Source organism: Anomaloglossus baeobatrachus, chromosome 8 (genome assembly GCF_048569485.1).
Source record: "Anomaloglossus baeobatrachus isolate aAnoBae1 chromosome 8, aAnoBae1.hap1, whole genome shotgun sequence".
In the NCBI taxonomy this organism is placed as follows: Eukaryota; Metazoa; Chordata; class Amphibia; order Anura; family Aromobatidae; genus Anomaloglossus; species Anomaloglossus baeobatrachus.
In genome coordinates this window covers 245,399,148-245,471,236 of record NC_134360.1, presented here as the reverse complement: position 1 = coordinate 245,471,236, position 72,089 = coordinate 245,399,148, and the positions used below count along the sequence as shown (strand labels likewise).

At 44.7% G+C, this 72,089-nt stretch overlaps 2 protein-coding genes across 3 annotated transcripts in view; both read right to left on the bottom strand.

Moving 5' to 3' along the window:
• Window positions 1-15,487: 15,487 nt before the first annotated feature.
• CCDC17 (coiled-coil domain containing 17) lies at window positions 15,488-51,617 on the bottom strand. The gene is made up of 15 exons (XM_075321172.1): window positions 51,534-51,617; window positions 48,592-48,804; window positions 48,175-48,309; window positions 47,305-47,361; window positions 45,767-45,896; window positions 45,193-45,346; window positions 42,876-42,995; window positions 41,387-41,523; window positions 41,029-41,151; window positions 24,065-24,291; window positions 21,965-22,050; window positions 21,570-21,785; window positions 20,912-21,134; window positions 18,759-18,869; window positions 15,488-18,354 (listed from the first exon to the last, which is right to left on the bottom strand). The coding sequence occupies exons 2-15, from the start codon at window positions 48,799-48,801 to the stop codon at window positions 18,193-18,195; spliced, it is 2,091 nt and encodes a 696-aa protein (XP_075177287.1). The 5' UTR covers window positions 48,802-48,804; window positions 51,534-51,617; the 3' UTR covers window positions 15,488-18,192.
• Window positions 51,618-65,547: 13,930 nt separating this feature from the next.
• The window catches only part of GPBP1L1 (GC-rich promoter binding protein 1 like 1), an 80,137-nt gene continuing 73,595 nt past the window's right edge, over window positions 65,548-72,089 (bottom strand). For both annotated transcript variants that reach the window (XM_075320492.1, XM_075320493.1), the window contains one exon: window positions 65,548-66,573. In XM_075320492.1, coding sequence (XP_075176607.1) covers window positions 66,421-66,573 — 153 coding nt within the window. In that variant the 3' untranslated portion in view covers window positions 65,548-66,420. The remainder of the gene's footprint in view (window positions 66,574-72,089) is intronic.

Here is a 72,089-nt window from a genome sequence, read left to right as displayed (position 1 = left end):
TCATGGATTCCCGTGTTCCATCCAATATGGCGGCTTCCGGTACCGGCAGAATCTGAGGACGGAGGAAATCAAATATCAGCAATAAGGATAATGAGATACTGATGTATCTAAGCCTATCTTGTGCCATACTGTCTACTGCATTGATCCTGAGCCTATGTATCCAAGCATGAGTGATACGGTCAGCTGCTTTGAAGTATCTAAGCCACCATGTGTGCTAATTTCTGTGAGCCTCTGTATCTAATACTAGTATATATAGTAGTGTTTTCTGACGCGCTGTATCTAATCCTAGTATATATAGTCCTGTTTTCTGAGCCTCTGTAGCTAATCCTAGTATATATAGTAGTGTTCTCTGAGCCTCTGTATCTAATCCTTGCATACATAGTAATTTTCTGAGCCGCTGTATCTAATCCTAGTATATATAGTACTGTTTTCTGAGCCGCTGTATCTAATCCTAGTATATATAGTACTATTTTCTGAGCCGCTGTATCTAATCCTAGTATATATTAGTACTGTTTTCTGAGCCGCTGTATCTAATCCTAGTATATATAGTACTATTTTCTGAGCCGCTGTATCTAATCCTAGTATATATAGTACTGTGTTCTGAGCCGCTGTATCTAATCCTAGTATATATAGTCCTGTGTTCTGAGCCGCTGTATCTAATCCTAGTATATATAGTCCTGTTTTCTGAGCCGCTGTATCTAATCCTAGTATGTATAGTACTGTTTTCTGAGCCGCTGTATCTAATCCTAGTATATATAGTACTGTTTTCTGAGCCTCTGTATCTAATCCTAGTATATATAGTACTATTTTCTGAGCCTCTGTATCTAATCCTAGTATATATAGTCCTGTTTTCTGAGCCGCTGTATCTAATCCTAGTATATATAGTCCTGTTTTCTGAGCCGCTGTATCTAATCCTAGTATATATAGTACTGTTCTCTGAGCCGCTGTATCTAATCCTAGTATATATAGTACAGTTTTCTGAGCCTCTGTATCTAATCCTAGTATATATAGTACTGTTTTCTGAGCCGCTGTATCTAATCCTAGTATATATAGTCCTGTTTTCTGAGCCGCTGTATCTAATCCTAGTATATATAGTCCTGTGTTCTGAGCCGCTGTATCTAATCCTAGTATATATAGTACTGTTTTCTGAGCCGGTGTATCTAATCCTAGTATATATAGTCCTGTTTTCTGAGCCGGTGTATCTAATCCTAGTATATATAGTCCTGTGTTCTGAGCCGCTGTATCTAATCCTAGTATATATAGTCCTGTTTTCTGAGCCGCTGTATCTAATCCTATATAGTCCTGTGTTCTGAGCCGCTGTATCTACATCTGCAGGTGTAATCCTGTCTGTAGTGATGATGTATCTAAGCCTATGATGTGTGATACGGTCCCGTGTTCACCTGCTTCCGGTCCGGTGAGTCTGACGACCGTCCAGGCCACGGCCCACTCTTCGGTGGCCAGCAGCGGCTGCAGACTCTTCCGGTACTGCCACGGAGCCCACGCTGTGCTGCCGCCCGGCCACAGGTAGAACCGCAGCATCAGCAGCATATCCTCCTCCGGACCAACCTCGCCAAATATCGCCTGGAAGTGCAAAGCAATAGTGTGTATCCGCACCTGCAGCATGAGTACTGGCCACCGGGGGCGCCATAGACAATCACAGCACTAATGTATCCAGAGAGAATGCTTAGAACTGACAAATGTGATAGAGACGGCAGAGCCGGGGTCCGGGCACAACATCGAGGGTCTCTTCATTAAACGGTGTCCACTGCTTTTATCAATGTATATTTCCTCTAAATTGTTAGTGAGATATAGCGAGGCACAAATTGGTATAGCGGTATTGATACAAGTAAAATATATCTTTGTACCGTGTTAGCCAGTAGAGATAAAAAAATTGTTTAAAAGAACAGAGAGTCCTCAGTGGTTGATACCTTTTAATGGCTAACTGAAAAGATGGTAATAATTGCAAGCTTTCGAGACTACTCAGGTCTCTTCATCAGGCATGGTATAACACAAAATCTGAAGAGTCACGTATTTATACACAACAGGACTTAGAATAGTGCAGTAAAAAAAAAAAAAAAAAAAAAAGAACAAGTTATATGAAACAGAACTATCTCTATGGCAGAGGGACAAGCTGTTCTAGCCATAAATACTGCTGCAGTTCAGTGTGAAAGTTTTATTGTCCTTTGATAAGGGTCTGGTCCAGGGCTGTGACATGCTCGGATGGTCAGAGGAGCACATCTTTTAACTGATGTAAAAAGACATGAATCCATGAGACACATTCATTCCTTCTCTGAATGTGTCAAAGGTCATCATAAGTTTGTACTCCCATAGTCTCCTGTCTCTCTGGGACTTGAAGTTTCCTTTCAATACCAGCAATTTCATGTCCATGATGCTGTGGTCTGGGTTACAAAAATGTTTGGCCACAGGTAGATCCATCCTTTTTTCTCTAATTGTGTGGCGGTGAGAATTCATCCTTGTCCTGAGCTGTTGTCCTGTCTCCCCTACATACAGACCCCCAGTTGGACATTTGGTACATATAATTAAGTACACCACATTGGTTGTGGTGCAGCTGAACGTACCTGGGATCTTGTAGTCCTGATGTGATCTGGGAATCTTTATCTTGTCCGTTGTCAATATTAATGGACAGGTCTTGCATTTTTTCTGGTTGCAGGGAAATGTTCCTGTTGGTGTTGGAGAGGACAGGGAGCTTCTGACAATGATGCTTCTTAGATTTGGGGGCTGTCTAAAACACAGAAGTGGGGGGTCTGGAAAAATAGATTTTAACCGGGCATCTTTTTGCAGTAATGGTTGTAGTTTCCGTGCAGCTCCTCTAAACACCTCCAGATGTGGATTGTAGGTGACTACAAGAGGGACCCGGTTGTTCTCTTCTTTGGTTTTATAATGTAGAAGATGGTTTCTTGATATTCTGGTGGCTCTTATAATCTGGTTTTCAATTGTTCTTGGGTGGTAGCCTTGATTCAAAAAGGTTTTTCTGAGGCCCTCAAGGTGATTGTCTCTATCTGTACTGTTGGAACATATCCGATTGTACCTGATAGCCTGGCTGTATACAATAGAGTTTTTTATGTGTTTTGGATGAAAACTGTCCCATTTCAGGTATGTTGGACGGTCAATTGGCTTCTTGTACAGGGATGTCTGTATTTCATTGTTCCGTAGTTTAATGATGGTGTCCAAGAAGTTGATTTCCGTGCAGGAGTAGTTGAGTGTTAGGTTGATGGTGGGATGAAACTGATTAAATTGTTCATGGAAGGTCTTCAGCTGCTCCTCAGACTCTGTCCAGATGATTAAAATACAAACGGACAAGATAAAGATTCCCAGATCACATCAGGACTACAAGATCCCAGGTACGTTCAGCTGCACCACAACCAATGTGGTGTACTTAATTATATGTACCAAATGTCCAACTGGGGATCTGTATGTAGGGGAGACAGGACAACAGCTCAGGACAAGGATGAATTCTCACCGCCACACAATTAGAGAAAAAAGGATGGATCTACCTGTGGCCAAACATTTTTGTAACCCAGACCACAGCATCATGGACATGAAATTGCTGGTATTGAAAGGAAACTTCAAGTCCCAGAGAGACAGGAGACTATGGGAGTACAAACTTATGATGACCTTTGACACATTCAGAGAAGGAATGAATGTGTCTCATGGATTCATGTCTTTTTACATCAGTTAAAAGATGTGCTCCTCTGACCATCCGAGCATGTCACAGCCCTGGACCAGACCCTTATCAAAGGACAATAAAACTTTCACACTGAACTGCAGCAGTATTTATGGCTAGAACAGCTTGTCCCTCTGCCATAGAGATAGTTCTGTTTCATATAACTTGTTCTTTTTTTTTTTTTTTTTTTTTTACTGCACTATTCTAAGTCCTGTTGTGTATAAATACGTGACTCTTCAGATTTTGTGTTATACCATGCCTGATGAAGAGACCTGAGTAGTCTCGAAAGCTTGCAATTATTACCATCTTTTCAGTTAGCCATTAAAAGGTATCAACCACTGAGGACTCTCTGTTCTTTTAAACAATTTTTTTATAGCGGTATTATTACACATCTCACCATGGAGGCATTGTACTAACGTAATCCAATACACTGAGAGCTATCATCACACAGACGCTACCTCCTGTTCTCCGAAAATGAAGCAGCCGGCCTGGACTGAAGAGCTGACAGCCGACATAATACAGGACATCCCCTTCCCATAAGTGCGAATTATCTGCAGGAACAAAAGGTAATATTCTTCTACATAGGGGCAGTATTATCGTAGTTATATTCTTGTACATAGGGGGCAGTATTATAGTAGTTATATTCTTATACATAGGGGCAGTATTATAGTAGTTATATTCTTGTACATAGGAGGCAGTATTATAGTAGTTATATTCTTGTACATAGGAGGCAGTATTATAGTAGTTATATTCTTGTACATAGGGGCAGTATTATAGTAGTTATATTCTTGTACATAGGGGCAGTATTATAGTAGTTATATTCTTGTACATAGGGGGCAGTATTATAGTAGTTATATTCTTGTACATATGGGCAGTATTATAGTAGCTATATTCATGTACATAGGGGGCAATATTATAGTAGTTATATTCATGTACATAAGAGCAGTATTATAGTAGTTATATTCTTGTACATAGGGGCAGTATTATAGTAGTTATATTCTTGTACATAGGGGGAAGTATTATAGTAGTTATATTCTAATACATAAGGGCAGTATTATAGTAGTTATATTCTTCTACATAGGGGCAGTATTATAGTAGTTATATTCTTGTACATAGGGGCAGTATTATAGTAGTTATATTCTTGTACATAGGAGGCAGTATTATAGTAGTTATATTCTTGTACATACAAGGCAGTATTATAGTAGTTATATTCTTGTACATAGCGGCAGTATTATAGTAGTTATATTCTTCTACATAGGAGCAGTATTATAGTAGTTATATTCTTGTACATAGGGGCAGTATTATAGTAGTTATATTCTTGTACATAGGGGGCAGTATTATAGTAGTTATATTCTTGTACATAGGGGGCAGTATTATAGTAGCTATATTCATGTACATAGGGGGCAATATTATAGTAGTTATATTCATGTACATAGGGACAATATTATAGTAGCTATATTCCTGTACATAAGAGCAGTATTATAGTAGTTATATTCTTGTACATAGGGGCAGTATTATAGTAGTTATATTCTTGTACATAGGGGGAAGTATTATAGTAGTTATATTCTAATACATAAGGGCAGTATTATAGTAGTTATATTCTTGTACATAGGGGGCAGTATTATAGTAGTTATATTCTTGTACATAGCGGCAGTATTATACTGTAGTAGTTATATTCTTGTACATAGGGGCAGTATTATACTGTAGAAGTTATATTCTTGTACATAGGGGCAGTATTATACTGTAGTAGTTATATTCTTGTACATAGGAGCAGTATTATACTAGTTATATTCTTGTATATAAGAGGCAGTATTATAGTAGTTATATTCATGTACATAGGGGGCAATATTATAGTAGTTATATTTATGTACATAGGGGGGGCAGTATTATAGTAGTTATATTCCTGTACATAGGTGGCAGTATTATAGTAGTTATATTCTTATATATAGGGGCAGTATTATAGTAGTTATATTCTTGTACATAGGGGGTAGTATTATAGCAGTTATATTCTTGTACATAGGAGCAGTATTATAGTAGTTATATTCATGTACATAGGGGGGCAGTATTATAGTAGTTATATTCCTGTTCATAGGGGGCAGTATTATAGTAGTTATATTCTTGTACATAGGGGACAGTATTATAATAGTTATATTCTTGTACATAGGGGGCAGTATTATAGTAGTTATATTCATGTACATAGGGGGGCAGTATTATAGTAGTTATATTCCTGTTCATAGGGGGCAGTATTATAGTAGTTATATTCTTTTATATAGTGGCAGTATTATAGTACTTATATTCCTGTACATAGGGGGCAGTATTATAGTACTTATATTCTTGTATATAGGAGCAGGATTATAGTAGTTATATTCTTGTACATAGGGGGCAGTATTATAATAGTTATATTCTTGTACATAGGAGCAGTATTATAGTAGTTATATTCTTGTACATAGGAGCAGTATTATACTGTAGTAGTTATATTCTTGTACATAGGAGCAGTATTATAGTAGTTATATTCTTGTACATAGGGGGCAGTATTATAGTAGTTATATTCTTGTACATAGGAGCAGTATTATAGTAGTTATATTCTTGTACATAGGGGGCAGTATTATAGTAGTTATATTCTTGTACATAGGAGCAGTATTATAGTAGTTATATTCTTGTATATAGGAGCAGTATTATAGTAGTTATATTCTTGTAGATAGGGGCAGTATTATAGTAGTTTAGTTGCTGCATGTCCCCTAACAAATACAATAAAAAGCGATCAGAATGTTATATATTCCCCAAAAACATTGTACCAGTAAAATCATCAGTTCGGTATTGAAGAAGCAAATTGTCACCATACAAGTCCATTGATTGAAAAAAAAAATGTACAGGTTTAAAAAAAAAGAGCAACAGAAACCAAATTTATTAATTAATTTATTTTTTACTTTTTACAAAGTTCTGAATGATGGTCTAGAGGTTTTGTTACTACTAAGATTAAAAAAACATATAAGAGTATGTCCAGCGAAAAATGCACTATCTGGCCGAAAAAACGTATAAAAAAGCATGCGTTTGTTTCGTGTTTTGGTACGTTTTTGTCTAGTTTTTGCCGCTGCATTTTTTTAACATTGTCAATGGCAAAACGTAGGAAAAAAACGCAGAAAAAAAAGGACATGCTGCTTCTTTTTTTCTGCAACCAAAACTTTAGGCAAAAAAGAAGCAACTTGCGCACAGCCTTTCGGATTTCTCATAGACATTGCTGGGGAAGGTCACACATGCAGTTTAGGGCCACAAACTGCACCAAAAAAAGCCGCAAAAACGCAGCAAAAAAAGCAGCGTGCGCACGACCTAAGTTTGCTTTTGCCACAACCATACTGACCCGGAGAATCAAATTGCCGAATGAATGCCGCAATAACAAACGCCAGATACCTAAGCTATTTTTTTCCCAGGTTTCAGTGAAGTTTCTTGGTTTATTGTAAAGTGAACATTAGTTATTCAAAACCGCAACTAATACTGCAAAAAAACCCAAAACAAGAATCCATACGGCTGTGACTCTGAAAAAATAATTTATGGCTCCTGGAAGAAAGGGAGTGAAAAATAAAAGGTCAAAAATTGAAAATAATAATAGTTTGTAGATATGTGTGCACTTGCCTGTCCGGTGTTCATGTGGTATCCGGTCAGCCTCAGCGTCCCGTCTCCCGGGGGGGCCTCCGTCACTCTGTCTATGAGGAAACCCACTCTACTCCCTGCTCCACGATCCTTTATCATTCCTTTTTCTCCTGCACTTTCATCCCTGAAATACATAGATTATATGATATAAACCCTGACTTTACGGCCATTCCAGAGAATAAAATGCACGGTTTTACCCCAGAATATAATAATATTAATAATAATAATTTTATTCATTTATATAGCGCTATTCATTCCACAGCGCTTTACATACATTGGCAACACTGTCCCCATTGGGGCTCACAATCTAAAGTCCCTATCTGTATGTCTTTGGAGAATATAATATTCTGCTCCAATTTTTCCTTTTTGATAGCGCGATAGATGGTTCTGTCATTGATATGTCAAGGAATTCCTCCCTTGACAGATAATGTATATACGGCAGCACAGAAAATCGTTTTGCTGAACTACATTACGTTTTTCACATGAAAATAAAGTAAAAATAAATTACATTTTATATATATATATATATATATATATATATATATATATATATATATACACATAGTATATATAATTTAATTCCCCAAATAGCAATAAATGAATGTTTTTGAAGCAGTACCCTTATAATTCAGTGTGCCCTAAAAGGGACCAGATAAATAAAATAAAAATAAAAAAAAATAATAATAAAATATATATATATATATATTTTTTTTTTTCTTTATCTGGTCCCTTTTAGGACACACTGAATTATAAGGGTACTGATTCAAAAACGTTCATTTATTGCTATTTTGGGAATGCTCATAGGGCCCAATTCATTATTGCATTTGTGCCTGTTTTTATTTTTTTTTCTTTAGTTTTTGGTATTTTGCACTTTTTTTGTACCAACTTAATTTTTCCTGTTGTGTATTTTTTAAGTCTATTTCATGTTTTTTTTCTTTAGTTTACCACTGTGGGTGGAGGATTAGGGCTTCCAGATGTCCTCATGGACTTTTTCAAAAGTTGCAAAATTTGTTGCAAATGTATTCCAGTCCCCCCTTCTGTAGGCATTATATGCACACCAGGAAAGTTTGTGAAAGTTTGCAAAACACGAGACATTATTTTCTTTTTCTAAAGAGTTGCAAACTTGGCTAAGGACAGAAAAAAAAAGGATTTTTTTTTTTACTTTCCGCAAAAATCATAAACTGGGTGTGCTGTTGTGACGTCGGCGAATCCCACATGATAGCAAAAGAAAATGGACTTAACCCCCCCCCCCCTCCTGCAAATAATGAATGGGCCTATGGTTTTTGTATGAAGCAGCAGCGTAAATGTGCTGACTCGGCCTCGTTATAGGTGAATAGTAATTTGTGTTCGTGTTTGTGATTATTCATAACGAATTCCAAAGTTCTATTCTGGAATGCATCATGAATAATGAACCTAATGCAAGTCAATGGGGAACCCGAGCATTTTTCTTGCCCTCACGAATACTGGAATAGTACTCAGTATTCAGTAACATTAATAGTTACTATTCGCCCATCACTAGTCATGGGGCCTAATATGCACGGGAGGCACCAGTATCCCGGCCGCAGCGGTGGATAATGCTCTGGTGCCGCTGTCACAGGTACCCGGACTGGACTCCGGACCAGGGAAACCCAAATCTTTTTACGCAACTTTACTTTTTTAAATCCCCCTTTTTATAACCATAATTATAATTGCTCGTCCTGATCTCTGGCTGCAGGCTGATGACTTGTACCCGCATAGGAGATCGGCTGTTCTTTTTTCTTCCCGTAGTTTATGAGATTCAATTTCAACTTTTATATACGCATAATGGAAAGTATGACCCCTTTCTAAAGAATTTTGGGTGAAAAAAATTGCGGTAATAATTCCTTAATATAAGAGGCTAAAAAAAACATTCTGACCTGGTGCGGCTCACACAACTGGTGATTTGTTACAATGTATCAGGGTCAGAATATACTTTAGTGCAGAACAGAAGGGAAATGTTTGCTGTTGTTTCGTCCCCATAGAATCCTGTACACAAAGTGATTTAAAGGGACAATCACTTCCATTGCTGCAGACGTCAACAATGCTGGAAAGCTGAATCCCTCATTGTATATTGTCATTTTTTATGTGCAGCGATATGGGATGTGCACAAGTGAAGTAACAATCTGCATTATCAGCGTCGTGTTATGAGGAATCCGGAGGGGGGAAAGATTTCAAATAGTTAAAGTCGCTCTCCAGACCCCTCACCTCAGACCATGTACAGTCACTTCCAAGTATTCTTCTTTTTTTTTTCTCACGGTGAGTTTAGTACTTTGCATTTTATAATCATTCAGTCCTTGCTGTAGCCATCTACTGATTTCCTACTGAGCAACTGCAGTATAAAGCATGGGGGAGGGACAGAACAGTAGTGTGCATCTATTATGAGACGGGGGCAGAGATTCCAATAGAGGCTAAAGTTATGCAAAATAGACTGTGGAGAGGATAGGCAGTGTAAAGCAAGGAGGACAGAAAATCCTAAAATTATGTTAATGCTGATTTTTTTTTTCAGGAAAACGTTCCTGATCCAGAAAAAACTCAGTGTGAACACAAACTTTACCCCCTAAAATGAGAGGAATAGATGTGTGTGTGGCTACTATTATTATTATTATCATCATTATTTATTTATAGAGCACCATTAATTCCCTAGTGCTGTACATGAGAAGGGGGTTATATACAGAATACATATACAAGTTACAATAGACAGACTAGTACAGAGGGAAAAAAACAAGAATGACAGCGTCCACTTGAGTGAAAAATCTTCCTTCTTTTTATTCCATCAGAGTGCAAAAACCAGTGCAACGTTTCGACATAGAATGTCTTTGTCAAGCATGGTAGTACAGAGGGAAGAGGGCCCTGCCCTTGTGGGCTTACATTCTACATTTTATATATATATATATATATATATATATATATATATATATATATATATATATATATATATATACATACACTAATATATATATATATACATATATACAGTTAGGTCCAGAAATCTTTGGCCAGTGACACAATTTTGGCGAGTTGGGCTCTGCATGCCACCACATTGGATTTGAAATGAAACCTCTACAACAGAATTCAAGTGCAGATTGTAACGTTTAATTTGAAGGTTTGAACAAAAATATCTGATAGAAATTGTAGGAATTGTCACATTTCTTTACAAACACTCCACATTTTAGGAGGTCAAAAGTAATTGGACAAATAAACCAAACCCAAACAAAATATTTTTATTTTCAATATTTTGTTGCGAATCCTTTGGAGGCAATCACTGCCTTAAGTCTGGAACCCATGGACATCACTAAACGCTGGGTTTCCTCCTTCTTAATGCTTTGCCAGGCCTTTACAGCCGCAGCCTTCAGGTCTTGCTTGTTTGTGGGTCTTTCCGTCTTAAGTCTGGATTTGAGCAAGTGAAATGCATGCTCAATTGGGTTAAGATCTGGTGATTGACTTGGCCATTGCAGAATGTTCCACTTTTTTGCACTCATGAACTCCTGGGTAGCTTTGGCAGTATGCTTGGGGTCATTGTCCATCTGTACTATGAAGCGCCGTCCGATCAACTTTGCGGCATTTGGCTGACTCTGGGCTGAAAGTATATCCCGGTACACTTCAGAATTCATCCGGCTACTCTTGTCTGCTGTTATGTCATCAATAAACACAAGTGACCCAGTGCCATTGAAATCCATGCATGCCCATGCCATCACGTTGCCTCCACCATGTTTTACAGAGGATGTGGTGTGCCTTGGATCATGTGCCGTTCCCTTTCTTCTCCAAACTTTTTTCTTCCCATCCTTCTGGTACAGGTTGATCTTTGTCTCATCTGTCCATAGAATACTTTTCCAGAACTGAGCTGGCTTCATGAGGTGTTTTTCAGCAAATGTAACTCTGGCCTGTCTATTTTTGGAATTGATGAATGGTTTGCATCTAGATGTGAACCCTTTGTATTTACTTTCATGGAGTCTTCTCTTTACTGTTGACTTAGGCTGCTTTCACACATCCGGCTTGAGCTCTGCGGCTCAATCCGGCTGTGCAAGCTATGCAACGGATGCGGTGAAAACACCGCATCCTTTGCATAAGTTTTTCCTTTGCGGCCAGTCCGGTTTTTGCCGCTTGCGGCATGCTACTGAGCATGCGCAGTGGCAAAAGCCGCATGCGGCGGCCGGATGCGGTTATTGCCGCATCGCGCCGCATCCGGCCGCCATAGGCATGCATTGAAAAATGCGCCGCATCGGCCGAATGCGGCGCGATGCGGTTTTTTTTGCCGCACGAAAAAACGTGCCAGGCAACGTTCCATCCGGCCGCCGCATCGGCTAAATCTGCCACATGCGGCAAAAACCGGACGGAACGCAAGGCCATGCGGCACAATTCGGCACTAATTAAAGTCTATGCAGGAAAATCGCAACCCGCAGCAAAAAAAAAACGGTTGCGATTTTCCTGCAAAGTGCCGGATTGTGCCGCATAGCAAAAACCGGAGGTGTGAAAGCAGCCTGAGAGACAGATACACCTACTTCACTGAGAGTGTTCTGGACTTCAGTTGATGTTGTAAACGGGTTCTTCTTCACCAAAGAAAGTATGCGGCGATCATCCACCACTGTTGTCATCCGTGGACGCCCAGGCCTTTTTGAGTTCCCAAGCTCACCAGTCAATTCCTTTTTTCTCAGAATGTACCCGACTGTTGATTTTGCTACTCCAAGCATGTCTGCTATCTCTCTGATGGATTTTTTCTTTTTTTTCAGCCTCAGGATGTTCTGCTTCACCTCAATTGAGAGTTCCTTAGACCGCATGTTGTCTGGTCACAGCAACAGCTTCCAAATGCAAAACCACACACCTGTAATCAACCCCAGACCTTTTAACTACTTCATTGATTACAGGTTAACGAGGGAGACGCCTTCAGAGTTAATTGCAGCCCTTAGAGTCCCTTGTCCAATTACTTTTGGTCCCTTGAAAAAGAGGAGGCTATGCATTACAGAGCTATGATTCCTAAACCCTTTCTCCGATTTGGATGTGAAAACTCTCATATTGCAGCTGGGAGTGTGCACTTTCAGCCCATATTATATATATAATTGTATTTCTGAACATGTTTTTGTAAACAGCTAAAATAAAACTTGTGTCACTGTCCAAATATTTCTGGCCCTGACTAATATATATATATATATATATATATATATATATATATATATATATTTATATATATATATATACACACACACACACAAATAATTCTATTATAATATATACGTAATAAATCCTCATAAACTTTAGAAGATTTGGAGTGGCGGTCCTTTATTCAAGTTATATATATATATATATATATATATATAAAATATATAAAGCTCAGTGTATGTATGTATGTATGTATGTGTGTGTGTGTCCGCTAAAGGAATTCGCACCGTCGCATTTACAATCACAAAATTTTGCACAGACACCCCATGTGACTCAGGGAACGTCATAGACTATGTTTTGACGGGAAAATTTAACCCCGCCCTTTACAGTTACTCTCCAAAATACTGCCTCCATTAAACTGAATGGAGGTGGGAGCTACAGGCTATTAATAGCAACTGTCAGCGGTTGCTATAGGAACAAAATAAACTGTTAGTATAAGAAGCTTATGTGTGAGGTAATATGACACAGACAGAGACAGACGGGCAAAGAGACAGCCCTGGAAAGAGACAGCTGGGGAAAGAGACAGCCCTGGAAAGAGACAGCCCTGCAAAGAGACAGACGGGCAAAGAGACAGACCTGGAAAGATACCGTTAATCACCAATTGTTGTTAAGCTGGAAAGATACAGACCTGGAAAGAGACAGACGTGGAAAGAGAAGGACGGGAAAAGAGAGACGGGCAAAGAGACAGCCCTGGAAAGAGACAGCCCTGGAAAGAGAGACAGGGAAAGAGACAGACCGGGAAAGAGACAGACCGGGAAAGAGACAGACCGGGAAAGAGACAGACCGGGAAAGAGACAGACCGGGAAAGAGACAGACGGGCAAAGAGACAGACGGACAAAGAGACAGACTGGGAAAGAGACAGACCGGGAAAGAGACAGACGGGGAAAGAGACAGACGGGGAAAGAGACAGGCGGGGAAATAGACAGGCGGGGAAATAGACAGGCGGGGAAAGAGACAGGCGGGGAAAGAGACAGGCGGGGAAAGAGACAGGCGGGGAAAGAGACAGGCGGGGAAAGAGACAACAGACGGGGAAAGAGACAACAGACGGGGAAAGAGACAGACAAAGACAGATGGGGAAAGAGACAGACGGGGAAAGAGAGATACAGACAGACACACACATAGAGACAGACACAGAGATAGAGAGAGACAGACAGACACAGAGATGGAGACAGATAGACTGATACAAATACAGAGAGAGACAGAAACAGACAGACAAAGAAAGAGACAGAGAGAGACTGGGAGAGAGTCAGAGAGACAGTTACTATCCCGGGCAACGCCGGGTACTACAGCTAGTAGATATATATATATATACTAGAAGGTGGCTGGATTCTACGCATCGGGTATTCTAGAATTTACGTATTGTGTAGTTAATGTATGATTTTTGTTATATATATATATATATATATATATATATATATATAGATGTTGTTGTGTGTAGTTACCAAGTGTTTGTGTAGGGCGCTGTAGATGTTCTGGGTGTTGTCTGGGTGTGGCGGGGGGTGAGAGCGGTGTTTGTGTGTTGCGTTGTTTGTAGAGCGCTGTGTGTCTGTAGCGTTGTGTGTGTGTGTTGTGCGGTTTGTGTGGGTGTGGGGTGCGTGTGTCTCTTTTGGGGGGAGGTATGTTTTGTGCAATGTGTGTGTGTTGCGCGGTATGTGCGTATATTTGTGTGTGCCGCGGTGTTTGTGTGTTGGGTGTTGTGTGTGTGCGGCGTTGTCTGTGTTTGTGGGTGTCTATGTAGGGCGGTGTTTGTGGTTCCCAGTGTGTGTGTGGTGTGTTGTGCGGTGCGCGTGTGGCGGTGTGTGTGTGTTTTGGGGGGAGGTGTGCACCCCCATCGTGCTTCATCCCCCATGCTGCGCACTCCCCATCGTGCTCCATCCCCCATGCTGCGCACTCCCCATCGTGCTCCATCCCCCATGCTGCGCACTCCCCATCGTGCTCCATCCCCCATGCTGCGCACTCCCCATCGTGCTCCATCCCCCATGCTGCGCACCCCCATCGTGCTCCATCCCCCATGCTGCGCACCCCAATCGTGCTCCATCCCCATGCTGCGCACTCCCCATCGTGCTCCATCCCCCATGCTGTGCACTCCCCATCGTGCTCCATCCCCTATGCTGCTCACCCCCATCGTGCTCCATCCCCCGTGCTGCGCACCCACCATCGTGCTCCATCTTCCATGCTGCGCACCCCCCATCGTGCAACATCCCCCATGCTGCCCACCCCCCATCGTGCTCCATCCCCCATGCTGCGCACCCCCCATCGTGCTCCATCCCTCATGCTGCGCACCCCCCATCGTGTTCCATCCCCCATGCTGCGCACTCCCCATCGTGCTCCATCCCCCATGCTGCGCACCCCCCATCGTGCTCCATCCCCCATGCTATAATAGTTCTCCTATTATACTCAGAGAGGAGTATAATAGGAGGACTATAATAGGAGTAGTAGTCCTGGGGGGAGAGGAGTATAATGCCGGCTCCCTGCACATGTGTACCGGGAGCCGGTGTACGCTGGTAACTATGATACACATCGGGTAACCAAGGGACCTTAGTTACTCGATGTGTATAATGGTTACCAGCGTTCACCGGCTCCGTCACGATCCCAGCAGCGCAAGGTTATGTCTGGCGATGCGTGCGGAGGGCCGGGGCGAGCGGTCAATCCATGCTGAGGGCGGGGCCAGGCCGAGCCCAGCGGCGACCAATCCGTGGGGGGGGGGCGGGGCCAGGCCGAGCCCAGCGGCCAATCAGGCGGTTGTCACTGTAATGACACTCACCGTGACACAATTTTGGAGCAAGACAGACAGACAGACAGACAGAATAAGGCAATTCTATATATAGATAGTAGAAGTTTTACCAGTTAAAATTTTAAATTTAGTTCCATTTCAAGCGAGATGTGAGGCAGGAAGACACCGGGAGGCTCGGGCTGGTGACAGAATGTAATTGTTTTTATTAAGAGAACATACACAGCAATGACGCAATGAATCGAGACACAGGAGGTGTGAATATTTATAGTAATGGCACTTTGGCGGGTGCAGTTACCACTGCAGCTAATATAGTTTGGTCCACACCAGCCCGCAGGGTATTTCAGGCCCTGTCACATATCAGAGAATAAAAAAAAAACCTCAGCTAATTTTTAAGAGTCTAATAAATTCAGGGGACTGGTCTTGGGTCTGACTAATGAAACCAAAATTGGAAAACCCCTGTTCCCCAGCTGCAGTTTATAAAAAAATGGGTCTCTACTCATCCTCCCCAGGTCCAGCATCAAGTCTCCTTCTCTGCTCCTAGTATCTGTTATTACCTGCAGCGCTGACGTCACATCAACAGCACTGCAGCCAATCAGTGAGCACTGCAGCCAATCAGTGAGCACTGCAGCCAATCAGTGAGCACAGCAGCCAATCAGTGAGCACTGCAGCCAATCAGTGAGCACTGCAGCCAATCAGTGAGCACAGCAGCTATGTTTCGGTATCAAGGCAGAGTCGCTGAACTCAGCGATTGGCTGCAGTGCTGTTGATGTGGCAATATACACTGGGTGCAGCGGTGTAAACCTAGCGCTGAACAGTTTTGTTATTGTTTTTAATAACCTACAGCCAGGGAAACCCCTGTTAGGATCTGTGCACATGATGTCTTTTTCAGACGGATCTGCTCAGGAACCCGCCTGAAAAAGTATAAAAATTTGAAAGAATGAACATTTGCACTGCAATGTCAAAACGACTTGATCATATGTTCAATTTTTTTGTGGCTTTTTTTAACCGGTTCAGGCTTGAAAAGTAGAGAAGTGGCTGAAAGAAGTGATCTGCAGCGCCCATCTGCTTGGAAGCCACGCCATAGTGTCCAGAAAACTGTCCAGAAGTGGAAACGCCAAAAAAACCCCAATAAACAAAAGAAAAAGAAATTCAGAATGAAAAATACCGGCGTTTCCTGAAGCTTCTACCTCTGGCAGATGAGGCAGTATGTCACGGCAATAATGCACCATGTGCACAAAACCTAGGGGGGTCGAGTCTGAGGTCTGAAAACATTAGGGGTCTGATCCGAGGCATGAACTACTTCAGGGTTTGGTCCGGTGTCTGGATACATTTTGGGGTCTGATCTTGGATCTGAATTCATTTCAGGGGTCTTCTCTAATGTACGTGTCTAAATCTGGGGTTTGAAATAATTTTTGGGATCTGGGATGGAAGAATAAATAATGGCTTCTGACAGATGAAGACATAAAGAATTTTGGTTCTGACGCCTGAATTCTAGGTTCTGGATTAGTTTTATGTCTTGTATATTGCTTTTTTAACTTTTTTTTTCTCAGAAAAAAATAAAATGAAGAAATTGGTATTGGTTTCCAAATATAATATCTTCCAGGGGTTCTGCAATGTTCCTATTGGGTTTCTACCATGGAGAAGGGACTGCTACATTTTGTGTTAAATGTATGTTTTTTCTTACAAATATATCACAATATTTATAAAAAAAAAAAAAAATCTTCCAATTTTAAATCTGGTCAGTGAAACTTTTTTTTCTAGACTCTAACTTCCTGTGGTTTTAGGAAACAGAACATGTACATTAGCCACAATGGGCAGATGCTGATCTATTGACGCATCTAATGAGGGTGTGCAAAGGTCATTATGAAGGGAGGAAGGGCAGGGGCAGGTGTGACATCAAATATTGTGATTGGTGGATCTTATGTTATCAGCTTTGTATAGAGGTGTTACCTTCCTGTGGTTTTAGGAAATAGCACATGAACATTAGCCACAATGGGCAGACACTGATCTATTGAAGCATCTAATGAGGGTGTGCAAAGGTCATTATCATGGGAGGGGGGGCAGGTGTGACATCAAATATTGTGATTGGTGGATCCTGTGTTATCAGCTTTGTATAGAGGTGTTACCTTCCTGTGGTTTTAGGAAATAGCATTGAACATTAGCCACAATGGGCAGATGCTGATCTATTGAAGCATCTAATGAGTGTTTGCAAAGGTCATTATCAAGGGAGGGGCAGAAGGGGCAAGTGTGACATCAAATATTGTGATTGTTGGATCCTGTGTTATCAGCTTTGTATAGAGGCGTTAACTTCCTGTGGTTTTAGGAAACAGCACATGAACATTAGCCACAATGCTGATCTATGGAAGCATCTAATGAGCGTGTGCAAAGCTCATTATCAAGGGAGGGGGGGCAGGGGCAGATGTGACATCAAATATTGTGATCCTGTGTTATCAGCTTTGTATAGAGGTGTTACCTGCCACTCTTATCCTGCCTCTTATGATAACGGACAGAAATGTGCAAATGCCCAGCATTCTCCATTACTTTTCCTCCTGTAATTCATGCCTACCGGATTTCACCCTCCTATAGTGTCATCAGGGGTCCTATACTATGTACAGGTTCACTGTGTAAGCCTACGAGTAGTCACCATCGATACCTTTCCGGGTTATTGGATGAATGGGACATTTTGTATCATGTTTGAGACTTCTGTAATAAGGAGGCTAATAATTCATAGTTTGCTGTTCCGAGATGTCCATTGTTCCGTGATTTCTCAGGACCAGTTCACATTAATCTGTTCAGAACCTTCATCTAGAGAACGACCATATCCTCCAAAATTCTGCATCAGACTTTACCAGTCGGAGTTTGATGATTTATGTCCATGAGTTGCACTTTTGGGGCGTCGGATGCACATTGAGGTGCCTGTTATCTGCAGACCATGGGCCGGGGCAGCGCCGTCTCACCTCTGACTGGGTCTCGGCTGATTTAGAAGCTCCTGGATCGGCGGTGGATCAACATAGTCAGTGTACGGGGAGAGCGGCAGATGGAAGGAGCTGGGGGGCTGCGGATGAGCCGGCTGCGGTGCAGGATTATCCAGGGCGGCTGCGGCAGGACCGGGCATCTGTGTGCAGAAGAAGTGAGGGGTGCGCAGAGTTATCAGCTATTCATAATACATGCAAAATGGAAACTGGATCAGCGGGTTTAAAGAAAGACTTTTGTTTTTTTCTTTCTTTTTAAAGACAGATCCATTCAGAAACAGACTCTCGCTCCATATTGCATCCTTCCGTTCAGGTTTGTTTCATTACTGGATCCATTAAGACAAATAACAAGTGGTCATGTGAATATACCAACGACGGGCAATATATTCACATAGGGCATTCCCAAGCGAGATACGGGGGATGCGCTGGTGTAGAAATAATCAAATGTTATCATAAGGGGCAAACAAACCTGTGGTCATATAACTGGGCTCCATGCAATAAGGCGGCAACTGGTCTATTGAGGGGTCCAGTACTGACTGATACTCACCAGCGGAGGGTAACTGTACAGCAAGGAGCTCCGGGGGTCTATCTCTGCCATGGACTGGAGATCAGCGTCTCGGGCATTGATCACACGGACATAAAGCTCAGCTTTTCCAACCTAAAGAGATAACACAACGAGAAGTGTCACCTCCCGCTATGCCCGACACACGCAGGCGTACAATGCACCCCTTATATATCCACATCTCTGACAATAGCCAGTGCACCCCTCTTATATCAAATGCACCCTTCACAAACACAGTGCACCCCTCTTATATCAAATGCACCCTTCATAAACACAGTGCACCCCTCATATCAAATGCACCCTTCATAAACACAGTGCACCCCTCTTATATCAAATGCACCCTTCATAAACACAGTGCACCCCTCTTATATCAAATGCACCCTTCATAAACACAGTGCACCCTTCTTATATCAAATGCACCCTTCATAAACACAGTGCACCCCTCTTATATCAAATGCACCCTTCTTATACACAGTGCAGCCCTCTTATATCAAATGCACCCTTCATAAACACAGTGCACCCCTCTTATATCAAATGCACCCTTCATAAACACAGTGCACCCCTCTTATATCAAATGCACCCTTCATAAACACAGTGCACCCCTCTTATATTCAGTCCACCCTTCTTATACACAGTACACCCTTCCTATATTAAGTGCACCATTCTTACACACGTGCATCCTTCTTATACCCAGTGCACCCTTCTTATACACAGTGCACCCTTGTTATACCCAGTGCACCCTTCTAATACCCAGTGCACCCTTATTATATCCAGTGCACCCTTCCTATATTCAGTGCACCATTCTTACACACGTGCACCCTTCTTATACTCAGTGCATCCTTCTTATATCCAGTGCATCCTTCTTATACCCAGTGCACTCTTCTTATACCCAGTGCATCCTTCTTAAACCCACTGCAGCCTTCTAATACCCAGTGCACCCTTCTTATACCCAGTGCACCCTTCTAATACCCAGTGCACCCTTCTAATACCCAGTGCACCCTTCTAATACCCAGTGCACCCTTCTAATACCCAGTGCAAACCTTCTAATACCCAGTGCATCCTTCTTATATCCAGTGCACCCTTCTTATACCCAGAGCACCCTTCCTATATTCAGGGCACCCTTCCTATATTCAGTGCACCATTCTTACATACGTGCAACATTCCAATACCCAGTGCGCCCTTCCTATGCATATTGTACCCTTCATATACATAGTGCACCCTTCTTATACATAGTGAACCCTTCAGATACCCAGTGCACCCTTCTTATTCACAGTCCACCCTTCTTATATTTAAGGCATCCTTCTTATACCCTTCTCATTTTCAGTGCATGCTTATGTCCAGTGCACCCTTCTTATACCAAGTGAACTAATCTTATATCTGGTGCATCCCTCTAATATCCGATGCAACCTTCTCCTGTCCAGTGCACCCTTCTTATACCCAGTACTTCCCTCTTATATCTGGTGTACCCTTCTTCTGTCAAATGCACCCTTCCTTTTTATAAGTGCACCCTTTTTATATCCAGTGCACCATTCTTATATCTGATGCTCCCTTCTTATATCCGGTGCTCCCTTCTTATATCCGGTGCACCCTTCTTATATCCGGTGCTCCCTTCTTATATCCGGTGCTCCCTTCTTATATCCGGTGCTCCCTTCTTATATCCGGTGCTCCCTTCTTATATCCGGTGCACCTCTCTTATATCCGGTGCTCCCTTCTTATATTTGGTGCTCCCTTCTTATATCCGGTGCTCCCTTCTTATATCCGGTGCTCCCTTCTTATATCCGGTGCACCCTTCTTATATCCGGTGCCCCCTTCTTATATCCGGTGCACCCTTCTTATATCCGGTGCTTCCTTCTTATATCCGGTGCTCCCTTCTTATATCCGGTGCTCCCTTCTTATATCCGGTGCTCCCTTCTTATATCCGGTGCACCCTTCTTATATCCGGTGCTCCCTTCTTATATCCGGTGCTCCCTTCTTATATCCGGTGCTCCCTTCTTATATCCGGTGCTCCCTTCTTATATCCGGTGCTCCCTTCTTATATCCGGTGCTCCCTTCTTATATCCGGTGCACCCTTTTTTTTCCAGTGCACAGTCCTTATATTACGGGCACTGTTCTTCAGTCCAGTGCATGCCTGTCATTACCTGTGGGACTGTGTTGAGCTGCCCTGTGCTCAGGCCTGGACGCAGAGGTAGGGCCCTGACTGGCACCTTCCACCGGCCGCTCAGGACCTGGTTATGCTGATCAAAGAGGTCCAGTTTTGTCCATCCAGAAGACGAGAAGTGCTGAACCTCCTGACCGTACGTGTTAAATCCTCCGGCCACCAGAAACTCCACGACGAGAGAGATCGAAGACGAAGGTCGAACCCTAAATCAAAGAAAAAAAAAAATTCATCCTCTGTAGATCTAGTTTAGTTCAGAGTTCAGCAACTTTCTAATATACTTTGTGCTTTATTTCTTCATCCTTTTTAGGTTCGTTATTTGTGACGAATACTGGAATTCGGAATAAATAATCCGAATTTGGAATAAATAATGGAATAAATAATAAAATAAATAAATAATAAATAATCCGAACCCGAATATTTAGTATTCGCCCATCACTCGGAATATACTGTAAATTACGTATTCATCATAGGGGCAGTGATGTGATCATTCCTATATAAAATATTGGGCCCCTGTTGGATATTTTTGTGTATGTGTCTTGCTGCCAATATAGAGGTCACAGAAATCTTCCTGCGGTGGGCAACCTGACGACAGAAGACCCCCAGTATGGACTGGGTTGTACTGGTTGATGGTGCAGTACCTTGGTATCGGCTGCTTGGCCCGTATCATTGCGATGTTTCCTCTGGGATTATTTGCCAGGTGATGAGAAGCGGTCCACACCTCGCAGAGGGCATCCGGGAGGGTGGACGGTTGCCCCATTCTGTGCCCGTTACTGTACAACCCACTCATCAGCCGCACCTTCTGAAATGCTGGCTCCAACCCCAGTATGAAGTCGTAGAAGATGACGAAGCCGGCCCTGCCGGTGTAAAGAGAGCGCAAAAGTAAAACCGCAGCAAATAAAAACTACTGCAATCACCATCATCCACAGAAATCAGTGGAAATTCAGAGTTGGACAAAACATCTTGTCTGCGATAATATACAGTGTTCCTAGAAGATGACGTACAGACAGAAAGACGGCTACAATCAGCTCCTTACACCGGGTCATATGGCGCTGGTCCCAGGGCATCCAGAGGCTCCAGTATATGTCGGTTTGTTGAGGGGCTCGGAGGCCGCATGGATTCCTGCAACACAAAGGTGTCTAGTCATACAATACTGCCTCCTTGAGGATCAGCAGTCTTGTGACATTAAGGGATTCTATCATCAGAAATTTACTATTGTTAAAATCAGGGGGGTTTTTTTGTGTTAAATGAATTTTTTTTTCTTCTTAAAAATACATCACGATCTTAATAAAAATCTTCCAATTAGAAAATTTGGACACTGGGACTATTTTTTAGACTCTAATTTCCTATTGTTTTAGGAAACAGCACATGTACATTAGCCACAATGGGCAGACGCTGATCTATTGAAGCTTCTAATGAGCGTGTGCAAAGCTCATTATGAAAGGAGGGGGAGCAGGGGCAGGTGTGACAGTAAATATTGTGATTGGTGGATCCTGTGTTATCATCTGTTTATAGAAGTGTTACCTGCCACTGTAATCCTGCCTCTTATGATAAGGGGACTGCTGAAAACTTTTCCTGAAAGGATAGAAAGAATGAGTCTAGGGCTATGTGCGCACACAGTGCTTTTTGAAGCTGCATTTTTGTGTGTTTTTGACCGTAAAAAAGCACAAAACGCCAAAAAAACCACCCGAGACAAAAACGCGTTTTTACCGCGTTTCGTTGCGTTTTTGGCTGCATTTTGCGGTGTTTTTGATCACTGTTTTGCTGCGTTTTTCCATTGTATTGCATGGGTGAAAAATGCAGTAAAAAGCAGGAAAGAATTGACATGTCCATTTTTTTTTAGCTCAAAAACGCAGTTAAAAAAAAAAAAGGTTGTGTGCGGACAGCAAAAATAAAAAGTCCTAGACTCTGCTGGGGAAGCACAGCCATGCTGTTTTGAGCCCAAAACCACATAAAAACGCACCCGAAAAACGCGCAAAAACGCTGTGAAAAACGCTCAGTGCACATATAGCCTTAAACAGCCCCAGCGCCCAGTGTGAAAATGACAAAGCTACATTTTTTTTAAATAAAGATCATTTTTTCTCACTATCTGCTAAAAAAAAATACATTTTGTCAATTTCTGATTATAAGTTTCACCTTACCGGGTTATTCTCATCTCTGAGATTCTATCCCAATATTTAGAAGATGTATTATAATAATATTAGAAAATACCTCCAATTAGAGATGCAGTATAGTTCTCCTGATTAGCCATGTCACTTACCTCATGTGCAGGGCATTGCAGCTTAGGTATCCATAGTTACGACCACAAGCGACTAACTGTCACTATATGGGTGGTTATAACCATAGATACCTAAGCTGCAATGCCCTGCACATGAGGTAAGAGACATTGCTAATCAGGAGAACTATACTACATTTCTAATTGGAGATATTTGCTAATATTATTCTTATTACACCTATTACATATTGGGATAGGCTCTTGGAGATGAGAATACTCCTTCAAGGATGCAGTGTGTGTGGTTTTTTTAATATTTCCATATGAGGACTTGTATATTTTTGATGGTGACTAGTGTTTTTTAAAAACACCATTTTTAATTGCATATAATTTATTATACAACTTATTTTTCTTGCATTTTCCCATTATAATGTATTATTCTTCTGTAAATGTGATTGTTTTTAGTCTTATTTGATCCATTACTTCCATATTGCAGTGTGATATGCCTCCTGCGGGACCCAATAGGTTCATGTTATGGGAGAGTTTGGGACTTTTCTAGGTACAGAGCCGCCCTGGCAACTTTTCAATATCCTGCCATCATACGATGGGGTCACCTATGGGTTTATATAGGGAGATTTGGCTCTGAATACCCCTTAGCTGCCATAGACACTATTGACCCTGGCATCTAAACGGTTAACTGCCTGAGATGCAGAAGCTCGTTTTGAGGCGCTAGCTTTATGGCAACCTCTTCAAAAATGAGGTTCTGCAGCAGCTGAGGTTGAACATTTTCAGGAAATATGAAGGGTTCATCTGGGTAACATTCAACATTGCTTTTCTTTGTTAGTTTTACACATAAAGATGAAAGAAACCGCAAAATGATCTTCACCCATAGTTATTACACATAATACAATAGTGAGCGCTCACCAGACCCCGCACTGTAATGGTAGGCTCTGGTCTTCCTACAGGCTGTCCGGACGGGTGAACGGGAGGTGGGAGCGGAGGAGCCAAGGGTGGAGGTTGGAAGGGTGGGGGTCCATGGCCGCCCCGAGGAGGCATTCTGGTGACGTCCCTTTTAAGCATCTCAATGTCCGATTGGAGTTGAGACATTTGTTGAAGGTGTTCACGCTGCAGCTCAGCTATCTCCGAATCCCCTGCAAATAAAAGAGCCAAGGGTAAGAACAGGACTAAGAAGAATACTGCTCCTATGTGCAAGAATATAACTACTATAATACCTCCTCTATGTACAAGAATATAACTACTATAATACTGCTCCTATGTGCAAGAATATAACTACTATAATACTGCCCCTATGTACAAGAATATAACTACTATAATACTGCTCCTATGTACAAGAATATAACTACTATAATACTGCCCCTATGTACAAGAATATAACTACTATAATACTGCCCCTATGTGCAAGAATATAACTACTATAATACTGCCCCTATGTACAAGAATATAACTACTATAATACTGCTCCTATGTGCAAGAATATAACTACTATAATACCGCCCCTATGTACAAGAATATAACTACTATAATACTGCTCCTATGTGCAAGAATATAACTACTATAATACCACCCCTATGTACAAGAATATAACTACTATAATACTGCTCCTATGTGCAAGAATATAACTACTATAATACTGCTCCTATGTGCAAGAATATAACTACTATAATACCGCCCCTATGTACAAGAATATAACTACTATAATACTGCTCCTATGTGCAAGAATATAACTACTATAATACCGCCCCTATGTACAAGAATATAACTACTATAATACTGTCCCTATGTACTAGAATATAACTACTATAATACTGCCCCTATGTGCAAGAATATAACTACTATAATACCGCCCCTATGTACAAGAATATAACTACTATAATACTGCTCCTATGTGCAAGAATATAACTACTATAATATCGCTCCTATGTGCAAGAATATAACTACTATAATATCGCCCCTATGTACAAGAATATAACTACTATAATACTGCTCCTATGTGCAAGAATATAACTACTATAATACCGCCCCTATGTACAAGAATATAACTACTATAATACTGCTCCTATGTGCAAGAATATAACTACTATAATACCGCCCCTATGTACAAGAATATAACTACTATAATACTGCTCCTATGTGCAAGAATATAACTACTATAATACCGCCCCTATGTACAAGAATATAACTACTATAATACTGCTCCTATGTGCAAGAATATAACTACTATAATACTGCCCCCTATGTACAAGAATATAACTACTATAATACTGCCCGTATGTACAAGAATATAACTACTATAATACTGCCCCCTATGTACAAGAATATAACTGCTATAATACCGCCCCTATGTACAAGAATATAACTACTATAATACTGCTCCTATATACAAGAATATAACTACTATAATACTGTCCCTATGTGCAATAATATAACTACTATAATACTGCCCCTATGTACAAGAATATAGCTACTATAATACTGCTCCTATATACAAGAATATAACTACTATAATACTGCCCCTATGTACAGGAATATAACTACTATAATACTGCCCCTATGTGCAAGAATATAACTACTATAATACCGCCCCTATGTACAAGAATATAACTACTATAATACTGCTCCTATGTACAAGAATATAACTAATATAATACTGCTCCTATGTGCAAGAATATAACTACTATAATACTGCTCCTATGTGCAAGAATATAACTACTATAATACCGCCCCTATGTACAAGAATATAACTACTATAATACTGCTCCTATGTACAAGAATATAACTAATATAATACTGCTCCTATGTGCAAGAATATAACTACTATAATACTGCTCCTATGTACAAGAATATAACTAATATAATACTGCTCCTATGTGCAAGAATATAACTACTATAATACTGCCCCTATGTACAAGAATATAGCTACTATAATACTCCTCCTATATACAAGAATATAACTACTATAATACTGCCCCTATGTACAGGAATATAACTACTATAATACTGCCCCTATGTGCAAGAATATAACTACTATAATACCGCCCCTATGTACAAGAATATAACTACTATAATACTGCCCCCTATGTACAAGAATATAACTACTATAATACTGCCCCTATGTACAGGAATATAACTACTATAATACTGCCCCTATGTGCAAGAATATAGCTACTATAATACTGCTCCTATGTACAGGAATATAACTACTATAATACTGCCCCTAAGTACAAGAATATAACTACTATAATACTGCCCCTATGTGGAAGAATATAACTACTATAATACTGCCCCTATGTGCAAGACTATAGCTACTATAATACTGCTCCTATGTACAGGAACATAACTACCATAATACTGCCCCAATGTACAAGAATATAACTATTATAATACTGCCCCTATGTACAAGAATATAGCTACTATAATACTGCTCCTATGTACAAGAATATAACTACTAAAATACTGCCCCCTATGTACAGGAATATAACTACTATAATACTGCCCCTATGTACAAGAATATAACTACTATAATACTGCCCCCTATATACAAGAATATAACTACTATAATACTGCCCCCTATGTACAAGAATATAACTACTATAATACCGCTCCTATATACAAGAATATAACTACTATAATACTGCCCCCTATGTACAAGAATATAACTACTATAATACTGCCCCTATGTACAAGAATATAACTACTATAATACCGCTCCTATATACAAGAATATAACTACTATAATACTGCCCCCTATGTACAAGAATATAACTACTATAATACTGTTCCTATGTACAAGAATATAACTACTATAATATTGCTCCCTATGCACAAGAATATAACTACTATAATACTGCTCCTATGTACAAGAATATAATTACTATAATACTGCCCCTATGTACAAGAATATAACTACTATAATACTGCCCCTATGTACAAGAATATAACTACTATAATACTGCCCCTATGTACAAGAATATAACTAGTATAATACTGCTCCTATGTACAAGAATATAGCTACTATAATACTGCCCATATGTACAAGAATATAACTACTATAATACTGCCCCCTATGTACAAGAATATAACTACTATAATACTGCCCCCTATGTACAAGAATATAACTACTATAATACTGCCCCTATGTACAAGAATATAGCTACTATAATACTGCCCCTATGTACAAGAATATAACTACTATAATACTGCCCCTATGTACAAGAATATAGCTACTATAATACTGCCCCCTATGTACAAGAATATAACTACTATAATACCGCCCCTATGTACAAGAATATAGCTACTATAATACTGCCCCTATGTACAAGAATATAACTACTATAATACTGCCCCCTATGTATAAGAATATAACTACTATAATACTGCTCCTATGTACAAGAATATAACTACTATAATACTGCCCCCTATGTACAAGAATATAACTACTATAATACTGCCCCCCATGTACAAGAATATAACTACTATAATACGGCCCCTATGTACAAGAATATAACTACTATAATACTGCCCCCTATGTACAAGAATATAACTACTATAATACTGCCCCTATGTACAGGAATATAACTACTATAATACTGCCCCTATGTGCAAGAATATAGCTACTATAATACTGCTCCTATGTACAGGAATATAACTACTATAATACTGCCCCTAAGTACAAGAATATAACTACTATAATACTGCCCTTATGTGGAAGAATATAACTACTATAATACTGCCCCTATGTGCAAGAATATAGCTACTATAATACTGCTCCTATGTACAGGAACATAACTACCATAATACTGCCCCAATGTACAAGAATATAACTATTATAATACTGCCCCTATGTACAAGAATATAGCTACTATAATACTGCTCCTATGTACAAGAATATAACTACTAAAATACTGCCCCCTATGTACAGGAATATAACTACTATAATACTGCCCCTATGTACAAGAATATAACTACTATAATACTGCCCCCTATATACAAGAATATAACTACTATAATACTGCCCCCTATGTACAAGAATATAACTACTATAATACCGCTCCTATATACAAGAATATAACTACTATAATACTGCCCCCTATGTACAAGAATATAACTACTATAATACTGTTCCTATGTACAAGAATATAACTACTATAATATTGCTCCCTATGCACAAGAATATAACTACTATAATACTGCTCCTATGTACAAGAATATAATTACTATAATACTGCCCCTATGTACAAGAATATAACTACTATAATACTGCCCCTATGTGCAAGAATATAACTACTATAATACTGCCCCTATGTACAAGAATATAACTACTATAATACTGCTCCTATGTGCAAGAATATAACTACTATAATACCGCCCCTATGTACAAGAATATAACTACTATAATACTGCTCCTATGTGCAAGAATATAACTACTATAATACCACCCCTATGTACAAGAATATAACTACTATAATACTGCTCCTATGTGCAAGAATATAACTACTATAATACTGCTCCTATGTGCAAGAATATAACTACTATAATACCGCCCCTATGTACAAGAATATAACTACTATAATACTGCTCCTATGTGCAAGAATATAACTACTATAATACCGCCCCTATGTACAAGAATATAACTACTATAATACTGTCCCTATGTACTAGAATATAACTACTATAATACTGCCCCTATGTGCAAGAATATAACTACTATAATACCGCCCCTATGTACAAGAATATAACTACTATAATACTGCTCCTATGTGCAAGAATATAACTACTATAATACCGCCCCTATGTACAAGAATATAACTACTATAATACTGCTCCTATGTGCAAGAATATAACTACTACAATACCGCCCCTATGTACAAGAATATAACTACTATAATACTGCTCCTATGTGCAAGAATATAACTACTATAATACCGCCCCTATGTACAAGAATATAACTACTATAATACTGCTCCTATGTGCAAGAATATAACTACTATAATACCGCCCCTATGTACAAGAATATAACTACTATAATACTGCTCCTATGTGCAAGAATATAACTACTATAATACCGCCCCTATGTACAAGAATATAACTACTATAATACTGCTCCTATGTGCAAGAATATAACTACTATAATACTGCCCCTATGTACAAGAATATAACTACTATAATACTGCCCGTATGTACAAGAATATAACTACTATAATACTGCCCCCTATGTACAAGAATATAACTGCTATAATACCGCCCCTATGTACAAGAATATAACTACTATAATACTGCTCCTATATACAAGAATATAACTACTATAATACTGTCCCTATGTGCAATATATAACTACTATAATACCTGCTCCTATGTACAAGAATATAGCTACTATAATACTGCCCCTATGTACAAGAATATAGCTACTATAATACTGCTCCTATATACAAGAATATAACTACTATAATACTGCCCCTATGTACAGGAATATAACTACTATAATACTGCCCCTATGTGCAAGAATATAACTACTATAATACCGCCCCTATGTACAAGAATATAAACTACTATAATACTGCTCCTATGTACAAGAATATAACTAATATAATACTGCTCCTATGTGCAAGAATATAACTACTATAATACTGCTCCTAATGTGCAAGAATATAACTACTATAATACCGCCCCTATGTACAAGAATATAACTACTATAATACTGCTCCTAAGTACAAGAATATAACTAATATAATACTGCTCCTATGTGCAAGAATATAGACTACTATAATACTGCTCCTATGTACAAGAATATAACTAATATAATACTGCTCCTATGTGCAAGAATATAACTACTATAATACTGCCCCTATGTACAAGAATATAGCTACTATAATACTCCTCCTATATACAAGAATATAACTACTATAATACTGCCCCTATGTACAGGAATATAACTACTATAATACTGCCCCTATGTGCAAGAATATAACTACTATAATACCGAACCCCCTATGTACAAGAATATAACTACTATAATACTGCCCCTATGTACAAGAATATAACTACTATAATACTGCCCCTATGTACAGGAATATACTACTATAATACTGCCCTATGTGCAAGAATATAGCTACTATAATACTGCTCCTATGTACAGGAATATAACTACTATAATACTGCCCCTAAGTACAAGAATATAACTACTATAATACTGCCCCTATGTGGAAGAATATAACTACTATAATACTGCCCCTATGTGCAAGAATATAGCTACTATAATACTGCTCCTATGTACAGGAACATAACTACCATAATACTGCCCCAATGTACAAGAATATAACTATTATAATACGCCCCTATGTACAAGAATATAGCTACTATAATACTGCTCCTATGTACAAGAATATAACTACTAAATACTGCCCCCTATGTACAGGAATATAACTACTATAATACTGGCCCCTATGTACAAGAATATAACTACTATAATACTGCCCCTATATACAAGAATATAACTACTATAATACTGCCCCCTATGTACAAGAATATAACTACTATAATACCGCTCCTATATACAAGAATATAACTACTATAATACTGCCCCCTATGTACAAGAAATATAACTACTATAATACTGCCCTATGTACAAGAATATAACTGACTATAATACCGCTCCTATATACAAGAATATAACTACTATAATACTGCCCCCTATGTACAAGAATATAACTACTATAATACTGTTCCTATGTACAAGAATATAACTACTATAATATTGCTCCCTATGCACAAGAATATAACTACTAGCAATACTGCTCCTTATGTACCAAGAATATAATTACTATAATACTGCCCCTATGTACAAGAATATAACTACTATAATACTGCCCCTATGTACAAGAATATAACTACTATAATACTGCCCCTATGTACAAGAATATAACTAGTATAATACTGCTCCTATGTACAAGAATATAGCTACTATAATACTGCCCATATGTACAAGAATATAACTACTATAATACTGCCCCCTATGTACAAGAATATAACTACTATAATACTGCCCCCTATGTACAAGAATATAACTACTATAATACTGCCCCTATGTACAAGAATATAGCTACTATAATACTGCCCCTATGTACAAGAATATAACTACTATAATACTGCCCCTATGTACAAGAATATAGCTACTATAATACTGCCCCCTATGTACAAGAATATAACTACTATAATACCGCCCCTATGTACAAGAATATAGCTACTATAATACTGCCCCTATGTACAAGAATATAACTACTATAATACTGCCCCCTATGTACAAGAATATAACTACTATAATACTGCTCCTATGTACAAGAATATAACTACTATAATACTGCCCCCTATGTACAAGAATATAACTACTATAATACTGCCCCCCATGTACAAGAATATAACTACTATAATACGGCCCCTATGTACAAGAATATAACTACTATAATACTGCCCCCTATGTACAAGAATATAACTACTATAATACTGCCCCTATGTACAGGAATATAACTACTATAATACTGCCCCTATGTGCAAGAATATAGCTACTATAATACTGCTCCTATGTACAGGAATATAACTACTATAATACTGCCCCTAAGTACAAGAATATAACTACTATAATACTGCCCCTATGTGGAAGAATATAACTACTATAATACTGCCCCTATGTGCAAGAATATAGCTACTATAATACTGCTCCTATGTACAGGAACATAACTACCATAATACTGCCCCAATGTACAAGAATATAACTATTATAATACTGCCCCTATGTACAAGAATATAGCTACTATAATACTGCTCCTATGTACAAGAATATAACTACTAAAATACTGCCCCCTATGTACAGGAATATAACTACTATAATACTGCCCCTATGTACAAGAATATAACTACTATAATACTGCCCCCTATATACAAGAATATAACTACTATAATACTGCCCCCTATGTACAAGAATATAACTACTATAATACCGCTCCTATATACAAGAATATAACTACTATAATACTGCCCCCTATGTACAAGAATATAACTACTATAATACTGTTCCTATGTACAAGAATATAACTACTATAATATTGCTCCCTATGCACAAGAATATAACTACTATAATACTGCTCCTATGTACAAGAATATAATTACTATAATACTGCCCCTATGTACAAGAATATAACTACTATAATACTGCCCCTATGTACAAGAATATAACTACTATAATACTGCCCCTATGTACAAGAATATAACTACTATAATACTGCTCCTATGTACAAGAATATAGCTACTATAATACTGCCCATATGTACAAGAATATAACTACTATAATACTGCCCCCTATGTACAAGAATATAACTACTATAATACTGCCCCCTATGTACAAGAATATAACTACTATAATACTGCCCCTATGTACAAGAATATAGCTACTATAATACTGCCCCTATGTACAAGAATATAACTACTATAATACTGCCCCTATGTACAAGAATATAGCTACTATAATACTGCCCCCTATGTACAAGAATATAACTACTATAATACCGCCCCTATGTACAAGAATATAACTACTATAATACTGCCCCTATGTACAAGAATATAACTACTATAATACTGCCCCCTATGTACAAGAATATAACTACTATAATACTGCTCCTATGTACAAGAATATAACTACTATAATACTGCCCCCTATGTACAAGAATATAACTACTATAATACTGCCCCCCATGTACAAGAATATAACTACTATAATACGGCCCCTATGTACAAGAATATAACTACTATAATACTGCCCCTATGTACAAGAATATAGCTACTATAATACTGCCCCTATGTACAAGAATATAACTACTATAATACTGCCCCCTATGTACAAGAATATAACTACTATAATACTGCTCCTATGTACAAGAATATAACTACTATAATACTGCCCCTATGTACAAGAATATAGCTACTATAATACTGCCCCTATGTACAAGAATATAACTACTATAATACTAGAGAAGCTGTCGGACCGCTCTCCTGTCACCAGTCTGCTCAGTCGCCTCGTCCACGACTTCTCCTGTGTACTATGTTTCCTCTGACACATCACCGTGTTTCAGGGTAATACACCGATATCTGCAGTGCTGGAGCCGGTCTCTGATCTGCACGTACTGTGCTGTAGGCAGCATGAAGCATCTGACAGGTTCCCTTTAATTCTAACAGAATATGTGACACAGGCCCTGCACAGAGCCTTCACTGTAAATGTGAACAGAGGCCTACAAAATATTTTTCAGATGCTGCTTGTTGTGCTCTAATCTTTACTGTGTATTTTTTAGATTTTGATGTATTTTATTACATGAAGTTGACGAAATAGTATCATCTATGTTACGTTATATGAAACATTCTTTGAAAATGTACAGTGTCACCTGAAGGGTCACTACAAGCAGTATGATACATTTCACCAAACGTCACTGACAATATTATCCTGACCAGCTGCTGTTACATTGTGTATTATACTCCAGAGCTGCACTCACTATTCTGCTGGTGAGTCACTGCGTACATTACATGACATATCCTGTACTGATCCTGAGTTACCTCCTGTATTATACTCCAGAGCTGCACTCACTATTCTGCTGGAGCAGTCACTGTGTACATACATTACATTACTGATCCTGAGTTACCTCCTGTATTATACTCCAGAGCTGCACTCACTATTCTGCTGGAGCAGTCACTGTGTACATACATTACATTACTGATCCTCTACTGATCTTGGGTTACATCCTGTATTATACTCCAGAGCTGCACTCACTATTCTGCTGGTGCAGTCACTGTGTACATACATTACATTACTTATCCTGTACTGATCCTGAGTTACCTTCTGTATTATACTCCAGAGCTGCACTCACTATTCTGCTGGTGCAGTTACTATGTACATACATTACATTACTTATTTTGTACTGATCCTGAGTTACATCCTGTATTATACTCCAGAGCTGTACTCACTATTCTGCTGGTGGAGTCACTGTGTACATACATTACTTATCCTGAGTTACATCCTGTATTATCCTCCAGAGCTGCACTTAGTATTCTGCTGGTAAAATCACCATGTACATACAGTCATGGCCAAAAGTTTTGAGAATGCTACAAATATTAATTTTTACAAAGTCTACTGCTTCGGTTTTTCTAATGGCAATTTGCATATAATCCAGAATGTCATAAAGAGTGATCAGCTTAACAGCAATTACTTGCAAAGTCAATATTGGTAAGAAAATGAACTTCAACCCCCAAAACACATTTCAACATCATTGCATTCCTGCCTTAAAAGGAGCAGCTAACATTGTTTTAGTGATTGTTCCATTAACACAGGTGTGGGTGTTGATGAGGTCAGGGCTGGCGATCAATCAGTGATGATTAAGTAAGAATGATACCACTGGACACTTTAAAAGGAGGCTGGTGCTTGGTATCATTGTTTCTCTTCAGTTAACCATGGTTATCTCTAAAGAAACACGTGCAGCCATCATTGCTCTGCACAAAAATGGCCTAACGGGGAAGAGTATCGCAGCTACAAAGATTGCACCTCAGTCACCAATCTATCGCATCATCAAGAACTTCAAGAAGAGCGCTTCCATTGTTGCCAAAAAGGCTCCAGGGCGCCCAAGAAGGACCAGCAAACGCCAGGACCGTATCTTAAAACTGTTACAGCTGCGGGATGGGACTACCAGCAGTGGCAAGCTAGCGCAGCAATGGCAGCGGCTGGTGTGAGGCTTCTGCACGCACTGTGAGGCGGAGACTCTTTGAGCAAGGCCTGGTTTCAAGGAGGGCAGCAAAGAAGCCACTTCTCTTCAGAAAATACATCAGGGACCGACTGATATTCTGCAGAAGGTGCAGGGAGTGGACTGCTGAGGACTGGGGGAAAGTCATTTTCTCAGATGCATCCCCTTTTCGATTGTTTGGGACATCTGGAAAACAGCTTATTAGGAGAAGAAGAGGTGAGCGCTAGCACCAGTCTTGTCTCATGCCAGCTGTTAAGCATCCGGAAACCATTCATGTGGGGGGCTGCTTCACAGCCAAGGGAATCGCACCACTCACAGTCTTGCCTAAAAACACAGCCATGAATAAAGAATGGCACCAGAATGTCCTCCAAGAGCAACTTCTCCCAACTGTCCAAGAGCAGTTTGGCCCCAACAATGCCTTTTCCAGCATGATGGAGCACCTTGCCATAAAGCAAAGGGGATCACTAAATGGCTCATGGAACAAAACATAGAGATTTTGGGTCCATGGCCTGGAAACTCCCCAGATCTTAATCCCATTGAGAACTTGTGGGCAATCATCAAGAGACGGGTGGACAAACAAAAACCAACAAATTCTGGCAAAATGCAAGCATTGCTTATGCAAGAATGGACAGCTATCAGTCAGGATTTGCTCCAGAAGATGATTGAGAGCATGCCCGGGAGAATTGCAGAGGTCCTGAAGAAGAAGGGTCAACACTGCAAATATGGACTTGCTGCAGTAACTCATTCTAACTGTCAATAGAACCTTCTGGTCTCATAATATGATTGCAATTATATTTCTGTATGTGATGGAAACATCAGACAAACACAAAGAAAAACCAGAGGGAACAGATCATGTGAAAATAGCATTCTGGTGTCATTCTCAAAACTTTTGGCCATGACTGTACATTATATTATTTATTCTGTCCAGATAAATAGTTACAATTTGTATTATAGGTCACACTCCTATAATCCTGAGTTACAACCTCTATTAGGCTTCAGAGCTGCACTCATTATTCTGCTTTACATTATTAGATTACTTTTCCCTGTTTACAGATGGAAGGTTCCATGTTTCCATGTGGCTGGTATAATTATGGGGACTCTGACTGGCAGTGCTATGGCTGAGCCAATATCAGGACAGACGCATTTCGGGGTCATTTACTTAGCGCGCACATCACGGGGTTCTCTCCATTAATCATACTGATAAATACTAAGAAACTGCAGAGTGAAAATAAACCGAAGCTTTATTACAGACACTTCTTGCCCCTGATAATAATGAGGATGTTATAGAACAAGCGACAAACGCTGGGGGTGAGATAAAGCTACATTTGTGCTTCTGTTTTTCGTGGTCAGGATCACTTCTTGCTTTCAATGAATGAAAACATTCTTGTTCATATTCTGCGACTGCAAATATCTGACTGCAGAGTACAGTTTACATCACGTGTTATGGAGCCGTTAAATAAGCGTCCATCCACTTCTATATAGTCGACAAGCGATCATTATAAGCAAAAATCTGCCTGAGTGACAGCGATTCCATTCCAAGACAGCAAGAAAATTGTCCAGAAAGCACCAAGTGCACGGGAGCTGCAGAGTTCATTTATCAAGGAATGAAGCTTCATTGGAATACAGAATATACGAAGCCGAGCAGCGTTACTGCTAGAATCAGCCCATGCTTTTTATTTTTTTGCTCCTCTTTATTCTGGGGGTTCAGTCCGAGGGGGGCTTTTCTGCTGTCCGTTAATAAGAAGGCGAAGGATGCCGGCCTGCAATAAGATAGGGACAGATTTACTACACATCCTCGCCACAGACTGCGGGCCAAATATAATGTCTGCTTCTGTCATATATACTGTCAGGGGATATCATCTACAGAAGTGTTACATAGGACTGCAGAAAAACAGACAGGACCAGGGATCAGTCCACACTGACCTCATCTACAGAAATGTTACATAGGACTGCAGAATAACAGACAGGACCAGGGATCAGTCCACACTGACCTCATCTACAGAAATGTTACATAGGACTGCAGAATAACAGACAGGAGCAGGGATCAGTCCACACTGACCTCATCTATAGAAATGTTACATAGGACTGCAGAATAACAGACAGGAGCAGGGATCAGTCCACACTGACCTCATCTACAGAAATGTTACATAGGACTGCAGAATAACAGACAGGACCAGGGATCAGTCCACACTGACCTCATCTACAGAAATGTTACATAGGACTGCAGAATAACAGACAGGACCAGGGATCAGTCCACACTGACCTCATCTACAGAAATGTTACATAGGACTGCAGAATAACAGACAGGAGCAGGGATCAGTCCACACTGACCTCATCTATAGAAATGTTACATAGGACTGCAGAATAACATACAGGACCAGGGATCAGCCCACATTGACCTTATTAAACAGAAATGTTACATAGGACTGCAGAATAACAGACAGGACCAGGGATCAGCCCACACTGACCTCATCTACAGAAATGTTACATAGGACTGCAGAAAAACAGACAGGACCAGGGATCAGCCCACATTGACCTTATTAAACAGAAATGTTACATAGGACTGCAGAATAACAGACAGGACCAGGGATCAGCCCACACTGACCTCATCTACAGAAATGTTACTTAGGACTGCAGAAAAACAGACAGGACCAGGGATCAGTCCACACTGACCTCATCTACAGAAATGTTACATAGGACTGCAGAATAACAGACAGGACTGGGGATCAGCCCACAGTGACCTCATCTACAGAAATGTTACATAGGACTGCAGAAAAACAGACAGGACCAGGGATCAGCCCACATTGCCCTTATTAAACAGAAATGTTACATAGGACTGCAGAATAACAGATAGGACCAGGGATCAGCCCACACTGACCTCATCTATAGAAATGCTACATAGGACTTCAGAATAATAGAGAGGACCAGGGATCAGCCCACACTGACCTCATGTATAGAAATTTTACATAGGACTGCAGAATAACAGACAGGTCCAGGAATCGGCTCACACTGACCTCATGTATAGAAATTTTACATAGGACTGCAGAATAACAGGCAGGACCGGGGATCAGCCCACACTGACCTCATGTATAGAATTGTTACATAGGACTGCAGAATAACAGACAGGACCAGAAATCAGGCCACACTGACCTCATCTACAGAAGTGTTACATAGGACTGCAGGATAACAGACAGGACCAGGGATAGGCCCACATTGACCTCATCTACAGATATGCTACATAGGACTGCAGGATAACAGGCAGGACCGGGGATCGGGCCCACACTGACCTCACCTCCAGCAATGTTACATAGGACTGCAGAATAACAGACAGGACCAGGGATCGGGCCCACACTGACCTCACCTACAGAGATGTTACATAGGACTGCAGAATAACAGACAGGACCAGGGATCGGGCCCACACTGACCTCACCTACAGAGATGTTACATAGGACTGCAGAATAGCAGACAGGACCGGGTAGCTGGACCTGCAGTATGGAGACCTCAGCTTCAGCACTGCTATTTACTATACAGTATATACTATATGCTATACACTGCAGTATGGAGACCTCAGCACTGCTATATACTGCAGTATGGAGACCTCAGCACTGCTATATACTGCAGTATGGAGACCTCAGCACTGCTATACACTGCAGTATGGAGACCTCAGCACTGCTATATACTGCACTATGGAGACCCCAGCACTGCTATATACTGCAGTATGGAGAGCTCAGCACTGCTATATACTGCAGTATGGAGACCTCAGCACTGCTATATACTGCAGTATGGGGACCTCAGCACTGCTATATACTGCAGTATGGAGACCTCAGCACTGCTATATACTGCAGTATGGAGAGCTCAGCACTGCTATATACTGCAGTATGGAGACCTCAGCACTGCTATATACTGCAGTATGGAGACCTCAGCACTGCTATATACTGCAGTATGGAGACCTCAGCACTGCTATATACTGCAGTATGGAGACCTCAGCACTGCTATATACTGCAGTATGGAGACCTCAGCACTGCTATATACTGCAGTATGGAGACCTCAGCACTGCTATATACTGCAGTATGGAGACCTCAGCACTGCTATATACTGCAGTATGGAGACCTCAGCACTGCTATATACTGCAGTATGGAGACCTCAGCACTGCTATATACTACAGTATGGAGACCTCAGCACTGCTATATACTGCAGTATGATAGCGGATACAGGGGACCTGGCTCAGGATTCTGCCTTTACAGATTAATGATCATTTTGTAGGTATTTTGGCTTTTACAGGAGGTTCCTCAGTTCAGTCCTGAGCTGATTCCCCTTTCCAGGCTTCTCCATACAATGCTATAGACACAGGCTCCACAGACACAGATATACAGCGCATGTATCTGCGACAACCACAGATAAGGCGGCTTTCACACTACGTTTTTTTAACATGCGTCATGAACGTTTTTTTGCTGCAAAAGTGGGTCCTGTTTTTACAGCAAAAAAACGCATGCAAACGCATGTAATATTTTGCAGGATTCTGTCACTTTAAGTTTATGGGCGGGCATTGGAGTCATGTGATCGGGAGTGAGGGGAACTGAACGTGAAAGACCGGGAGCCGGCTTCTGACTGCTGTGGAGTCTCGTAACCAAGGTAAACATCAGGTAACTTGCTTGGATACCCGATTTTTACATTGGTTACGAGTGTCTGCAGCTGCTAGGAGCCGATTCCCTGCACACGTAACCAAGATAAACATCGGGCAACTAAGACCGCGGTTACCCGATGTTTACCTTTGTTACGAGCGTCCTCCGCTCTCAGGCGGGGGAGAGTGGAGAGAGAGAGGGAGGGGGAGAGAGAGATCACGCGAGGCTGGTTTCTGGGCATGCTCAGTAGAGCAAGCAGGATCCTGTCTATCAGCATGCCAGCATTCACATGCGTTTGCATGCTGTTTAGTCAGGATCCAGCAATTTGCAGTATTTGGACGCAGCTCAAAAACGCTACAAGTAGTGTTTTTGAAAAAAGTAAAAAAAACTGCAAGTCGCTGGTTCCTCACTATAACGCACGCGAACGCAGGTGAACGCATGTTGACGTGAGTCCATTGCAAATGCATTGAAATGAAAACGCATTTGCACTGAATCCGTTTTTGCGTTAAAAAAACGTTCATGACGCATGTTAAAAAAACGTAGTGTGAAAGCCGCCTAATCAGGACAAGGAGCCTGGTAAAAAGGTTTTCCATTACATGAACATTGTATCCTAAAGGCTACTTTACACACTGCGATATCGGTACCGATATCGCTAGCGTGCGTACCCGCCTCCGTCGTTTGTGCGTCACGGGCAAATCGTTGCCCGTGTCGCACAACATCACCCGGACCCGTCACACGTACTTACCTGCTCTTCGACGTCGCTGTGACCGGCGAACCGCCTCCTTTCTAAGGGGGCGGTCCGTGCGGCGTCACAACGACGTCACTAAGCGGCCACCCAATAGAAGCGGAGGGGCGGAGATGAGCGGGACGTAACATCCCGCTCACCTCCTTCCTTCCTCATTGCAGGAGGCCGCAGGTAAGGAGTGGTTCCTTGTTCCTGCGGCGTCACACGGAGCGATGTGTGCTGCCGCAGGAGCGACGAACTACATTGTACACGCTGCTGCAGCGGTATTTGAGAAGTGACCCCCATGTCAACGAGGAGTTACACACAAACGACATCGCTACAGCGGCCGGATGTGCGTCACAAAATCTGTGACCCCAACGAGATTGCTGAAGCGATCTCGTAACGTGTAAAGCCGGCTTAAGGGTAGATCATCCAAACTAAGTCAGTAGGGGTCCGGCACCCAGCAGACCCCCATCCGCTGTCACCACTCAGTACAATGTGCACCTCTGGCCGCTGATGGAGCTGGTAACAGTGGATGGGTGGGATTTGCCATGTGTTGGACCCCCACAGACTATAAATTCAGACATCAGCTCCTAGGACTTCATGTTATATGGGAAAGGCCACCATAGACTCGTTGCGGATCACTAAGACCCCCACACGGCTCTGTGAGGGGTGAGGCGGAGCGGTATTAAGAGTTTCACTACACTTTAAAAGATTCCAATAAATGGAATACAAATCCACGCATCGCACCGTTCTCTATCTTCTTCCGGCTCCGATGCATCTTTAAACTGAAGATTTCTTCCTCCAGACGCTGATTTTCCAGCTCGACCGCCATGAGCTCCACATCCAGCGTCCGGGGAGCGCCATCAATCCCTGCAAATATGCCACAGTGTGAATAATAATGTCACTGAAGGCCCCGGCCCCATGCGGCGTCACAATGGAGGCCGGAGAATGGGTATAATCATCTAATGTGTGTGCGGGTCTGGCCCTGGCTGTGGATGCGGCCCCATCGCCCCCATCCCAGGTCCGCAACGCGCAGAAGACTAATTCTGGATTTCACTTTCTGCCCTTGAACCTTCCTGTAATAATCCGCCGCACACAGACTCACGTTTTTTCTTTTTCTCTTTACGGTCCTGTTTGTGGGAAAACTCTTCGAATGCCAAAGCCTCGGCCTGCAGATCCCTCATCTGTGCCAGGACGACAGGGTCGCTCCCTCCGCTCTGGACGTAGGCGAGCTGCAGCGCACTGAGGACCGGGGTGGCCCAAACACAGGGATTATTACATCGCAACCTCAGAGATACTTTACCATTAAATGCAAGAAGGATATAAAAACCCACGATGATGATGTGGAGGATTCCAGACTCAGAATGTGTGAATTATCAGAAGCCAGATTTCAGAGATTTTCTTGTAATTTTCCCTGGGTGTTTGATAAGTGGGAGCATTTGCTCATCTTATCTGTTGAGCATTGCCTTGGATGACTCCCCCACTATCTGCTCATATCACCTGCTGTTAATTGCAACGTGTCTGTAGCGCCCCTGAACCCATCAGGTCACTACAAGGTACTTCATCCTGTCAAAGATGCAGGGCCTACCCCCAGGGACCTGGAAGCCAAGTGCCGGTAAGAGCAAAACACACTAAAATCCCAGTTTTTCTCCATCCCCACAGACTGGTGACAGACTTGACCTGTACCCAATGGATGGCCACCCAGGGGTGGAGCTGATCCAGTCCACTAGATGACAACCAGGTGGGAGGGGACTGACAGTTAGACAGTTAGTAAGTGAAAGTGAGAGGAGACAGACGTAACCGCACTGACACGGGAGTGTAACGGTGACCTGAGGGCCCAGGCGTGTGACTGCCGGAGGAGTACGGTGGAGTACTCCCGGAACCATAGCACCGATGGGGTGCAGAGCCCTGGTCAAGCAAACGCTCCAGGCAGACCTGATAAAGATCTGCACAGTGAGGGGGAACATCCAGGACCTCACTAATCGTAAAGTCCGGGGGCAACAGCAGTGACGGGAGAACCAGGGACCGGAAAAGAACACCCACCCTACAGGGTTCACACTACCCAACGTACGGACCCAAGACTGAGAGACAAACAGGAGGGGACCCCCAGATGCTCCAAGCCACGGGGACCCACCAACTAGAGACGGGTGCAGGGGAAAGAAGCCACCAGGTCATCAACCGGCACTGGGACTAAGGGGACCAGAGGTGAGGACCAGCCTTCCTCTGGGAACCAGTTACCAAGCTGCCGTGAGTAAAGAGAACCAGTTACACAGCAACACTCGTCTTATTTCCACGCCTAACTCCATCACCTAACCCCTGGGGCCCCGGCCCTACTTGTGGAGGGCCCAACATCCCGGCTGCCCTCACATCAGCCCCAGCGGAGAGCCTGTGCAGCGGCGGCTCCATCACCATAACCGCAACCCGCGGGTGGTGTCACGATACAAACTTTATTAACTATCCCTATGTAAATAAACCCCTCTTTAAAGTGACCCACAGGGTCATGGAACCGGGCAACGGCCACCCAGTGACACCTCCCAGTAGTGCTCTGCCCGGGACCGAGTACCCCATAGCCCTGGGCGGCACATGGCAATCACCTGATTTCAGAGGAGAGGGCGCTGCCACGGACGGGGAACGGAATGATGGTGAGCGGCGCTGTCTCCTTCTTCACAGACGGGCTGCATGGACGCTCTTTGTTCACTTTCTCTGTTTTAGCCCTAAAAAATAATAGATAATTTTATCACGGCCCCATCAATTATATACAATGTGCAGCAGAGCTGTGTACTTGTGCAATAAAAAAGTCCAATTTACCCTTGATGAGTCAATTGCTGGGGTCCAAAAACTAAAACCCCCCGATTAGATGCTGAATCTTCTCTTACATCAGAAGAGGCAGCCATGACACCCCCGACAGCCCTGCACCCCCCGGAGACAATACAAGCTCCGCCCACCTGAACCCCAGACTCATTCATTCATTCATTAAAATAGTTTTTATTGGTTTTTCAAATGTAGGGTATGAATTAGGAAAGTATAGGGGTACAGAGGGAAAAATTAGGGGTGGTGATTACATGGGGTGAACACCCAGACTGATTCATAACCCCATCTTTATCTCGCCCAGCTCTCATCATTAATAGATTGCCGCAATGTATGGGTGCAACTGGTGACTAATAAGTGTGCAGTGGTCAGACGGCCCATATACATTGCATGATGAACTGCATTAAAGACTGTAGAAAGGTCACATGTTATACGGACGATTAGCAGCCTATTCACATAGGTCGACCCTGAGGCGCTCATTCAGGATAATCGTGCAGTGTATATGCACTTCAAGGCTTTGTGCGCACATAAATGCTGACATTTCTGCAGTGATTTGACAGTACATGAGCTCTTCAAATCGCTGCAGAAACACTGTGTAATGGATGCAGTGTTTCAGCAGAAAAGATGCCGATTTCCTGCGCTCTGGCTGCTGCCCCCACCATAGACAGAGCAGGAGCTGCATCCAAAGCGCACAAATTAATTGACATGCTGCATTTTATGAACGCACGGATTTGGGTCAATATTTTAGCATCTAAATCGCTGCGTTCATAAAAGCAACGTGCGCAAGGATTATACACAATCTACATAGATTGTGCTGGGGACGCAGGACGCATGCATTTACACTACAGTGCAATACGCAGCGTAAATGCATGAAATTTACGCAACGTGCGCACATGCCCTAAGGCTGCGTGCCCACGATCACTTTTCACAGTGTTTTGGATGCAGCATGCTTCAGCTGCGTCCAAAACGCTGCGTTGCACAGTACAAGCACAGTGGATGGATTTCTAGAAATTCCGTGCCCATTGTGCTTGTTTTTTCCGCAGTGTAACCTGACCTGCGGTGCGGCTTCCCGAGCAGCATCTCAATTGTTTGCTGCGGAGTCGCATGCGTTCTCTATAGGGAGAACACAAGAGAAAGCCCGCAGCTCCCCGAACTCTGATCGTAGGCACGAGCAGCTGTGGTCTCCTGTGGAAGAGACTCACGGCCCAGCAGGTCAGGACCCGCCGCGTCCATAACACAGCGGGTCCTGATCACGGGCCCGTACTCTAAGAGAGCACAATGGTATCATTAGTTCCCTGTGCACGACTGGTGGTCTTACCACAATGTCTTTAGTAATAGCAATCAGTACCCAAACAATGACAGGATGGGTTAGTAAGGGAACAGAGTGTGTTAATCCGGCTCTACACAGTAGATGGCTGTCGGCCGTCCCTCTCATACACAGGAGCGCTCGCTCGGCCACACGCTTCTTCGTTCATTATGACAAAGCTGCCGACCAACGTCTGTGTCAATGGCTTCTCTCAGAGAGAACAAAGCAATTGGCAGTCTGACGTGTCCTTTCAGCCTCTACCCCGACATCAGTTGGTCGGCGCCCCCATGCACAAAGTGGCTGCCGAGCCTGCTGATCTCGGTGGGTTCGACTGACACTTATCTTATGTGTATGGGGGGGCCTCAATTTCAAATACTGTTTTGTTTGCTTGAACTTTTAAAGATTTTGGTAAGGGAATCTGTCACCAGATTTTTGCTCCCCCATCTGAGAGCAGCATAATGTAGAGACAGAGACCCTGATTCCAGCGATGTGTCACTTACTGAGCTGTTTGCTGTCATTTTGATAAAATCAATGTTTTCTCTGCAGATCTCGCAGTTGTTTGACTGTAGAGCAGGGTTATAACGAGCTCATGCATCTGCTGGACTATCTGGCAACACGTCAAGTAGTCCTGTAATGATAATCTCCTGCTAATTAAACAATGATTTTCTAAAAGCTGCACTAAGCATCCCAGTAAGTGACACATCTCTGGAATCAGGATCTGTTTTCCTTCATCATGCTGCTCCCAGATTAAGTGGCAAAATCTGGTGAGAGAGTGTCTTTAAGTAACATACTTGTACCTGCTCTCTGATTGGATGAGCACCACCTGGTCCCTCAGAGCATCGAGGGCCAGTTGGTTCTTCTCCTCCTGAGCCTTTAACTCTAGGAGCATCTGTTCGATGTGGTTGGTGGAGCTGCTGCTGCTGGTGACGTCGGACAGGCGCTGGCGGATTTCTGCAAATGGAAACAAAAGGCCCTTAAATTAAATCAGAATCCGGGTAATTGGGAGGATCTGGCACAAGACATGGCATCATATACTGCGAGGGTCAATGTCTGTGCTTAGGGTCCTGGGTAACTGTTCCTAAATAGGATGGGTTTAAATCCCACCAAGGACAACATCTGCAAGGAGTTTGTATGTTCTCCCCGTGTTTCTGGGGGTTTCCTTCGGGTTCTCCGGTTTCCTCCCACACTCCAAAGACATACAGATAAGGAATTTAGAGTGTGAGCCCCAATGGGGACAGTGTTGCTGATGTATGTAAAGCGCTGTGGAATTAATGGTGCTATATAAGTCAATAAATATTATTATTACTATTATTAGAATCCTCTTTATGGCATTTTGCAAAGCTCAGATTGTACTCGCAGGCGAGGACCGACCTTCTCTCTGCACCTCCAGCGCCTGGTTTCGTGCCTGGATGTCAGCGAGGTGCCGCTCATGGGCCTCTGTCATTTCCAGGATGCGTTCTCGGTACTCTCTATCCCAGTGGGTGGAAAGTCCGTGCTCACCCTGTGATGAGAAAATGATGTCAATCAATAGAGATCAGTTTTATCTTTCAGCGCTGCCTCCTCTCAAGCGGGTTTTTTTGTTTTCAGCACTGGAGTGGCGCTTTAAATCTAAGTCCCCTATTCCCTGTCACTTTCCGGCAGCTTCACCTTTTACCAACGCAGCTCTGATCACATAGCGCCATCTTGTGCCGTAACTGCTAACTGGCAGCAAGTTATCTCATAAGCACCCAATGCAAGTCTATGAGAGCCAGAACGAGGCTCTCATAGACTTGTATTGAGTTGTGACCTCTGGCGCTCTTCATTATTTGAGCTGTTGGCAGGTCACAAATCACCAGAGACCGACGTGAGCAACAGTAATAGAAGATGAAGCCGCCGTAAAGCAAGTATAATGCAGGGGGCCGAGCACTTAGCTAAAGCACTACTCCAGCGGTACAATAAAAAAAACATTGGAGTGGTGCTTTAAGGTTTTTTCCATAACAATAACATTCATAGCTTATTCTTAGCAAAGGCAACACTATCTAATTAGTGGGCGTCTGACTTCTGGCACTGTCGGTCAGCTGGTAGAAGTGACTGCACCTTTTCCTTGTTCTCTAGGCATAGTGCCATTGATTTGGTAGTGGCTGTGCCTGGTACTGCAGCCGCTGTGCATGGTTGACTGGTCCCGTTATTACAGAATCAGGAAACCCTGACAAGTCAAAATTTCTACCCTTAAAGCTCCACTCCAGGGTTTGTTTGTTTTATAGAGTGGAGCTTTAAATCTAACTCCTCTGACCCCGTTGTAAGGCTCACCCGCCAGCATTTTCTTCCTTTTTCAGTGCCGCTACGATTCAGCGGCATCAATTTGTGCCCATAACTTCTGACTGGCCGGAAGTCAGAGCTATGTGACAACTCTATGAGAGTCAGAACAAGGCTCTCATAGACTTGTATTGATTTGTCATCTCTGGCACACTTCAGGAAATACTGGAGCAGTCGGCAGGTCACAAATCCCCGGAGACCGCCCGGAGCCACGCTGGAAACAGATGAAGACGGCAGCAGGTGACTATAAGAGCGGGGGCAGGGGAGTTAGATTTAAAGCACACTCCAGAGGTGAAATAATAAATATGTGCTGGAGTGGTGCTTTAAAGGGCCTCGTATATCGGGACATCCCTGTTCAAACCCATCCCCCGGTCCATATGGACATTAAAGATGCATGTCCCTTTGCATTAATTGACGTCTTCTTTCTTGCATGTACTTTACATAGGAGTAAATGAATATAATGCGGTCTTGCTAAGTGATTCTGCTGCTAACAGATCACTGCGGGGGATCTTGTTGATCGGTTTCCAGGAGACCTGTCACATGAAGAGAGAGAACGACCCCCTTGAAGACAAATTACCCCCCCCCCATCGGTAGCGGCATCCCTCCATCATTACCTGAAAGGATCGTAAAGTCGGGACAGAAACCTCCAGAGATTTCCTCAACTTGTGAAACTAAGAAAGAAAGAAGATCAAGAGTGAAATAATGGCGGGATCTGTGGAGCATCAGGTCTATGTCCAAAGGGATTCACTGTATACACCCACAATGTGGAGCAGTATACAGATATAACTACTATATACAGTGTGTCCACCCATCTCCTGTATACACCGCACCTATATACAGCATGTCCACCCATCTCCTGTATACACCGCACCTATATACAGTGTGTCCACCACCATTAACTTGAGAACAGCGGCAGCTATAGGCATAGAAGTGGTGTCTAGGTATAGTAAAGTAGCCATGCGCTACGCAATGAAACCACCTATAGCGCCACCTGCTGGAAAACAACGGAGTTAGCATTTTTATCTCGAAAACGGAACAAGATAGAGAAAAAAAGTGAATTAAAAAATTGTAGGGCATCATCAATTCAATACGAATCGACACCTTGCACACAGAAATGCTATGATATGAAAGCCATGACCCCCCACCCCCAAATGTAACTTTGATGCTCAAAGTTTCCCCCGTCAGCTGCAATGCACATCTGGACTCTGGACAGCATACTGTATCTTGCTGTACGTTGTGCAATATGGTAGCAATTGCATAGCCCATGGCTACTTTACTATACCTAGACACCACTTTTATGCCTACAGCTGCCGCCGCTCTCAAGTTAATGGCAGTGGACAGAATGTAGGTGGACACACTGTATAGACCCACAATGTGGAGCAGTATATAGCTCTAACTACTATTTACAGTTGTGCTATGTACAGATGTGGCCTTAATCATCAGCAAGGTTATCATCACCAGGGTTCACGGTACACATCGCCTACCTCCTCAGTCAGGTTCCTCAATGCTTTGCTGTCTGTGAGGCTCCCCGGCTGCACCCCGTATTCACCCATCAGACGCTGCTCCCGTTCGTTCAGCAGGGTCTCTTTTGCCCTGAGTCGGGCGATGCTGTCTCGTGTCTGCAGCACATAAGAGAAGCCGGTTACAATGTATCCCATACAACCATCAGTAATAACAGCCCTGGCTCTAGTAGGGTGGGCCCCATCCACCTCCATAGACCCCAAAGAGACACCTTCACTGTAAATATAAATGCTTGGTTAAAGCCTCGTTCACACATCCGCATGTGACCGCCCGGAGTATGGACTGAAATGCATGGACCGGCCACGGGTCTCCCGACAGCCGCATGATATTGAGGTCCCCCCACTGTAAAGATGCCACTAATCTAAACAGATCCGGCTCACCTGGAAATCAGGGGTCTCTGCCGTGCGAGGGAATTCTCTGCCCCCAGATAATCGTGTGGGGGCCCCTGGGCCGGGGTATCGGGAGCTCAGGACGCTGGGGTCCCCTATTTGGCTTCCAATGCAGAATTTCTCTTTGTGTTTCTCCAGGAGCGCGAAGGAGCGAAAGAGCATATTACAGCTGCGGCAGCGGTGACTGCCGAGGTCCGCCATCTCCTGCAGGGCAAGAAGACACGGCCAGGAGGGGCCCGTATGAGCCATGGGGGACGAGCCAGGAGGCAACAGAGGCGCGGGAAACGCCCCACACGGGTCACCGAAACCCCACATCAGCCACTGACCCCAACCAGAGCCTCAATCCAACCAGGTTACTGAGATGGTCACTGCACCCCAATACTGGTCACCATCTATAGGGTCACCCACACCCCAATACTGGTCACCATCTACAGGGTCACCCACACCCCAATACTGGTCAACATCTACAGGGTCACCCGCACCCCAAAACTGGTCACCATCTATAGGGTCACCCGCACCCCAATACTGCTCCCTATCTATAGGGTCACCCACACCCCAATACTGGTCACCATCTATAGGGTCACCCACACCCCAATACTGCTCCCCATCTATAGGGTCACCCACACCCCAATACTGGTCCCCATCTACAGGGTCACCCACACCCCAATCCTGGTCACTATCTACAGGGTCACCCGCACCCCAAAACTGGTCACCATCTATAGGGTCACCCGCACCCCAATACTGCTCCCCATCTATAGGGTCACCCACACCCCAATACTGGTCACCATCTATAGGGTCACCCACACCCCAATACTGGCCCCCATCTATAGGGTCACCCACACCCCAATACTGCTCCCCATCTATAGGGTCACCTGCACCCCAATACTGGTCACCATCTATAGGGTCACCCACACCCCAATACTGGTCCCCATCTACAGGGTCACCCGCACCCCAATACTGGTCCCCATCTATAGGGTCACCCACACCCCAATACTGCTCCCCATCTATAGGGTCACCTGCACCCCAATACTGGTCACCATCTATAGGGTCACCCACACCCCAATACTGGTCCCCATCTACAGGGTCACCCGCACCCCAATACTGGTCACTGTCACTACTACAGGGTCACCCACACCCCAATACTGGTCACCATCTATGGGGTCACCCGCACCCCAATACTGGTCACCATCTACAGGGTCACGCACACCCCAATACTGGTCCCCATCTATAGGGTCACCCACACCCCAATACTGGTCACTGTCACTACTACAGGGTCACCCACACCCCAATACTGGTCACCATCTACAGGGTCATGCACACCCCAATACTGGTCACCATCTATAGGGTCACCCACACCCCAATACTGGTCACCATCTATAGGGTCACCCACACCCCGATACTGGTCCACATCTATAGGGTGACCCATACCCCAATACTGGTCACCATCTATGGGGTCACCCGCACCCCAATACTGGTCACTACTACAGGGTCACCACACCCCAATACTGGTCACCATCTATGGGGTCACCCACACCCCAATACTGGTCACCATCTACAGGGTTACCCACACCCCAATACTGGTCCCCATCTATAGGGTCACGCACACCCCAATACTGGTCCCCATCTATAGGGTCACCCACACCCCAATACTGGTCACTGTCACTACTACAGGGTCACCCACACCCCAATACTGGTCACCATCTATAGGGTCACCCACACCCCAATACTGGTCCCCATCTACAGGGTCACCCGCACCCCAATACTGGTCACTGTTACTACTACAGGGTCACCCGCACCCCAATACTGGTCACTGTCACTACTACAGGGTCACCCACACCCCAATACTGGTCACCATCTATGGGGTCACCCGCACCCCAATACTGGTCACCATCTACAGGGTCACGCACACCCCAATACTGGTCACCATCTATAGGGTCACCCACACCCCAATACTGGTCACCATCTATAGGGTCACCCACACCCCAATACTGGTCACCATCTATGGGGTCACCCACACCCCAATACTGGTCACTGTCACTACTACAGGGTCACCCACACCCCAATACTGGTCACCATCTACAGGGTCACGCACACCCCAATACTGGTCCCCATCTATAGGGTCACCCACACCCCAATACTGGTCCCCATTTATAGGGTGACCCATACCCCAATACTGGTCACCATCTATGGGGTCACCCACACCCCAATACTGGTCACTGTCACTACTACAGGGTCACCCGCACCCCAATACTGGTCACTGTCACTACTACAGGGTCACCCACACCCCAATACTGGTCACCATCTATGGGGTCACCCGCACCCCAATACTGGTCACCATCTACAGGGTCACGCACACCCCAATACTGGTCACCATCTATAGGGTCACCCACACCCCAATACTGGTCACCATCTATAGGGTCACCCACACCCCAATACTGGTCACCATCTATGGGGTCACCCACACCCCAATACTGGTCACTGTCACTACTACAGGGTCACGCACACCCCAATACTGGTCCCCATCTATAGGGTCACCCACACCCCAATACTGGTCACTACTACAGGGTCACCACACCCCAATACTGGTCACTGTCACTACTACAGGGTCACCCACACCCCAATACTGGTCACCATCTACAGGGTGACCCATACCCCAATACTGGTCACTGTCACTACTACAGGGTCACCCGCACCCCAATACTGGTCACCATCTACAGGGTCACGCACACGCCAATACTGGTCCCCATCTACAGGGTCACCCACACCCCAATACTGGTCCCCATCTATAGGGTCACCCACACCCCAATACTGGTCCCTTGCACCTCACCCGGGTCCCCCTGGTCACTGTCACTACTACAGGGTCACCCGCACCCCAATACTGGTCACCATCTATAGGGTCGCACACACCCCAATACTGGTCCCTTGCACCTCACCCGGGTCCCCCTGGGATCTCGGGGTCACTCGCACTCGGGCTGCAGCCTTCAGGTGAAGTTTGCTGGAAGCGGCGCCGGTCGCCATGGAGACGGCGGGACGGGACAGGGGCGGAGCCTGGTTCTTGCACTGCGCTCTGATTGGGGCTGTACCATTACTGTTCGGGAGGGGTACTTGCCTGCCTGATGCCGCCGGTCCTGTACAACATCTACAGTCTCCTCCCCCGGGCTCCATTTTATGGTACAGCCCTCCCTTCTCTATATACAGTGGAGCAGAGTCCGGAGCGATGAGGACAGCGCCGCTGCCAGAAGAGACAATGCACCGCTCAGCACAGCACAGCTCAGCACAGCACAGCTCAGCACAGCACAGCTCAGCACAGCACCGCTCAGCACAGCACAGCACCGCACAGCACCGCTCAGCACAGCACAGCACAGCTCAGCTCAGCACAGCTCAGCACCGCACAGCACCGCACCGCTAAGCACAGCACCGCTAAGCACAGCACCGCTAAGCACAGCACCGCTCAGCACAGCACAGCTCAGCACCGCACAGCACCGCTCAGCACAGCACCGCTAAGCACAGCACCGCTCAGCACAGCACAGCTCAGCACCGCTCAGCTCAGCACCGCACAGCACCGCTCAGCACAGCTCAGCACAGCACCGCTAAGCACCGCACCGCACAGCACAGCACCGCACCGCTCAGCACCGCTCAGCACAGCACAGCTCAGCACAGCACCGCTAAGCACAGCACCGCTCAGCACAGCACAGCACCGCTCAGCACAGCACCGCTCAGCACAGCACCGCTCAGCACAGCACAGCACCGCTCAGCACAGCACCGCTCAGCACAGCATAGCACCGCTCAGCACAGCACAGCACCGCTCAGCACAGCACCGCTCAGCACCGCTCAGCACAGCACAGCTCAGCACAGCACCGCTCAGCACAGCACCGCTCAGCATAGCACAGCTCAGCACAGCTCAGCACAGCACCGCTCAGCACAGCACCGCTCAGCACAGCACAGCACAGCTCAGCACAGCACAGCTCAGCACAGCACCACTCAACACAGCACAGCACCGCTCAGCTCCACGCTTATGTTCTTAATTGCATGTCTTGTGGTTTTATTTATTTTTCATTAAAAACTATTTTCGTTATTGGGTGCTGCACAAGCTCTGACTGCAAAATGCATTAACTCAGACCCTGTCAGTGATCTGCTTCTGATGGAAGAGTCTGACTCCTCTCTTTCCAGTTACTTTATCAACACAGACCACATCAAAGTAGAGTGCTGCAAAGAAAAAGAGCCAAGTGTGCACCATTACCTTCAGCTCAGAATACATACTAATACATAAATATATACATAAATATATATATATACATAAATATATATATATATATATATATATATATATATATATATATATATATATACACACACACATTATATATATATGTACCATCACCCATTCCCTGTAGACTGTGAGCCCTCGCGGGCAGGGTCCTCTCTCCTCCTATACCAGTCTGTCTTGTACTGTTAATGATTGTTGTACATATACCCTCTTTCACTTGTAAAGCGCCATGGAATAAATGGCGCTATAATAATAAATAATAATAATAATAATAATAATATATAAAATTTTAAATTAGACTTTCTGCTCCTTGATTGGATCGCTAAAGAAGAGGGAGCGGCTGGTGCAGATCACATTTGCTATTCTATTTTTCTTGTGTTCTCTTAATAGCAAGAGAAAAGCAGAACTCCTCTTGGACCCTGATGCAGCAGCATCCAACACAGACTTTCCAAAGACTGATCAGAGGTGTACTCTCTTTTGTATCTCTGACCACCGCTTTCTTACGATGGTCATGTGTATTATCACTTCGGCCCTTGTGGTTTATTTAGACTGTAACGTCCTGTGGTTTCAGGAAGTAAAACACGCACATTAGCAGCAATCGTCAGATCCCACCACCATCTTTTGTAGTATTGAAGTATCTAATGCGTGTGTGCAAAGGTCATTGTGAAGGGAGGGGGAGGAGGTGAACTGTGATATCTCCTATGGCAAATGGTGGATTGTTATCAGCTGTGTGTGTGGAGGTGTCATCAGTCATTGTGATTCTGCCTCTGATGATAAGGAGCCTGCTGAAAACTATTTGGCTATGTGCCCACGGGATTCTGCATCCGCGGATTTTTCTGCAGCTAAATCCGCAGCATTCCCCCGGGAACCGCACCTTTCCATAGGTGCTGATTTGACGCAGATTTCGTTGCGGATTTTGCTTTTTTTTTTTTTTTTTTGACATTCACTTGCATAGGCAAAATCCACAGGTAAATCCGCAGGAATAATTGACATGCTGCAGATTTTTCCACAGGGAAATTTGCATTATTTCCGCTGCGGGAAAAAAAACGCAGCGTGGGCACAGCAGTTCCCAAATGCCATAGAAATGGCTGGGGAGTAGCTGTGCTGCAGATTGTTGAAAAATCCGTGGAATTTCCGCAAGAAATCCGCAGCGTGGGCACATAGCCTTCAAGTTATGATAGGTACCTCGACTTTGCTGATCTATATGTAGCACAAAAAGCCGGAGAATCATTTCCTTTCAAGATTTGAACTGCAGGCTCCCCATGTGCTAAGTCAGGGGCTGCATCACACACCTGTGTCACAGCAAAGCACAGATCCGAACCCAACGGCCTGATGCGCCTATATGCTGCTGTCAGTTTTGGCTCAGATCATCTGCAGCCCCCGTCCAGATGAATGATCCCAGGGCCAGAGTCCAAAACGTGCCAGAGGCGGGCGTCATTCTGTTATGATTGTGTCTGAAACTTTTCCACTGTTTATTATCAAACAATAACAAAACGTGGATTTTTTTTTTTTTTTTTAAATTGTAATTGGGCACAAACTTTAGATGAGTAAATATCGCAATGTATTATTTTGTTGGTTTTGCCATTTTCAAACGTGAACAGGTCCATAAAGGACACACACCACGTCACCACCATATTTTCAGTCTAAGGCCCTGAGCCCACGCTGCGGAATTATCGCAGAATTTGCCCCGTTTTTTCGCTGATTTCTCAAAAATCAACAGTACAGTGAGTCCCCAGCCATTTCTATGGGATTTTGGAAGTCTTGTGCACATGCTGCGTTTTTTTTTACGCAGCTGAAATAGTGCAGATTTCCTTGCGGAAATATCTGCAGCATGTCCATGATTCCTCTGGATTTAGCCAATGCAAGTGAATGTGAGGTCAAAAATCCGCAACAAACCACAGGTCTGTTCCCACAGGGTTATGTTCCTGTTTTTGGTGCATATTTTCCCACCAAAATCCGCATCAAATGCCACAATAAAAACGCACCAAAGTTTTGGTACAATTTTCTGGGATCTACTGTATATTTTGCTGCAGAATAATCTGCACAATCTTTTGTCTGTGGGCACATAGCCTAAGTGCGATCGGATAGAACAGTGGATCACACACCTACCATTGTTATTGTAAGGGGCCATGAGAGAGGGGGGTGGGTAGACAAGAAAAAAAAAAAAAAAAAGGGGGTGGGTAAACAAGAGGGGAGAGACATGGGGAAAAAAAAGGGGGTGATGCGTAGACAAGACAAGAAAAAAAAGGGGGTGGGAGGGGGGTGGGTAGACAAGAGGGGAGAGACATGGGAAAAAAAAGGGGGGTGGGTAGACAAGCAGGGACAAAAAAAAAAAAAAAAAAAAAAAAAAAGGGAAAAAGAATTGCAGCATGCATGATTTGCATCCATAAATCAGTCAGCGCTCAGCCCTGCAAGTATGCGAGTCAATTGATCCATCGGGGAAAAAAAAAAAAAAAATAAAAACTTGAACAGCAGTTGAATGACATGAGCGGTCCAATTTTCACAGACTGGCAGAATGGAGAAGTTTTTGCCCCCATCCCAGAAAATCAGATCGCACGCTGATCAAGGCGATTAGCATAAATTGGACCGATTTCCTCGGATGTGAAGCTGAAACACTGTCAGCAGATACTGGTGGTAATGGAGGGAAACATACGATCATGATGGATCCTATCAAAATGGAAAGAATTCAGAATTGTGTTCATAGCATCCGTATTTAATGTATCCCCATCCCCCCACCCAAAAAAAGTGAACAAATTGCACCCAATGTCTATTTTTTTTTTTTTTAAAACTGTCTTTAAGTGTAATAACCCACCTGTATGCCAGCCAGACACTCCTATGAAGCTGCAAAAACTGCCCAGTGCTAAGAATTATAACCCCTTTAAGACCAGACCCATCATTACAGCACATGTAACCTTATTTTTCATTTTGGCACAAAATAAATGTTTGTTTGTTTTTTTTTAAATAAACCCTTTATAGATGCCAAAGAATAGAATACAATAAAAGTTGCAATAAAATGTAGGATTTTTTTTTTCTTTTAGACAACATGCAGCATATGGTCCCATCCCACATGAGAAGTCAGATCTTGGCAATTATGCCACAAAAAAAAATAAAAAAAAGTTTGCCCCAAGTTAGGAGGTTCTAGCTTCCTGATCGCGTGGGTCGCACAGTTGGACACTAAACGAGTCTTTTTAGGCTACATGCGCACGCTGCTTTTTTTGCTGCGTTTTTGGCTGCAGTTTTGTTGTCAGAACTTTGACATTTGACTTCCCAGCAAAGTCTATGAGAAGTCAGATTTGCTGCGCACATTGCAGTTTGTCAGCGTTTTGTCAAAAGTTCGTGACAAAAACAAAAATGCAGCCTGTTCATTCTTCCTGCGTTTTTCCTCAACATTTGTCACAAAAACGCAGCAAAAACGCATGGTGTGAAAAACGCACCTACAATTACAAGCATTTTTTGTGACATTTCCAGGCGCTCTCTGACAAGGTGCAGTTTTGGCTGCAGTTTGTGAACACAAAAAGATGCAGAGTGCGCATGTAGCCTAAGGCTATGTGCACACGCTGCGTTTTTTTGACGCTGCGTTTTTGGCCGCTAAAAATGCATCCGCGGCAAAAAAACGCATGCGTTTTTACCGCGATTTGGTGAGTTTTTGGCTGTGTTCTGCTGCGTTTTTCCAATGCATTGCATGGGGGGAAAACGCAGAAAAATTCAGGAAAGAATTGACATGTCCATTTTTTTTTTTTAAGCTCAAGAACACAGCTGAAAAAAAAAAAAGTTGTGTGCGGACAGCAAAAATGAAAAAGACTTTGCTGGGGAAGGAAAGTCATGCAGTTTTTAGACCAAAAACGCACCCGAAAAACGCACTGTGTGCACATAGCCTAAGTCACATCTGAATGGCTGACAAGTTGAGCATGCAGAATTATTCTCACCACTATAGAACTGCTGGAGAAAGCCGAGCGTCGGGCCCAGCAGCCCCTCCAAGAATAAATGGATCCCCCCGTGATTTGGAAGTTATCCCCTAACCACTTAACTTGGCAAAAATCCTTTAAAAAAGGGGTTTTCCAAGAATAATGTTTATCTTTAAATGGCAGCGGCATTCCCCATCACAATGAACTTTGATAGTCACTTATATGTTATCAAAAGTACCTGTTTTGCCCACTTTATAGCGGTCACATGACCCCACCCTTCTCTGATGGGATCCGGCCAGGTTTACCAGTCACATTGCACTTTAGGGCATCAATATGTAGTGAAACCGTGCACGTGAGGACCCCGCATTCTGCATTGTCAAACACAGAACTTTGTGCCCCATGTGACCAGGAGACACTACCAGAACTAGAGAAAAGGAGGGCATGTGACTGATGTAAAGAGGTGGGGAAAGCAGGTCATTTAGCAAAAGTTCTTTGTGGTGGGGCTGTCCATTAAAAATGTTATTCCTGGAAAACCCCTGTAAGGCCGGGGTCACTTGTAAGAGACTCGTGCAAATATCGCATTGCATCATCCAGCACGGCCACACACACTGCTGACAGGAGTGTCTCAGCTGCATAGGAATACATGCAACGGACCCGCTCCTGCCAGGGGAGAATGCAGCCGTGCAGAGTGATGTCAGAGACTCGCGCAAGTATCGCATTGCATCACCCGGCACGGCCGCGCACACTCCATACAGGAGCGGGTCCATTGCATGTATTCCTATGCAGCTGAGACGCTCCAGTACGGAGAGTGTGCGGCCGTGCAGGGTGATGTGATGCGATACTTGCACGAGTCTCTGACAAGTGACTCCGGCCTAAAGGCAGCTTTACACGCTGCGATATCGGTACCGATATCGCTAGTGTGGGTACCCGCCCCCATCTGTTGTGCGACACGGGCAAATCGCTGCCCGTGCCGCACAGCATCGCCCAGACCAGTCACACTACTTACCTGCCCGGCGACGTCGCTGTGACCGGCGAACCGCCTACTTTCTAAGGGGGCGGTTCGTTCAGCGTCACAGCTGCGTCACTGAACCGCCGCCCAATAGAAGCGGAGGGGCGGAGATGAGCGGGACGTAACATCCCGCCCACCTCCTTCCTTCCGCATTGCGGCCGGGACGCAGGTAAGGAGAGCTTCCTCGTTCCTGCGGGGTCACACGGAGCGATGTGTGCTGCCCGAGGAACAACTTAGTTACTGCTGCAGTAACGATATTTGAGAATGGACCCCCATGTCACCGATGAGCGATTTTGCACGTTTTTGCGACGATGAAAAATCGTTCATAGGTGTCACACACAACGGCATCGCTAATGCGGCCGGATGTGCGTCACCAATTCCGTGACCCCCAACGACTCCGCATTAGCGATATCGTAGCGTGTAAAGCCCCCTTTAGTGTTCTTTTCAATTGTGGAAAAAGGGATGATGGTAATTACCTATATTTTTTTTTCACGGGTTCCGTTTAAATGAATTGTATAATATTTGCATGCTCTATTCAGGCAATTTCTAGTTATTTTACAACTAGATTAAGGCCACAGTCACATGTCCAGTAATCATCCGTTAGAACAGATCAAGCATCAATCTGTGGGCAAAAATAATAATGTTGGGCAAACCACTATTTTGTCCATTTTGAAAAAATTGATTTTTGCAGGATATATTTTTTTTAAACATGAAAGTCTATGGAAAAAAAGATCAGTTAAATGATTGGTATAAGCCATTTTTCTTTTATTTGTAACAGATCCATTTTTTGCTTACTAGATTAGTTGCAAATGGAATATAAAGTAGCAATCAAGTGAACGGATCCATTAAGCTAAAAATGGACAGGTATTAAATCTATGAAAAAGACAGAATGTTAGGCCGATTTCACACTGTTTTCCCATCCTTGTTCAGTGGTCCCATCGGGGCTTACATCAAAACTCCCCGCAAAATGGGTTTCGGACATATGCGCCGACGAGGCCACTGAGTACAATGATACAGTCATCGTGTGCTGTTGTGCACCATTTTAGGGGGTACATGCCTATCGGAGGCAGACACTGCGGTTGGGTGTCCACCTCCAGTAAGTGTATACTGCCAAAAATGGTGCACGACAGAACATGGAGACTCAGTCTGCACCATTATAGTCAGTGGACCCATTGGTGCATATGTCCAAAACCAGTTTTGCAACGGTGTCGGACGGAAGCCCCAACGGGACCACTGAATGGGGATGGGAACGCAGTGTGAGAGCGGCCTTAAGGCTTGCTCACGCTGGTGTACAAGAAAAAGAGAATTTTGTTACTTACCGTAAATTCTTTTTCTTATAGTTCCGTCATGGGAGACCCAGACCATGGGTGTATAGCTACTGCCCCCGGAGGACACACAAAGTTACTACACTCAAAACGTGTAGCTCCTCCCTCCTAGCATATACACCCCCTGCTAGCCAGTCCTAGCCAGTTTAGTGCAAAAGCTGAAGGAGGACATCCACCCACAAGAAGAGACAGAGTAAAATCCGGAAGAACCGGAACCTCTGTCTACAACAATAACAGCCGGTGAAGACACACGGAACAAGAAACCTGCCAACAGGCAATAGGGAGGGTGCTGGGTCTCCCATGACGGAACTATAAGAAAAAGAATTTACGGTAAGTAACAAAATTCTCTTTTTCTTTATCGTTCCTATGGGAGACCCAGACCATGGGACGTTCAAAAGCAGTCCATGGGTGGGAATAAACAGACAACTGAGAAGCAGGCAAACCCAACTTCACAAATGGGCGACAGACGCCTGAAAGATGCGTCTGCCCAAGCCCGCGTCTGCCAAAGCAAGAGCATGCCTTGGATAGAGCTTCGAAAAAGTATGCAGACTAATTCGAGCTGCAGTCTGACAGACCTACTGAGCCGTAGCCTGGCGTGAAAGCCCAAAAGGCACCGACAGGTCTGATCAAATGTGCTCTAATCCCCGGCGGGGAAGGCACTTGAGTACACTTGTAGGCCTCGGAAATGGCCGACCTAAGCCAACGAACCAGGGTCGGCTTAGATGCCGAGAGACCGCTACGCTGACTAGCAGTCAGTACTAGAGAGAGGTGCACCGCCTAATAACGGCGGTGCGAGACACATAGATCCGGGGCGCCCGCACCAGATCCAGGATATGCAACGCTTCCTCAAAGCGATGAACAGGAGCCGGACAAAAGGAAGGCAGGAAAATTGCCCCGGATAAGGTGGAAGCTGTAACCACCTTAGGGAAAAAAGTCCGGAGTCGGACGGAGACCACCTTGTCTTGATGCAAAAGACCAAAAAAAGGGGGTGACTCAGAGAAAGTGCCGCCAGAACTCCCTGGCGGGAAATTATAGCCACTAGAAAGACTACTTTCTGTGAAATATGAAACAAAGAAACCTCCCTAAGAGGCGCAAAGGGGGGTTTCCGGGAACCGGGAGGACCGGATTAAGGTCCTAGGGCTCCATAGGCCGCCGGAAAGGCGGAATGATGTGAGATGCGCCCTTAAAGGAGCGCACCGGAGCCAGCCGGACGATACGCCGCTGGCACATACTGACAGAGCCGAGACCTGTCCCTTAATGAGGGATAGTCCTAGCTGTAGACCGGACTGTGGAAGGGACAGGAGGGTCGGCAAGGCTAAAAAGGTCCAAGGACACTTTGGAGCTCGAGTCATAACGGAGATGACTTCAGGAAGGATACCAGAAGTCGCCAAGATCCAGGACTCAATAGCTACGCCGTCAATCTGAGAATCCAGAATTCTGACGGAAAAAACGGACCTTTTGAGAAAAGGTCTGGACGGTCCGGAAGATGCCATGGCAACCTAACGGACAAAAGGAGCAGGTCAGGGTACCAAGCCTGCCTGGGTCAGTCTGGAGTAAGAGAATGACCCGACGGCCCCCTTTACTGATCTTGCGCAGGACTCTGGGCAAGAGGTAGAGACGAAGCTGGGATCAAACATGAGCCAGTGTGTCTACCGCAAAACCTGAGGATTGTGGACCACGGTTGGACAGCTGAAATAGTCTGCCTCGCAGTTTTGACATCTAGGATGTGGGCTGCGGATACGGTGGACTAGGAGTCCCTTGTCCACTGAAGAATGTTGAGGCGCCAAGATTGCCAGGCGGCTGAGTGTCCCGCCCTGGAAGTCGATGTAGGAAAACGCTGTCACGTTTTCCGACTGGACTCGAATGTGCCTAGCCGCCAACAGATGGTGAAGGCTTAGAGAGCTAGAAAAAGAGCTCTGATTTCCAGCCTATTGATCCAGAGGGCTGATGCGGACAGAGTCCAAGCGCCCTGCGCTCCACGGTGGAGATATACTGCTCCCAAGGCGGAAAGACCAGCACCCTGGTGAGGATCACCCGGGACGGGGCCAGGAAGGAGCGTCCCTGAGACAGAGTGGCCGAAACCACCACTGAAAACGAGCCCCTGGTCAGTGGCAAAGCCACCACCCCGTGGAAGGAGGGAGTTCGCGTGTACAGCGGAAAACATCCAGTCTCAGAGGACGCAGGAGAAACTGGGCAAGGAATCGCTTCCATTGCCGCCACCGTCTGACCAGCACCTGTATTTGGTGTCTGATAGAACGACGTCGACCGCCAGCGGAGGGACTACTGATCGACTAAGAGCAGCTTCACAAGAGCCGACAGAGTCTCGAATTGCGTCCCTGAGAACCTCTGGTTCGAAGTCAGAGTGGACTTGAACAGAATGACAAGCCACCCGAATAGGTTAGAGTGGCGAGAGTAAGCGAAGTACTCTGCTAAGAGTCTGCACTGGATGAAGCCCCGAGAAGAAGGCCGTCCAGGGCAAACGATCACTGCCAATCCCTAGGGGTGCAGGACCTTAATCACAGCAGCCCCAATGAGAATACTCGAGGGGCCGTGGCTAACCCCAAGGGAAGAGCCACGAATTGGACCACTCCGATGGCAAAACGTAGTCAACGCTGGTGTGAAACTGCGATTGACCCCTGCCGAAAAGCATCTCAGATGCCGATGGCTGCTAGGGAATCTCCTTGGGTTCTTGATTGATCCGGTGAAAAAAAACACACGGAACAAGACCGAGGCTCCATGTGAAAACGCCACACCTGACCATGCTGAAAAAGCTAAAGATCTAGGTCGGAAGGCACCGCCCTCTTCGGGGACTAGAAATAGATTTGAACAAAAATCTCAGAACCGTTCCCAGTCGAGAACCGGTACAAATTACTCCATTGGCCTGCAAGAAATGCCACGGCCTGTGAGAAGGCGGCGGCCTTGGAGCCGGGAGGTGACAGAAAAAAATCTGTTAGGCGGGTGGACAGAAATCCATCCTGTAGCCATGGGAGATATGATCCCGCCCCCACTGAACGGAGACGTGGTAGAACCATACGTCGCCAAGTGGAGAGAGCCTGCCACCGACCAAGGAGGTGGTTGGCGTGGCTAGATAGCTCGGAGGAAGCTGACTCCGTGGTAGCATCTCCTGCGGTCTTTTGAAGACGCAGCTTCAAGCTATTTGGTTCTATGAACCAAGGCCGAGCTAGAGGACGATCAGATGGAGGAACGGAAACCACCAAAACCTCAACTGATTCCCGTCCTGGACAGGTTCCCTGGTTTAGGTTTGTGGCAAGGAAGAACTCTCCCCGCCAAGAGCTTCCTGAATTTCATCCAGTTGGTTCCGAAGAGACTGGTCCCACCAAAGGGGAGCCCAGCAAGGAACCCCTATAGAGGCATCTGCTTTCCATTACCGAAGCCACAGGAGCCTGCGGATAGCGAGGAAAGTAGCCAAGACCACCGCCGTGCGGTGTCCAGCATGGCATAGGATGAAAAGACTGAAGTCTGGAAGTTCAGGCAACCGTTTTGGGCATAGAGTCCCTGTGAGGGAATGCATCTCCTCCAGACAAGCAGAGAAGGTACAAAAGAACCGCACTGCCGTAAAGCTGAGGAGAACGAAGCTGCTGCCGCCCCAATACCGACTTGGCCCAAGGACAACCGGGCGGACCGCAGAACCGTAAGTGAGGAGCCATCAGGCACTGACATAACGGCCCGGGCTGAGCCACCTGAGGTGACTGAGCCCACTTCTTGACCACCATTGGTGGACAGGGGAAACACAGTCCTCAGAATCACGCTTCATGGGAAGCGACTGTCAGAGCGGACCCTGGGCTTGGTCACAGGGGCCTGAAAACTGGAGTGGTTAAGGAACACACTTTGTGTTCTCCTAGGTAAGGTAACTCCGGCGGATTGGGGTCCAGTACAAAATTAATGTACCATGGGAGCCCTATAGAGGTGCCGTCAGCCACTGATACAACTATCCGGGCTGAAAGTCTGGACACTGGAGGGGCCACGTTTGGCGAATGAGTACACTCCTTGACCACCTCTGATGGGAGGGGGAAACAGGCCGCAGAACCCCGCTTTGGGGTCTGCAGGACAGGCTGTGAGCTTGGACGCAGCAGGCTGAAAACTGGAGTGGTTAAAGAACACACTCCTCATCCTGTTAAAGGTATACTGATGCCTTTCTGCCAGCGGGGAATACTCCCCTGATACGGGCGGATGGAGGTCCAGTACAAGTATAATGGACGCAATCCAATCATTCGGCTCTGCGTCACGTACGGACGGATCAATGTACATAAAGTAGCGTCCGAGCCCCTGGTAGAGACATCCTCCTCGTCCAGTCAGTCAGCTCGTAATCGGAGCTGCGGGACGGGGAAGGACAGGGGACCCTGCGTCTCCCTGTCAGGAGGACGGGGTCTGAGCCCAGAAGGAGAGTCCTTTGTGAGCTTTATTGAGCGAGCTGAAGCAGAAAACGCCCTGAGAGGGGAGCTGCATGCTCAGCAGATGCCAGGACAGCCGACCCCTGGAAATAGGATTCCCTCAGGGGTCAGCCACCGAAACCGGAGCAGATGGAGGGGCCACTAATTAGCAATCATTCGGCTCTGCCTCCAAGCTGAGGGGCCACCATGGTTATGAGCTCGGTACAGCCGTACGAGACTACCTGCAGTGCATAATAAAAACAGCCTGCAGCCCTGCTCTGTGAGACATGCTGCAGAGGTGGGGGCTCTGTCAAGACTGGCCCCCAGCATATATAAACCGATAAAACAAGCAGCTGCACAACCGGAGGTTGTGGCTGCCAATCGTTTAAACAGACATGTCTGTGCCCCCTGGTCCCTCAGCCCAGGTCCCCACTTGTCACACTGTGGAATCTCTGTGCCTCTGCAGGCACAGAGAACGCTGAGAACATGGCGACCGGAGCGAGGAGAGGGGGAGGGGCCTACTCTTAGAGCGGCAAAAGGATTCCCTCAGTGAGGTAGCCAGGGGAGGGAATCCTTCCTCAATGAGGAGTGTCCCTTCCCTTGTGCTGCGCAGCCGCTGGGCGGAGCTACACTGCCTCTCTGCAAGACTGACATGCAGAGACAGTGGAAACCGAAACTAGGCCTCAGGCGAAGCCGGGGCCTAGAGTAAAACATGCGGCCGGCGTGCAGGCACCATCGGCGCGGTTCTCCAGTGAAAACTGGAGAACCGGCCGGAAATGTTAACACCAAACATAAAACACACTCCCCCAATAAATAAACATAAAGGACCCTTGGAAAGACCACTTTCTGTGGTAATAACGTCTCATATACTTAGCTTGAGACGCAGGTTGCCAGGTTCCTGGGGGATGATAGCTCCGTCCAGCAGGGTCCTGCAAAAGGGCTGCGGATGGAGACCGGTCTCCTGCAAAGCAGTGAGAACCGTGTTGGCTCCCACTTCAAGCCAGAGCCCCAGCATGGGATGGTGAAGGAGCGCGGCATGAAAGGGATACAGCCCTGAAATCAACCTTAACAGCACCGCCGCCAGGGGGGTGAGAAGGGACATGCCGGGAGTCCAGTGGACCCGCTTTTCTTCCAAATCTTTGTCCAAAAGGAAAAATCAAAAATCAAAATCAGAGAATGCATGTGTGTGTGACCTCCTGAAACACAAAGCATTAAACTGGCTAGGACTGGCTAGCAGGGGGTGTATATGCTAGGAGGGAGGAGCTACACGTTTGAGTGTAGTAACTTTGTGTGTCCTCCGGAGGCAGTAGCTATACACCCATGGTCTGGGTCTCCCATAGGAACGATAAAGAAAAATCCCCCTCCCCACTCCAACTTGCATTAATGAGTCTCAGATACCACTGATCAGACTGCAATCACTTTTGCTCCCTCGCCTGCGTTATAAGAATCATGGACACGTGTAAGGGCGGCATGGTGGCTCAGTGGTTAGCACTGCAGTCTTGCGGCGGCTCAGTGGTTAGAACTGCAGTCTTGCGGCGGCTCAGTGGTTAGCACTGCAGTCTTGTGGTGGCTCAGTGGTTAGCACTGCAGTCTTGTGGTGGCTCAGTGGTTAGCACTGCAGTCTTGTGGTGGCTCAGTGGTTAGCACTGCAGTCTTGTAGCGCTGGGGTCCTGTGTTCAAATCCCACCAAGGACACCATCTGCAAGGAGATTGTATGTTCTCCCCGTGTTTGTGTGGGTTTCCTCCGGGTACTCCGGTTTCCTCCCACACTCCAAAAAACAGTCACAGGGAACCTAGATTGTGAGCCCCAATGGGGACAGTGATGCCAATGTATTTAAAGCGTTGTGGAATTAACAGCGCTATATAATAATTAATTTATTAATAATAATATTATTAGGCTTAAATCAAGTGAACCACACGTCACAGCAGTTTTTTTCTTCAATTCCCAGCCACACCGACACTGTCCAGGCACCATCACATGTGACTAGTCCTGGCACCATCACATGTGACTAGTCCTGGCCTCATCAGTCCTACAACAAAATGACACGACTTAAGTTTGCCAAACTGATGCAAAATATTTATTCCAAGTTATTAGCTGCAGTGCTGACGTCGCCCTCACATACAGGTAACCAGTTTTCTTTAATCTGTAAATAATGTTATCAAAATAATCTTCTGAAATCTTCCCCAACAATGGTCATTTTTTTTTCAAAGTTTTTTTTTTTATTTTTTTTTTACCCAAATCTGGTTGTATTTTACAATCCACCCTGAATGTCAAGGCTTTGAAAAAAACAAAAACAAAAAAACAAAACAAAAAAACAATTCTTCTGAATATCTTGCAGATGCAAAGTCATTCCCCCTTAAAACAAATACAAGCTAGAGAGCTCCAAGACGAAGAAGAGTACCCGCCGTAACTAGCGCTGCAGAACATTGACGTATCATCACATTCTGGATGATAAAAAAAAAAAAAAAAGTGAAAGTTTAACCAAACAGTGATTGATTTTAGTGGGTTAACTTTGATTTAACTTGCACAGTTAGAAGCTTCGCTGCCTGCAAATGATTTGTGCCATACTCCATAAAAACGACAACGTAGGGGAAAGAAAAGTTTAACAAAAAAAAAAAAACAAAAAATAAAACAAAAGAAAAAAACCCCAAAACAATCCCATCCTGCTCGCCTCCAGAGCTCAGAAAACACGGTTTGTGTTTAGGAAGCATAAAAAGACCATGAGCGCACCTCCCCCTCCCCTAAAAAGCTGCGATATTATGCCCCATTTTTCACAAGTACTGGAGAGCTATTCTGAGAGATGGAGGCCGGCGGCGGAGAGCGCCACACGTGGAACACAAGAACGTGTTTATTTCCCCTATAGGCTGGACACGGCACAATGCAGTAGACAGGGGCGAGGAGGGTCTCGTTGCAGGTTTGGTTTCACGATTCGTCGTCTGAAGTGTCGGTGCTGCTTGTGTCGGAGTCGGAGCACTCGCTGGGGTCGGGGGTCAGGGGGCCGCGCCAAGCAAAGAGCAGAGCACATCTTCGGGGCTGCCTGAGGAAGCCATTCTGCCCCATGCCATTTCTTCTTAGCTTTAAGAAAAAAAAAATTAAATTATATATTATATATATATATATTAGCAAAACTTTTTGGGAAGTTAATGCAAAGTGACAAGCAGCATGGCTACGTTTCGTTACTAACAGATTGAGGTTTGTGTGCAGATTTTCCCCATAGAATTGCATTAGCTGCTGACTAAATACTGACATCACAATTAAATTGAAGCCACTGTAATTTTTATATTATATAATCAATATTTTTTCAATACAAAATTACATTGAGGTTTTTGTTTTTCCTACAGCCACTTGAGGGCTGACACTTGCTGGTGTGTGATGTCACATAGCCCCCCACGATTGCCATGTATGCCCCTGGTGATACCCATCATGGTGATTTCCCCACCCTCACGAAAGCCTTATCTAATGCCAGTTACACCACTGCTCCCAAAAAAGCAGAAAATGCCGTCCACTAATTCCAGCGTGGTACTCTAAGTATATGTAACCCCAGATACATACAGCAAGCGACAGGAGCAACATACAGCGAGCGACAGAAGCAACATACAGCGAGCGACAGGAGCAACATACCGCGAGCGACAGGAGCAACATACAGCAAGCGACAGGAGCAACATACAGCAAGCGACAGGAGCAACATACAGCAAGCGACAGGAGCAACATACAGCAAGCGACAGGAGCAACATACAGCAAGCGACAGGAGCAACATACAGCAAGCGACAGGAGCAACATACAGCAAGCGGCACCACCCAACAGAATCAGTGATGCAAGCAGTACTCTGTGCACGGAATACTTGGCAGTATTACAAAATGGCTCTGCGCTGTGATACTAAACTTCATCCTCTTATGACAGAGCCCCAGACAGAGCCCCAGACAGAGCCCCAGACAGAGCCCCAGACAGAGCCCCAGACAGAGCCCCAGACAGAGCCCCAGACAGAGCCCCAGACAGAGCCCCAGACAGAGCCCCAGACAGAGCCCCAAACAGAGCCCCAAACAGAGCCCCAAACAGAGCCCCAAACAGAGCCCCAAACAGAGCCCCAAACAGAGCCCCAAACAGAGCCCCAAACAGAGCCCCAAACAGAGCCCCAAACAGAGCCCCAAACAGAGCCCCAAACAGAGCCCCAAACAGAGCCCCAAACAGAGCCCCAAACAGAGCCCCAAACAGAGCCCCAAACAGAGCCCCAAACAGAGCCCCAAACAGAGCCCCAAACAGAGCCCCAAACAGAGCCCCAAACAGAGCCCCAAACAGAGCCCCAAACAGAGCCCCAAACAGAGCCCCAAACAGAGCCCCAAACAGAGCCCCAAACAGAGCCCCAAACAGAGCCCCAAACAGAGCCCCAAACAGAGCCCCAAACAGAGCCCCAAACAGAGCCCCAAACAGAGCCCCAAACAGAGCCCCAAACAGAGCCCCAAACATACGTGTGCAGATCCCCGCCCACATTTACTGCAGCTCCCAAGTGTTTGAAAGTGGAAAATATTAAACTTCTTTTAAAATTATTTTTCAGATTTTATGCCTTTACTATTTTTATTAAAAATCATTAATACTTTCCATAGTTCAATTGTTGATTTTTTTTTTATGGCACCCTCCCTTTAGGCCATGTGCATTTAGGCCCATGCTTATACTTATGCCAGCAAAGTCAATGAGAATACTGAAGTCCTGTGCACATGTTGCTTATTTTTTTCCTTGCAGATTTGGTGCAGAAAGTAATCTGCAGCGTGTCATATCTTGGTGCGTTTTTTTTCCTGCATTTTTCAGCCCTTCCACCCATTAACTTCATTATAAAGACTGCAAGGCACAAAAATGCAAGGCAAAAACGAACTGCGTTTTTGGTGTGTTTTTTTTGTCAGAAGACACAGAAAACTTCTGCAACAAATTCTCTGTGTGCTCATAGCCTTAAGGTTATGCGCACACATTATGTATTTGTTGCAGAAATTTCTGCATCTCTTGGCAGGAAAGAAGGGAATTTTGTTTACTTACCGTAAATTCCTTTTCTTCTAGCTCTAATTGGGAGACCCAGACGATTGGGTGTATAGCTACTGCCTCCGGAGGCCACACAAAGTATTACACTTAAAAGTGTAAGGCCCCTCCCCTTCTGGCTATACACCCCCCGTGGGATCACGGGCTCCTCAGTTTTAGTGCAAAAGCAAGAAGGAGGAAAGCCAATAACTGGTTTAAGCAAATTCAATCCGAAGGAATATCGGAGAACTGAAACCATTCAACATGAACAACATGTGTACACAAAAAAACAGGGGCGGGTGCTGGGTCTCCCAATTAGAGCTAGAAGAAAAGGAATTTACGGTAAGTAAACAAAATTCCCTTCTTCGGCGCTCCATTGGGAGACCCAGACAATTGGGACGTCCAAAAGCAGTCCCTGGGTGGGTAAAATAATACCTCGTGATAGGGCCATAAAAACGGCCCTTTTCTACAGGTGAGCAATCGCCGCCTGAAGGACTTGTCTACCTAGGCTGGCGTCCGCCGAAGCATAGGTATGCACCTGATAATGCTTGGTAAAAGTGTGCAGACTCGACCAGGTAGCTGCCTGGCACACTTGCTGAGCCGTAGCCTGGTGCCGTAATGCCCAGGACGCACCCACGGCTCTGGTAGAATGGGCCTTCAGCCCTGAGGGAACCGGAAGCCCCGCAGAACGGTAGCCTTCAAGAATTGGTTCCTTGATCCACCGAGCCAGGGTGGATTTGGAAGCTTGCGACCCTTTACGCTGGCCGGCGACAAGGACAAAGAGTGCATCCGAGCGGCGCAGAGGAGCCGTGCGGGAAATGTAGATTCTGAGTGCTCTCACCAGATCCAACAAATGCAAATCCTTTTCACATTGATGAACTGGACGAGGACACAAAGAAGGTAAGGAGATATCCTGATTGAGATGAAAGGGGGATACCACCTTAGGGAGAAACTCCGGAATCGGGCGCAGAACCACCTTGTCCTGGTGAAACACCAGGAAGGGAGATTTGCATGACAGCGCTGCTAGCTCGGACACTCTCCGAAGAGACGTGACCGCTACTAGAAAGGCCACTTTCTGTGAAAGACGAGACAGGGAAACATCCCTCAAAGGCTCGAAAGGCGGCTTCTGGAGAGCGATTAGAACCCTGTTCAGATCCCAGGGCTCTAACGGCCGCTTGTAAGGAGGGACGATATGACAAACCCCTTGCAGGAACGTGCGTACCTGAGGAAGTCGTGCTAGGCGCTTCTGAAAAAATACAGATAGCGCAGAGACTTGTCCCTTAAGGGAGCCGAGCGACAGACCATTTTCCAACCCGGATTGCAGGAAGGAAAGAAAGGTAGGCAAAGCAAATGGCCAGGGAGAAACTTCCTGAGCAGAGCACCAAGCTAAGAATATTTTCCACGTCCTGTGGTAGATCTTGGCGGACGTTGGTTTCCTAGCCTGTCTCATGGTGGCAATGACCTCTTGAGATAATCCTGAAGACGCTAGGATCCAGGACTCAATGGCCACACAGTCAGGCTCAGGGCCGCAGAATTCTGATGGAAAAACGGCCCTTGAGACAGCAAGTCTGGCCGGTCTGGTATTGCCCACGGTTGTCCTACCGTGAGATGCCACAGATCCGGGTACCACGACCTCCTTGGCCAGTCTGGAGCGACGAGGATGGCGCGGCGGCAGTCGGACCTGATCTTGCGTAGCACTCTGGGCAAGAGCGCCAGAGGTGGGAACACATAAGGCAGCCGGAACTGCGACCAATCTTGAACTAAGGCGTCCGCCGCCAGAGCTCTGAGATCGTGAGACCGTGCCATGAAGGCAGGGACCTTGTTGTTGTGCCGGGACGCCATTAGGTCGACGTCTGGCCTCCCCCAGCGGCGACAAATTTCCTGAAACACGTCCGGGTGAAGAGACCATTCCCCTGCGTCCATACCCTGGCGACTGAGGAAGTCTGCTTCCCAGTTTTCTACGCCCGGGATGTGAACTGCGGATATGGTGGATGCCGTGTCTTCCACCCACGTCAGAATCCGCCGGACTTCCTGGAAGGCTTGCCGACTGCGTGTCCCTCCTTGGTGGTTGATATATGCCACCGCTGTGGAGTTGTCCGACTGAATTCGGATCTGCTTGCCTTCTAGCCACTGCTGGAAGGCTTGTAGGGCAAGATACACTGCTCTGATTTCCAGAACATTGATCTGAAGGGTGGACTCTTGCTGAGTCCACGTACCTTGAGCCCTGTGGTGGAGAAAAACCGCTCCCCACCCTGACAGACTCGCGTCTGTTGTGACCACCGCCCAGGATGGGGGTAGGAAAGACTTTCCAATTGACAATGAGGTGGGAAGAAGCCACCACTGAAGAGAATCCTTGGCTGCCTGAGAAAGGGAGACGTTCCTGTCTAGGGACGTCGACTTCCCGTCCCATTGGCGGAGAATGTCCCATTGTAATGGACGCAGATGAAACTGCGCGAAAGGGACTGCCTCCATTGCTGCTACCATCTTCCCCAAGAAGTGCATGAGGCGTCTCAAGGGATGCGACTGGCCCTGAAGGAGAGATTGCACCCCTGTCTGTAGTGAACGCTGTTTGTCCAGCGGAAGCATCACTATCGCTGAGAGAGTATGAAACTCCATGCCAAGGTATGTTATCGATTGGGTTGGGGTCAGATTTGACTTTGAAAAGTTGATGATCCACCCGAAACTCTGGAGAGTCTCCAGCGCCACAATCAGGCTGTGTTGGCATGCTTCTTGAGAGGGTGCCTTGACAAGTAGATCGTCCAAGTAAGGGATCACAGAGTGACCCTGAGAGTGCAGGACTGCTACTACTGCTGCCATGACCTTGGTGAAGGCCCGTGGGGCTGTCGCCAGACCGAAAGGCAGAGCTACGAACTGAAGGTGTTCGTCTCCTATAACGAACCGTAGAAAACGCTGATGCTCTGGAGCAATCGGCACGTGGAGATAAGCATCTTTGATGTCTATTGATGCTAGGAAATCTCCTTGAGACATTGAGGCGCTGACGGAGCGGAGGGATTCCATCCGGAACTGCCTGGTTTTCACATGCTTGTTGAGCAGTTTTAGGTCCAGAACAGGACGGAAAGACCCGTCCTTTTTTGGCACCACAAACAAATTGGAGTAAAAACCGTGACCTTGCTCCTGAAGAGGAACAGGGATCACCACTCCTTCTGCCTTTAAAGAGCACACCGCCTGCAGAAGAGCATTGGCTCGGCCGGGAGGCGGAGAAGTTCTGAAGAATCGCGTTGGAGGACGAGAACTGAACTCTATCCTGTACCCGTGAGACAGAATGTCTCTCACCCAACGGTCCTTGACATGTGGCAGCCAAATGTCGCCAAAGCGGGAGAGCCTGCCACCGACCGAGGATGCGGAGAGAGGAGGCCGAAAGTCATGAGGAAGCCGCTTTGGTAGCGGTTCCTCCGGCTGCTTTCTTTGGGCGTGACTGAGCCCGCCAAGAATCTGAGCTCCTCTGATCCTTTTGAGTCCTTTTGGACGAGGAGAATTGGGACCTGCCCGAGCCTCGAAAGGACCGAAAACCAGACTGTCCCCTCCTCTGTTGGGGTTTATTTGGTCTAGGCTGAGGTAAGGATGAA

What these genes read in the sequence shown, in the direction of transcription:
- CCDC17 (XM_075321172.1), bottom strand. Translation starts at nt 48,801, where the DNA reads ATGGCGGACCTCGGCAGTCACCGCTGCCGCAGCTGTAATATGCTCTTT. An exon ending in TAAAGAGAAAAAGAAAAAAC is followed by an intron (nt 41,152 to 41,386) that starts GTGAGTCTGTGT and finishes GCATATTTGCAG; the next exon opens with GGATTGATGGCGCTCCCCGG. An exon ending in TGTACAGTTACCCTCCGCTG is followed by an intron (nt 18,355 to 18,758) that starts GTGAGTATCAGT and finishes TTCTGCACACAG; the next exon opens with ATGCCCGGTCCTGCCGCAGC.